Source organism: Rattus norvegicus, chromosome X, assembly GCF_036323735.1.
Source record: "Rattus norvegicus strain BN/NHsdMcwi chromosome X, GRCr8, whole genome shotgun sequence".
Taxonomy (NCBI): domain Eukaryota; kingdom Metazoa; phylum Chordata; class Mammalia; order Rodentia; family Muridae; genus Rattus; species Rattus norvegicus.
The window spans coordinates 96,533,465-96,605,553 of NC_086039.1; the positions used below are offsets into that span (position 1 = coordinate 96,533,465).

General features: G+C 37.8%; 1 protein-coding gene across 1 annotated transcript; it reads left to right on the forward strand.

Annotated features, from left to right (window-relative positions):
• Window positions 1–16,750: 16,750 nt before the first annotated feature.
• Window positions 16,751–57,266, forward strand: Rpl31l1 (ribosomal protein L31-like 1). Its single transcript, XM_063280558.1, has 2 exons — window positions 16,751–16,810; window positions 56,759–57,266. The coding sequence occupies exons 1-2, from the start codon at window positions 16,751–16,753 to the stop codon at window positions 57,215–57,217; spliced, it is 519 nt and encodes a 172-aa protein (XP_063136628.1). The 3' UTR covers window positions 57,218–57,266.
• The last annotated feature ends 14,823 nt before the right edge of the window (window positions 57,267–72,089 follow it).

Below are 72,089 nucleotides of genomic sequence, written 5' to 3' on the forward strand. Positions count from 1 at the left end.
TGAGATGTTAGAAATGCCAGATCTGTGGGATACCTGATAAGGAAAGCTGCTAACAGAGTAGAACAACCCCGAAAGTAAGAATTTTGTTAGAGTCAACAAGGATGGAGGGAGTTAGAGATCTGAAGAGTGCTTTGACATCAGACAAGGAGATGAAGAGATTGAAGTTTGCCCACCTGGTTTTCTGTCTTGCTTTGGTCCAGTATTTCTTCATTATGACATTTTAGAATGGTGATCTCTATACTGTGATGTTGGAAGCATTTGATCTGCTTTTTATTTTAGCTTTATAGTGGATTACAGTTAAGAGATTGCATGAATCTTAGGAAACTGAACTTCAGACTTTAATATTGTTGAGACTGTAATAGACTATGGGAAATTTTGAAGTTGGACAAAATGTACTTTACATTATGCTATGGCTAGGTATGGCCTCCATCAAATCAAGTGTTTGAACAAGCCTATAGGGACCAGGGAGTGGAATGTGGTGGTTTGAACATGCATGGTTCTGGTAGTGGCACTATTAGGAGGTGTGCCTTTGTTGGAGGAAGTATGTCACTGTGGGTGTGGGCTTCTTGCAGGACACTCTTCCTGGCTGCTTGCAGGACAGAATCTCTCCTGGTTGCCTTTGAATCAAGATCAAGACATCTCAGTTCCTTCTCTAGCACCATGTCTACCTATATGCTGCCATGCTTCCTGCTATTATGATAATAGACTAAACCTCTGAAATTGTAAGCCAGCACCAATTACATGTTTGCCTTTATTAAGAGTTGCCTTGATCACAGGGGCTCTTCATAGCAAGGGAAACCTTAACTAAGAAAAATGGAAAGCATACATATACAGCCACCCAATTAGACAAGATGGATGAAGCAAAGAAGTGCAGGCAGACAGGAGCCGGATGTAGATCGCTCCTGAGAGACACAGCCAGAATACAGCAAATACAGAGGCGAATGCCAGCAGCAAACCACTGAACTGAGAATAGGTCCCCTATTGAAGGAATCAGAGAAAGAACTGGAAGAGCTTGAAGGGGCTCGAGACCCCATATGAACAACAATCCCAAGCAAACAGAGCTTCCAGGGACTAAGTCACTACCTAAAGACTATACATGGACTGACCCTGGACTCTGACCTCATAGGTAGCAATGAATATCCTAGTAAGAGCACCAGTGGAAGAGGAAGCCCTTGGTCCTGCTAAGACTGAACCCCCAGCGAAGTGATTGTTTGGGGGAGGGCAGCAAAGGGGGGAGGATGGGGAGGGGAACACACATAAAGAAGGGGAGGGGGAGGGGTTAGGGGGATGTTGGCCCAGAAACTGGGAAAGGGAATAACACTCGAAATGTAAATAAGAAATACTTAAGTTAATAAAAAAAAATACTCAATAGAATTCTTACAAATGGAATAAAGAAAAAGAAAAATGAAAAGCATAATACACAAGAGAAGTTGTGCTAGATGTAGGATGTGGAAATAGGTACTACTCATAAGGCAGGATTACATATAATCCACTTCTCAGACTGACAAGTGGCACCCATGTAAAATGCTTTGTACTTTTAAAGAGTTTTGTTCTTTACTCCAAAATATTAAAGTCTCTATGTTATATGAACATTACCACAGTGCCACTAAAAGCAATGCAATTTTATTTCACATAAATCTTGGCAAAACTACCTTGGTACTTTTGTCTTGGCTAAGTACCAGGTTCATTTGTACTGGCTATATACCAACTGCTCTTTGTATTTTAAAACTTTACATGGGTCTTATATAATTGATTTTCTTACCTATGTAATTACCCTTGATGATATTATAATTCTTTTAAATAATTAAATGGGCTATGACTAATTTTAATACTGGTAACAAAACTTTAACTAGATCCTGCAATTTTAATATTGGCAATGTCGCACTTGGAATGTTAATGAATTTAGCTCACATTCCAAGTGTTTCATTTTGTGACATTTATATTGAATAATAAAGTGTTCAATATTATGCAACATTTATAAATATAGCTCTCTAATGAAGATGAGTCATATATTTATTACTTTATGAGGAGAGCTTAATTTTTGTGATACAATATTTAAAAGTGAAGATTAGATTTTTTATTTTTAATTCATAAAGAAATCCATTCTATTATAACTCTAATCTCACTTTATCTTAATCTGACAACTGAAAATAAATGTTTTCACTCTATTTTCTTTGTTAGTTAATGTGATGGCTGACAATCTCCTAGAAACAGAATTTCACTTTTATTTTTAATGGGTTTATTCCTTCTACTGGCATTCAGATATGTTTGCCATGTTTAAAAATGATTCTTTAATTGGGTAGGTTTAATTTATTACATATCTTTCTATTCAATTACAAATGACATGAAACAAATCTTTTTTTCTTTTCACTTCTTGTCACTATGGCCTCAAATTTGCATTAATCCTCCTGCATCTATCTATCAAATGTACATCAGCACACCACGTCAATAAAATATACTCTTGCTTACAATGTTTTAAACAAAATCAAATTCACACAAATTGCTTTATCATTCATGTACTATAAGTAAAACAAATCACTTTCTGTGTTTTGTCCTAAGTTCCTTGTGTGCCTTCACCCTCTTTATACATAATTAACATCATTTGTCTCAAAAAACAAAAACAAAAAACAAGTATGAGTAAATCATAGGAATAAGACCCTAGGTTTCAAATCATATAATTGTATTTCAAGTGGTCAACATGGTCCTTTTATGTTCAATAATCTATGTTTTAGAAACCAATATACTATATGTAATAAGACACCTAAAAAGTCTTTTGCTAATATATGCTTTACTATAGATACAGAGATCAGCATCCCCAGAAAGTTTTCATTAGTCATCATCATCTTTTTTTTTCTTTTTCTTTTTTTTTTTTTTTTTTGGAGCTGGGGCCCGAACCCAGGGCCTTGTGCTTGCTAGGCAAGCGCTCTACCAGTGAGCTAAATCCCCAACCCAGTCATCATCATCTTGATAGTGTTATGCTTTGTGTTTTCATCCTTTATACTAGTTTGAGATACATAATGCAATTACTCAGCCATTCATTAAACAAATATTTAAGTACCTACTCCCTACCAAAAAGAGACTAAAGAGACTCAGAATTATGTATAAATGTGAATGCCCTCCCTTGGCAGTAGAAACACTTGAATGAGGAGAAAAACATAATGACAATTTAAAAAAATCAATATAAAATATGTCATGGTGAGCAGTACTCATATATATAGATAAGATGGATGAAGCTAAGAAGTGCATGCTGACAGGAACCGGATATAGATCTTTCCTGAGAGACACAGAGAGAGCATGTCAAATACAGAAGCGAATGCTAGCAGCAAACCACTGAACTCAGAACGGGACCCCCGTTGGAGGAATTAGAGAGAGGACTAAAAGAGCTGAAGGGGTTTGCAACCCCATAAGAACAACAATGCCAACCAACCAGAGATTCCAGGCACTAAACCGCTACCCGAAGTATACATGGACTGACCCTGGGCTCCAGCTACATATGTTGCAGAGAATGGTCTTGCTGGGTACCAATGGAAAGAGAAGCCCTTGGTCCTGCCAAGGTTGGACCCACAGTGTAGGGGATTGTCTGGGGAGGGGTGCAGTAAAGTGGGGGTGGATGAAGAGGGGATCACCCTTTAGAAGGGGAGGGGAAGAGGTTAGGGGGCTTACGGACAGGAAACCGGGAAAAAGAATAACATTTGAAATATAAATAAGAAATACTCAATAAAAAAAAAGAAAAAATAAGCATCCTATGGCCTGCCTATTTCATTCTTACATATACATCCAGAGAAATCCATATCCCCCCGTAGAGATATTTGTACCTCAATTTTTTTTCTGGTTAATTCAATATAGCAAAGAATTAGAATCCACCTAGTTCACAATCAAAATATGGATAAATCACTAAAATTATATGTGTGTATATATTCATATATGTGTGTTTATATGAATACTATTCAGCTGGAAAGGAAAGTGAAGTTTAGAATTTTGCATGAAAATGGATAGACTTAAAATGTATTGCATTAAGTGAGTTTACACAAAAGAAAAATGCTCTTTCTCATTTGTGGAATCTAGTAAATAATATATTTATAAACAAATATGTTTGTAAGTGCAGTATAACACAGAGAATAAAATGACTAAATATAAGGGGAGAAAGAAGGTCTAAAATCAGGTAATGGACAGAAATTATGGAGGACAACATAAAGCTAGTTGTTTTTCTGGTTCTAATTCTGTCATGGGGGGGAAATGATAGTGGATAAATGTGTAAAATATATTCAGTGCTGAAAGTGTAAAATTTAATATGATGCTCCACATCTACCATTGTCAATGCCTGTCCTAACTCTGTAGAAGGTCATGGAGGTGATCTGAATGAAAATGCCTCGCCCGCATAGGCTCATAGGGAGTGGCATTATTAGGAAGTGTGGCCTTGTTGAAGGAAGTATGTTACTGGCTTTGAGGATTCAAATGCCCAAGGCACTCTCTTCCTATGCCAGAAGTTCCAAATGTAGAACTCCAAGCTATTTCTCCAGCACTATGTCTGGCTGAAAGCTACCATACTTCCACCGTGACAATATGGGACTAAACCTCTAAATTGTAAGCCTGTCCCAATTAAATGTTTTCCTTTGTAAGAGGTGCTGTGGTCATGGTGTCTCCACACAGAAATAAAAACTCTGAGACAGTTTTTGAGTTGTATGACTCTGGGTCTGGTTGATTTGAGTGTGTGATCTATATCTACTTGTTTGTGAGTTTTTATAGTAAAGATTTTAGGATTTTAAAACAACTTTAAGTTAAAAAAAATCTACAACTATACTTTACATGATTTTCTCTGTGTAGAACAGATTGAAACTTGTAAATCCATTCTTTAACTTTCACCTGCTAGAATTCATGATCTCCTCTCACTTCGTTTTATCTTTAGATGACTCATTGCTCACTTCCTACTTCTAATCCCTGGGCAATACCTGAACTGTGCCTTTGTTTTTAATCTACTATTAACAAGTGAGTGACCTAGGTAATATCCTGGAATGATCACTGAGTCCACTTCTGATCTTAGAAAGCAGAATATGATGTCAAATCAAAAAACTGTCATTCTTTTTTCTTTTATCTACTTACTACTATTGGTCAACATGGACAGAAAAGATACAGGGGATTCAGAGCATCTGAACATACTAAGAATGTATCTGCCACAACCTCTCAAAGAAATGGTTGGGGAAAACTATACAGATGATATACTAGAATAATTAATAAGTTTGACTACATGCTGGCAGTTTTTAAAGAATAAAACAACTCATTAAAAAGAATGAAGCTAATGATTAAAATAGCTTGAAGGCAAACAAAAGGTTTCTGATTTTAATTTGTCCAGGATAATGTATTCTCCTAAAAAGTACAAATTGTTACTAGTGGTTTTCAAATAAACTAGTTTTTTTATCTATCAGATTTTGAATCACTCTTATGTATATCTATAGAATAATTAACATTTACATATGCATAGAATACTGACAACGTAATAAAAGGAGTAGTCAAGTGAAAATATTTGATAAATTTTGAACATACTCCATCATGTAGCCTAGAACACTTTAATCAACTTATTTTAAGAACTAGTACTTAAAATGTTACACCAAACATATAAGGTCTTCTGTGCACTGGAAATGCACTAAACTGAAGGCAATGTGGTTAATTCCAAAAAAAGCATATTCAGTATTCTTTATCTGACTTTTCAGTTAGGTGTTGCCATGTTGTCTTATTTTTTTTATTTTGGTTTAATGCATACAGAAAGTTACCCACCTTCAGTCAGTTTTCTCAAGGTGATAATGGACAACTCAGAAGCTATACAGCCATTAGCAGATAGGACCTTCCTGCTGTTTGCAGCTTTTCTTGCATCTTCACTTTCCTCAAGGAACATTCTTCAGATAACAAGACCATGCTGTGCACCACACGTCTACATTTTCACTCTCAATCCCAGATTGAGAACAAAAGTTAGTAGTCCATATGTTACCTTGTGAGCATCATTTATTGCTCTCCTACTTTCATGGATGTATAAAAGAAATAAACAGCTCTAACAAGATATGAGATTTACTCTCCCTGGAAAACAATATACTGCACTGCATGAGGCCAGCCAATAGGTATAACAGATTGTCCTAGAGATGATAAGTGGTGTCTTCCCACCTATAAATCATAGATCACACTATTCAACATCCTGTACTCCTTGAATGATGGATTTCACAGGGTATTGTCCATCATATACTCTACTAGTAGTTCTTTTACTTTCAGCTAAAAACAGAGCTGGAGTAGACACAAATTGATGTTAAGAAAAGTGGACACAAAAACATGCTGAGAAAATGAAGTTGTGACTTTGCATTAGCTCTGAAGCACTTTAGAGTATTTGATAAGGTAATTTTCATATAATTATTCTAAGATAGATTCCCATAAAGATATGACAGACAACCTGCAAATGACCCAGGATAAGGAGACAAGATTGACTCATAAGGCTATAATAGAAATCCAAACAGCAAATCAGAAAAATCAGTGTAGAAAAATTGAGAAGTAGTATCAGGAAGAGCCACAGGATAATAATACATAAGATCCTTATAATACATGTGTATGCCATTAGAAAAATACAAAGTAAAACTTATGATATACATTTACAGTTATAAACATGACAGATGGCTTATATGAGATTTGGTGGTTTTTTGTTTTGTTTTTCATTTCTTTCTTTCTTTCTTCTTTCTTCCTTTCTTCGGTGTAATCAAAATCCCTTTGTTTCATGAGGACTGGTATGGAAGACTTCATGTTTTCAGAGAACCAGTCTCTCTTATTGCTTTCATTTTTCATCCCTAGGATATGTGACCTTCATCCTGAAGCTTAAATCATGTCACCAGACTCAAACTATTATATCTGCTCTCATAAAATAAAATTTTAAAAAATGATATAGGGAAAAACATTTAAAAGAGTGTTCCAAGAATTTTTGCCTACATATGTGATTCCAGTGTTTTTATCTGTAGAAGATATCATGACATATAATGTTTTTATGTTGACTTATTTTTATCCCTAAACAGATATAAGTTGTGATTTTAAAATAATGAAGATAAAATATACTTGTTAGGCGTTTAAAGAGATGTACAACAATCCTAGGCAATGTTTATAATCAGTAAGAAATGCTCAACTTTGTGTTTTAATGACCCTGACACCCTCCTTCTCTCTCTTCTTATATTTTGGCTCTTCTTTCTCTCTGAATCACAATCTGGCCTTCAACTCATGATTTTCTTGTCTCTGCCTTCTGAATACTGGGATCACAGGCTTGTCCCCTGAGCCTCCAGCTTGTTATCCCTTCGCTGGTCATGTACTTCCTGTAGTAAGGAAACTTGATACTTGGTGAATAGTCATAGTAAAAGTACAAATGAATTTTGGATGTGAAATTAGTATTCTGTATCTTAACTATAAAGACACACTCACATGTCAAAACTCATCAGACTCTACACTTCAAATGAGTAAATTTGCTATGTGCAACTCATACCTTATAAAAGTTTTCAAATTGTTTTAGTCGGTTTTTGATCAGTGTCACAAAGTGTCCATAGTAATCAACAGAATGTGGGGTTATTTGGACTCACTAAATGTATGAATCCATGATTCAGTTGCCCTATACTTTTGGGTCTCTGGCAACACAATACATCATAAAAAGGAGCACATGGCAGAGGAGGTCTGTTTGCCTCATGGTGGCTGAAGAAACGGCCCAGGCTTCCAATATTCCCTTTTAAGGCAAACTCCTACATAGCTTAACTTTCTTCTTCAATGCCCTATCTCTTAAAGATCCTATCAATTCCTAATAGCAACATAAACTTAAAAAAAAATTCAACATATAGGCCTTTGTAAGTATTGCAGATTCAAACTTAAGCACTGACACAATATTAAAGATATACAACCTTAAAATAACCCCCACCAGCTCTCAGTTCTGTATGCCATATGTCTGGTTTTAACATTGGCTGCTGGGCTTGCTGAATAGGGTCTCGCCAAGTGAAAATGAATATGTCTGGTCAGCTGGTCTCTTACCAAGTGCTCAGAATCCACTTTCAAGCTTATATAGTTGTGAGATAATTCCGTTTCTTATAACTAGGAACTGAAATCCCAATTTCCTTGTCTATAGTGAATTCAGAAAATTCATATGTCTTACCACATGGACACCTCTCTCATTAAATACAACAATGGAGAATTTTTCTTTCTTGGAATCTCTGTCATGCATCAGATTTCTCTTTTGTGGAACAACCTAAGTGCCTCCTAGTGATTTATTCTATCAGTCACTTACTAAAAAATTCCTTTTGCCATAAAATGTTGTATAATCATTGCCAGGCAGCTCCATATTCACTGGTTTTACTCACACTCAATGTGAGCAAATTATAAAGGAATAAAGACTGTTGAGATTATGCTAAAATTCTATTTGCCTCATCCTTCAGTATTATTATAAAGGGAAATTAACACTTAGAAACTGAAGGAAAATTTAAGATTGACATTTAGCAGTTTACATGTATGGCCATAGTTTATTGCCAGAGTTTAATGTTTAATGCATTCATATCTGCTGTCATTTGTTTATCTCTTCAGTCATTTTAAACCTTGTGATTCATCATGCTGCTTTCTTATTGCAGTGTTTCACCCTTTGTCTATCTAGTCACTCAATTAGGTTATAAGGCACAAATTTACACTGCTGTAAGACAGTGTCAGTAATATAGAGAAATCTAAATAAATACTGGCTGATAGTTAAATGAATAGTTGAGATATATTTTGTGTATAAAAGGAATTTGGGGTGATAGAGAGGAGTATCCCACTGAGCAGGAACAGATGTAGAATATTTAATTCTGGTAGCCTAAATGGAACTAAACCTTCAAGTCTATGCGGGAATTGAATAAAATAGAGTTGCTAGAGTCTTTCCATGATGAAGGTTAGTATAAGAAAAGTAACACACTGTTTTCAGAAAGAGTATACATCACATATGAAATGCAGGCCATCAGGAAGTCAACATGTTTGGTGGTGTTTGAACAGTGGGACATTGCTGGAAGCCAAAATGATCTGGAATGGGGACAAAGTCTGTGCTGATTAATGACAGTCTATTTAGTAGAGTTTAGGAATTCAAAGGAGACAAGCCTCTGAGTGTATTTACTAGTTGGATTAGTTGAATCAGCTGAAAACACCTTAAATGTGGGAAGTACCATTCCATGAGTTTTGGTCCCCAAAGTTCATGTAAAAAAGACAGAGGGCTAAGCACTAGCATTCATCTCTGGATGTTTCCTAACTACAAAGACAGTGTGACTATCTAGTTCAAAATCTGTGTCAAGATTTTATCCACCTCTCTTTCCTGCATTGCTAGACTACACCCTCTTAAAATGTGAGCCAAAATCGTCTTTTCTGCCTCAAGCGACTTTTGCCATAAAATTAAGAAAAATAGAGGATGCACAGACCTAATGGGAGAAAATGTAATGTATGTCTGCAAAGGGTGGGAAGACATGATGAAAATTTGTAAGTGCAAGGGTATACGTGAAGTTGGATTTTTAAAATAAGCAATGTGGGTTGGAAAAGATAGCTTAGGAGGTAAAGGCTCTTACCATTAAGACTGACAATTTAGGGCTGGAGAGATGGCTCAGCGGTTAAGAGCACCCGACTGCTCTTCCAGAGGTCCTGAGTTCAATTCCCAGCAACCACATGGTGGCTCACAACCATCTGTAAAGAGATCTGATGCCCTCTTCTGGTGTATCTGAAGACAGCTACAGTGTACTTATATATAAAATAAATGAATACATCTTAAAAAAAAAAAAAAAAAGACTGACAATTTAAGTTCAATTTCAAGATACTCATGGTAGAAAGACAGAACTCTCACAAGTTCTCTTCTAACCCCCTCACACAGATGTGACTACACACACACACACACACATACACACACACACACACACAGACACACACACAGAGAGAGAGAGAGAGAGAGAGAGAGAGAGAGAGAGAGAGAGAGAGAAACAGACAGGTAGAGAAAGATATACTATTTTTTTAAGAAATTATAGTCAACAATGTGATAAAATGAGATGTATGTACAAAGTATTTATATGTCTCTGTTAATTGAACTATGGAAAAACCAAAGAATTCTATTGTGTCCAAGAGTGGAAACTATCCATTTAAATTTTTAGATTGTTCTTCCTGACCAAGATAGCTTTTTAAAAGACTTCCAAAGCTTATACCTTCTTTTATATTCAAAACATTGCTTGGCAGCTGGCACAGAAAGTACATGTAAAAGGAAGTTGCACACAATGTTGGACAGAGAAAAGGAAGTCTGGTTTTATGCCACAGAAACATGGAAGGGAAGTTTAGATTTAATACAGTTTAAAATCAAGTAATTCCTGCTTTCTGGAGGGATGGCAAGAAAAGGGACAGGATGGTAGGGAAGAAAACCGTGGCTTAGGGAAAATTTATCAAGTCAAGAGATGTAGGATAAATTCATCCTAACAGAATTTCCCATCCTTACTTTGAATCAGTGTGGAGGGTCATATTAGCATTTATTCAACAACCAAAAGTGATATGAATTTCTAAATAGAATAGTTGTTTTTAAATACCATAAAAGGTCAGCATTTCCCCTGGAATTGTGTCAAACTCAATATGTGGTTTTTGTTGTTGTTGCTGTTGCTGTAAATGAAAGTTGGATTTTAAAAGTCAGTAATGTGTTAAAATGAGAGCATAAAAGCATATTTCCTTGTTTTACTCTATTCATAAACATAATTCAACAAATTGACTTTACTGAAAGAAAACATAGAAATTAGTAGGATTTTTTTCCCCAAGATTTTACAACTCTTTTGAGGGAACAAATAAAATCACTAGAGACAGAAACTTTTCCAAATGATTTAATTGTATTCCATAATATGGAAACAGGTGCTTAGCAAAAACTTTAAAATGTACCAAACAGGTGGGTGCTCAGCTAAGCTTATAATTATGTAATGAAAATGCATTGAGTTTTGTGGGTGATGTAATGACTTTATTGCATTTTTCTCTTATTTTGGAACAAAAAGATACTTTTTTTCCAACTCGAGTATTAAATTAAGGGTCTTGTTCACATTAGTCAAATACTCTACCACTTAACTATACACCAAGCTCAAATTACTTGTTAGCTTTGGTTGTAAAAGGACTAGAGTCACTTGGGTTCTGAATTTGTTTATTTAAGATCTGAATTTGTGTTGTAGGTTGACAAATAAGTTGTCTCTTTAGGACAAAAAAAATATTTAAATTTTAATATTCTAATCATGTATATATTTAAATAGTCTCACGAGAACCTGTTCTAAATAAGAAGTGAATATGTTCCTCAGGAGGACCACTTCATTTCCAAGATTGTTCTTCTTAGTAGAAACAGAGCAAAAGGGGTTGAAGAAATGGCTCAGCTGTTAAAAGCACTGGCTGTTCTTCCTTCAATGAGGACCAGAGTTCAATTGCCAGCATCCGCATGACAGCTCACAATAGAACCTCCACCTCCAGGGGTAGCCAGTGCCTTCTTCTGGCCTCTGCAGGCACTGAATGCCTATGGTGCACATACATACACTCAGATGAAACACTCAAACACATAAACTAGAAATACATTTATCTTTCTTAAAAATTAAATGAAGTAATGGCATGATCCAAAGGGCAAGCTGGCATAAAGTAGGAGTCAATCTTCGAATTGATTTTATTACCGTTATAGTTTGAAAAAGTTGCTTCTACTTCATTCTCCTGGGATCACAGTCCATTGCCAGAAGAAAGTTCATGGGAGGTAAAAATTACCAGCACTCACTTTACAATTTCTTACTCCTGACAGCCATGGCTGATAATTGATCAGTTCTTTGGGCAATCAATAAGATTTTCTGTCTTTGTGACTGTGTGCATGGAACACACAAGCACAAAACTAGAAAAGAAACGTACATTTCTAGATTTATGACATATCCTTGATGTAAAATCTACTTATATTGGCAGTGAAAAATAAACAATCTATGATATTTATTGTATATACTCATAGATTTTCAAAATCAGCATTTTGAAATTTTTCCTGACTCAGCTTGTCACTCAAATACTGATATTTTATGCTTAGTAAGTGATATACAAATAATGGCAATATATTATTTCATGAAATCTAGTAGGGAGCATATTTTTGGTGTCTCTCTTTGGATTATAATGGTTTTCTGTTATGGGAAAGTGATACATTTCTGTATTTATAACTAGAAGAGATTGTTAAAATATTTTTCAGTATTTTTATTACAATGAATTGTAAAACAGAAGCACACTTGAAATTTCATGATTATAAAGCTCTAAATTCCTCACTAAACATTTTTAAACCTTCACAAATACATTTGTCTCTAAAGACACATAATCATGAGCTCATTTCAGATGCTTTAAGTTAAATTACAGTAGCATTCTTATTTAGTAAATTGCATAGAACCCTGTAAATGCTATCTTTGTTTAAGGAATGAATCTCCATAGACGATTTGTGCTTTTTATATAACCCTACGTTATATTAAATATAATTAGACTGTGTTCAAATATGAACATAATATTAAGGTTTAGGATACATGACATGTCTCTTCGACTTTTTGTATATTATTCAAATGATATAGAACCTACTGCTTTTCTGATCAGAATGATAGATAATGACTTTGTACAAGTTAATTTAAAATTGGGTCTTAATATTCTCTGATTTAATTACAAAGCAGCATTATAAACTCACTACCAAAATAGTTCACACAGTAGTCTGCTATGAGGAAGCTTTTATGTGAAAGCACATTGTGTAAGCTTGCCAGAAGTGGCAGCATTTTGCTGAGCAAGTCATGGCATTATTAGAGGATGCTGGCATAAACAGAAATGCAGATCAGTAAATGAAATGAAGTAGAGAAAGAAACCAATAAAGATGGTATGTTTAAAATGTTGAATGTAGCTTATTAGAATACACGTTTAATAGTTCAGTGTGAGTAAAGACCTGAAGAAATGACCTTTCATTTCAGCATAAAAGAAATGTAATTATAATTTACTCCAACTATGCTCTTTTACAATAATACAAGATCATTTAGACTTGCTCATGAAAGTGGTTTTGTTGATAACCTGGCAGGAATAATAAATTACCTCTTTATCATGCCAAACATTGATGGGTGGAGAACTTAAAGTAGAGGAGATTTTTCTTTTATTGAAAATAGATTTTTTTCATATAATTTATCCTGATTGCAGTGTTCCCTCCCTTTACCAGCTTATCCCTACTTCCCCTCCCATCCAGATCCACCCCATTTCTGCTTCTCATTAAAAAACAAACAGGCTTTTAAGAGATAATAATAAAATAAAACAAGATAAAAAACCTAACACATTGGGAAAGTAAAAAACAAAACAAAACAAAACAAAAAGAACAAGCAAACAAAAGGGGAAAAAAAGCGCAAGAAAAGGCACAAGAAACAGCTATAGACAGAGACCCACTCACTCATTTGCAGACTCAGGAATCCCATAAAATCTCAAAACCAGAATCCATAATATATTTGTAAAGGAGCTGTAGAGTAAATAAAATAAAATAAAATAAAAATTTAAACACATAATTTTAAATTTTTTATTGGATAGTTTATGCATTTACATTTCAAATGTTATCCCCTTACCTGGTTCCTCCCTTTCCCATCTCCCTCCCTCTTCTTCTATGAGGATGCTCCCCCTCCCACCCACCCACTCCCAACTTAACACCCTGGCATTACCCTATACTCTGGAAATCAGCCTTCACAGGACCAAGAACTTCTATTGATGCCAGACAATGCCAAACTCTGCTACATGTGCGACTGGAACCATGGTTCCCTCTTTGGTTGGTGGTTTAATCCCTGGGAGCTCTGGAATATCTGGTTGGTTGATACTGTCTTTCTTCCTATGGGGTTGCAAACCCTTCAGCTTCTTCACCCCTTTCTCTAACTCCTCCTCCATTTGGGACCCAGTTCTTAGTCCAATAGTTGGCTGCAAGCATCTGCCTCTGTATTTGTCAAGCTCTGGCATAGCCTCTCGGGTGACAGCTGTATCAGGCTCGTGTCAGCATGTACTTCTTGGCATCAGCAATAGTGTGTGGGTTTGGTGACTACATGTGGAATGAATCCCCAGGTGTGGATGGCCTTTTCTTCAGTCTCCGCTCCACTCTTTGTCCCTGTATTTCCTCCCGTGAGTATTTTGTTCCCCCTTCTAAGAAGTACTGATGCATCCATATCTTGTTCTTCTCCTTCTTGATTTTCATATGTTCTGCAAATTGTATCTTGGATATTCCAAGCTTTTTGGCTAGTATCCACTTATCAGTGAGTACATACCATGTGTATTCTTTTGTGACTGTGTCACCTTACGCAGGATGATATTTTCTAGTTCTAGCAATTTGCCTAAGATTTTTATGAAGCCTTGGTAGGACATTATGAGACAAGGACCATCCAAAGTGGCTGTTGAGTCTACTTTGTGTTGGCCCCCTCTGGCTATATATGGGTCCTACACAAGTGAATTTTGTTCCCTTTGGAGAAAACTAAGTTTTCATTTGAAAGTGGTTATCAAGTGGAGAAAACTTCTGGGTTAGGAATGGAAACATCTGACCACCTCTCATTTCAGATCTAGGACTTCACCAGGCTCAGACTCATGGAGGCCTTGTGCATGCTGCTAAAGTCTGTGAGTTCATGCTTATTGGTCATGTTGTATTTAAAAGGCCAGGCTTCCTCTGTGTCTACCATCTTCTCTGGCTCTTATATTCTTTCTGCCTCCTCTTTTTCAGGGTTCCCTAAACCCTGAGGGGAGGGATTTAATGGAGAAATTCCATGTAAAGTTATGTGCTCCAAGATTAAAGAAGATTTAAAAAAAATACATAGAAAATAAATTGTGAAATATATAAAGAGATCTGGGCTCCAAAGGACAACAGAAAAAGTATACTAGGAAAAAAAAATGGTAAGCTAGGAGGCTGGAGAGATGGTGTAATGGTTAAGAGTACTAACTGCTCTTCTAGAAGTCATGAGTTCAGTTCCCAGCAACCACATGGTGGCTTACAATCAACTGTAAAGGCATCTGATACCCTCTTCTGGTGTGTCTGAAAATGCACCAGCTATAGTGTACTCATAAGCATAAAAGAAATAAATCCTTTAAAAAAAGTAATCTGTGTACTTTATTATCATATTAATTACCTCTATTGCAAAACTCAATCTCTATAAAAGAATTAACACAGCCGTCAAATGATCCTAGGCTTGAAACTGAATTAGAAGTAAGAATAGACTTTTTTCTAAGGGAAGTGTTACTTCCTTTTCTCAAGATACCCTGACCACTTTCACTCTTATATCTTACATTTTGATTATAAAAGGGTGGTGAACAAAAAGAAAGCATGTCTGAAAAGAAAATTAAAATATGCTTAAATTGCCTTCTGTGGCCTGGATGTGAAACTCATGTGTTCACTCAGCTGCACAGAAATCAGGGTCTTAGCTCAAAGGGACTTATCTTACCTAAAGCTTCTTTGCATCTCACACCCAGAATTCTCCCTCCTGAGAACTGTTCATACTTTACCACTGCTAGAGAGTTGTTGTTTCTAGGCAATATATAGAGTTGTTTGACAAGTATTTGACTCCTTCCAGCAGTTAAACGGTCCAGTAACAATTCAGAGTAAGGGGAAGAATAATCACACAACTTTCATATAAGTTATCTTGATTGGATTAGTAGGATCCAAATTCTATATAACACTTCATTGACCTGAAACATTTTTATCTTTATGTTCACATGCATCACTTGATTATTTTAATAAGCAATTTATTTTTCCTATATAGGAATAAACATATTGTGGAATATGTTTGGAAGAACAGCAACCTGTTAATTAGTCTATATTTTGAAAAGCTAGCTCTGCCATGCAGCGATTCACTCTTTCTATCAACCTACATTTGCAAGGTATGTCTTCAAAATTGGCTTCTTCCTTGCAAAAATTCTAGTAATTAAGATTGGCACTGTATATAAATAATCTATAAATAATCAATGTTATGAGTTTCTTATTCAACTCCCATCTGAATCTAGGACCTAACTAAAAGTAGGAATACATGTTTCAGAGCAAATTATTACCTTCTTTTCTTGACCCCCATTAAGAGATACAGAAAGGATAGGAAATGCATGTTTAGGAAGAGGAGCAACTATTCTGGTAGGGGAAGGAAGTTCTGTATGAAACAGGTAAGAACTTGTTTGATATAGAAGTCATCAAGCTTCACCTCAGATTTAGTTAATCATAAACTCTGGGGATGTGGCTCAGCCGTCTGTAATTTGTCAACTTTCCCTATGATTTTCATCCATAATAGAATTTGAAGATCATTGCCTAATCTACTAATAGACCTACATTTAGAGATCATATTGTGTACATGGTACAAAATATGGTACTTGGGGAATAAACATAATTACCTTGATTCAGAAAATTTCAATAGTATTAGTAGTATTACCAGATAGCACATAAAATAAACCAAACAACAGAAAGTCATCCAATGTTCAGGGCAAAGTTCAATAGCATATGCTGACATTATCAAATTATAGACACCTTCTACCTGAGAACAAAGTCTTAAGATCTGCAAATTGGGGAATTTACTGATTTCAATGTCTTCCTCTTTCAAACATGAATATCAAAACATTCATTTTATCTAGACAATAATTGGTTTTAGGAAATGAGTAAGGTAAATTGAGGCAACAGAAGCAACCAAAAAATGGACACAGGAAACAGGAAAGGTGGTTCATTTATGCAATGAAGAGCTACTCAGCTACTAAAAACATGGACATCATGGATCTTGCTGGGAAATGGATGGAACGAAAAAATCTTATCCTGAGTGAGGTAACCCAGATGGAAAATGACATGTGTGGTATGTACCCACTGATAAGTGGATATTAGACATAAAGTACAGAATACCCATGATACAGTCAACAGACCCAAAGAAGTTAAACCAGAAGTAATGCCCAAGTGAGCTGCTTGAATCTCTCCTAGAAACAAAAGAATAAAACTGTCATGATCACAGAGGGAAGAAGGGAAAGAGGACGGTGAGGGGAATGAGGGGGAGAGAGGATCAGGCATGTGGAGAGACAGAAGAAAGACCTGAAGGGCCAGGAGAATTAATAGAAATATGAAACTGCTAGGGGCCATTGGGAGCGGGAAGGAAATCTCTAGGCAGTCCCTGAGACCTGGGATGGGGAAGGCTCCTAGGAGTCAAGAAGGCTGGTGACCTTAGCTGAGATACTTAACAGTGGGGACATGCAACCTGAACAGATCACTTTCTGTAGCCAGGCAGGATCCCCAGTAGAGGGATAAGGACACCAACCCACACATAAAACTTCAACCCAAAATTTGCCCTGTCTAAACGAAATGTAGGGACAAAGATAGAGCTAAGTGTGAAAGAATGGCCAACCAATAACCAGCCCAACTTAAGACCAACCCCTTGGGCAAGCACCAATCCCTGACATTATTAATGATATCCATTATACTTACAGGCAGGAGCCTGGCATGATTGTCCTCTTAGAGGTTTTATCTAACAGCCAACTAAAATAGACACAGATACCCATATCCAAACATTGGATGGAGGTCAGGAAAACTTATGGAAGAGTTGGGAGAAGGATTAAAGGCCCTGAAAGGGGATGGGAACACCAAAGGAAGATGAACAGTGTCACCTAACCTGGACCCCTGGAAAGTCTCAGAGAGTGAGCCACCAACCAAAGAACATGCACAGGCTGGACCAAGGCTCCCAGCACATATGGAGCAGAGGACTGCCTTGCCTTACCTCAGTGGGAGAGGATGTGTCTAATCCTGCAGAGGCTTGATGCACCAGGGTGGGGGAATACCAAGGGGGAGGGATCTCACCCACTCAGTGACAAAGAGGAGAAGGAATGGAAGAGTTTTGGAAGAGAGAGAGAGAGAGAGAGAGAGAGAGAGAGAGAGAGAGAGAGAATCTGCAGAACAATTGAGAAAGACACTGATATTCACCTCTATCCTACACATGTAAGCACATACATTTATATAAATGTGTGTGTGTGTGTGTGTGTGTGTGTGTGTGTGTGTGTGTGTGTGTGTTAGAAAGCTTGATTTGGTCACTTGAGGCTCCTTTAAGTATTTTTTTCACACTGATGTTGTCTTCAAACATTATTGTTTGTGCAAGTTCACTGTTGTTTTATTTTGCCATGTCTAACACTGTCAATCCCATAATAAGAAATTTTCATCAAAGGGATTTTTTTCATCATTATCATTTCCATTTGGGATATTTTTACATCTACCAGTTTCTTTCTCATATGTTCCTGGTTGTTTCTTTACCTCCATAAGCATATGTAATGTCCTTGTTTACAAATTCTATCATCTCTCATTTTACCATCTGCCTTCTCTATGTTTATAAGTTGCATCTTTTATTATTTTAACACATATAATAATTTTTCTGGATAGAAGACATAGTGAATCTATGTATGGATAACAAGAATTTATAGTATTTTAAAAGCATAGGTGTTGGGCCAGTGAAACTACTCAGTAGGTAAAGGTACCTGTTGCCAAGGCTGACAACCCAAGTTCTATCCTTGGAACTTACATGAGAGAAAATATTTGACCTCCACATACTTTCCCTTCCTTTTTTGCCATAAAAAATGGCAGTTTACCTCTGAAGCATACACAGTACTCTGAATGATATGGACCAAAACTTTAAAAATCATATAGATAAAGTTCAAGTTCATATTCTTATAAGCCACTACGTGCATGAATGGTCCATGGCATCACCACTTTATGTACATTACTACAGTATAGTTCACCAGTCTCTTATTAATACATATAATTTAATAAAAAATACCTTGAGTCTGTACAAAACAGGAATGCTCATGCTGGGTCAAAGGGTACATAATAATTAAATTGAAAGTGCAATATTAAATTATCTTGCATAAAAGTTTACTAGTCTATACACATTGATAACTAGAACATGAGGCTGTCAGTTCTGGATACTAAAATTTTAATCAACATTTATGAACCTAGTCGGCTAAAATATCTCTTTTACACCCTATGTGTATAACAAACACATTAGAGAAATTACCATATTATCTGGATGTATCCTTTCTGTGCAATTTTAGTGGCTATTCTTTTGATTGTTGATGTATAAAGGACCAAAGAGTTTTAAATGTCCATGAACAGAATGAAAAGCCTGTTATTAAAACTTAGTGGGGAACATGCAAAATTACATGGGCAAGGAAGAATAGGAAGAGAAATGCCTGTTTATCCAAGACTTTATTTTATTCCAACAATAATAAAGAGCCAATAAAGGATTTTAGGTGTGTAGCAGTATGACTTAATTTATGTTCTAAAATTTAACAATTTAAATTATTCTGAAAATTAATTAGAAAAAGGAGAAAAATGACAGAGAGAAGAGTGAAACGATGCCTGCTTCAAGAGTCTATGTCTGTGATGATAGTGGCTTAGATGGTAATGGTAGCTATGGAAAGGGAATCATGTTAAAAGGGCAATTTTTAGACACTTCAATCTGCTATTCTTTCCCCATCACATACAATGCACTTTCATCTTCATGTAGTTTCCTTTGTTCCTATTCCGGACCAAGGGATGAGATGCCTTTGCTCTTTTCTGAGACAAACCTCACAGGACATAGTAAAAATCATGCAGTCAAGAAGTCTTTATTAAATGATATGACCCCAGGTAGGTCAACCACATTTGTGGCAGGTCCAATTTCCAAGAGTAGTTAGGCAACAAGCACTGTACTTAATGGGGGATGGGATAAAAGAGTAGATAATAGAGAAATTTGCAAGGGTGAATACACTGTATAAAATTCTCAACAATTAAAAATATTATTTTAAAATATGATTGTACTTTATAGTTCATGAGAGTTTTTAAGAAGCCTTAAAATGACCACATAATCACTTTCCCATGTAAACATTTACCAAAGATTACAGATCATCATATTTTACATATGTTACTTGCCTTTGTTTATATTGGGATGTATGAAGTAAGTTGTTGTTCTCTTTTTTTGTATAGGTTCTTTGAAGTAAGTGATTATGTAAGCTAGAGTATAGTGCAACATATGGCATATAAGTAGGCATTTAATTATTAACAATTTAGAATTATGAAAATGGATATGAAACTTTACATAAGGCATTTATGGTAATACTAATATATTTTCACCTATTAATACCATATATTAATGTTTGTATTGGGAAAAATATATCTGTATTCTTGAAATAGGTCTATAAAATATGATAGATGATTTCCTGTAATGCCAGCTTAATCTACTAGTAGCTTATAATGTTATTCTTCATCTATATTTATGAGTCAATTTGATATTCCTCGATCGTGATTTTGGACCAAGGTTATGGTAACTATAAAATATATTAAGTAGGCAATATAGTAAAAGTTCTTCATTTCAAGGAGCAGAAACTGATAGTACTTAATAGCGAGATTCTAGGGAAAATACTTGGGATAGCACAGCCCTCACAGAAAAATCTTAAAAGGAAGATCAGTGTGAGTACCAGAACCTACCTGAAAATGGGGGTCAGCCTGGGAACCCTAGATGTACACTATACCATGGGACAGTCTGTTCAGTAATTGATATTTCTAACAATCAAATGTTACAGTCAAATTCACTATTCAAAGAAGGAAATATTCCCTGACCCTGCTATTTATTTTCAAATCCAGCCTTGTAATAGGTGACTTTAATAAACTTAGGTCAAAATATATATTGTATGGGTAGAGGCCTAAATAATAAAAGGCAAAACTTGACATTTTCCTTTACTCACTTGGTGGGTGAATTCTTTAACCATACAAAAGAGTTCTGATGTTGGATAGCCATCATATATATATGATACACACACACACACACACACACACACACACACACACACACACTTTATCCTAGAAACAACCCCCAAATTAAGTCCACTAAAGATTATTATAACCATTTTGATGACTTTGAGTAGATGACATTTTATGGTAATTTGTCTGTAAACATTTAAATACCAATAGAATCTCTTGAGTTAAATTCTTAAATATTCATGTCTTAATTTTGTCTATGGTTACTTCCTGTAATAATTAGTCTTCATTGACAATGTCATTAGATATAGAATTATCATGGAAACATATCTCTAGGTGTACTTAGGATGCCATTTCCAGTAAGTTTTAACTGGAGAGGAAAAACTCACTCTGAATGTGAACAGTACCATTCCAAGTGTGTGGTCCTAGACTGAACAAAAAGGAAAAAGCAAACAGAGCACCAACTTCTTTCCCACATCTCTCTGTCTCTTTCTGTCTCTATCTCTATCTCTGTCTCTGTCTCTGTCCGTGTGTGTGTGTGTGTGTGTGTGTGTGTGAGAGAGAGAGAGAGAGAGAGGGAGAGAGAGAGAGAGAGAGAGAGAGAGAGAGAGAGAGAGAGAGAGAGGGAGAGGGAGAGAGAGAGAGAGAGAGAGAGAGAGAGAGAGAGAGAGAGAGAGAGAGACTGACCTACAAACATGCCTTCCAATCACAATGGACTAGATCACCTTACAATGTAAGCCAAAGAAACCTCTGTTAAGTTGCTTCTTGTTATGTAGTTGGCCACAACAGAAAAAAAAAAAAAAAGAATAAAACAAAACTAATATATTACTATTATCCTGATAAATTTTTTCTAGATGTAGAAAAATGAAACAGAGTCACACAAAGTGAAAAGGTACAGTGGGGAAGGCCAAGCATGATTCCACATGCCTATAATGCCAGCATTTGTAGGTAGCAGCAAGAAGAGCATGGTCATCCTTATCTACATAGCAGTATCAAGGCTGGCATGGGCTAAATGAGACCTTACCAAAAAATGCCTTAAAAATCTTTAGAAATCAGCATTATCTTTTATCATTCCCCTATATAATAAATTTTAGCAACCATTTCTCTATGCATTTACACAAACAATGCCAATAGACATGCATTATATGTAGCTTTAGTTTTAAACAAGTAAAATTATCCTAAATATATTGCCAAGATTTCTTTTCACCTGATAGTATAGCAAAGTCCTTCTTGATTCCATTCAGTAGATTCCATATGATTTAAAGGACTGTGTGATGCTCTATCTCCTGACTTACCATAATTTATATAATCAATATTGTCTTGGTGAATATTTTGGTTTCTAACTTCTTGTTTTTACATACTGTAGTGTAAAGAATATACTTCCATTTCTATTTACATAATTGAGTCTACTTAGAGATTAGTGAGTATCTGTCGCTCATTCTCTATTGATTACTTTATTTCATTTTTGAGATTATAATAGAATTCCAACATTTCTCCCTTCCCTTTCCTTCCTCGAATGCTTTCACTATACCCCTTCCCACCTTCCTTCAATTTCATAGCCTCGTTTTTCACTAATTGCTATTACAGGCACTTATTTTAACATCATCATTATGTGTTTAATAAACTCTGTTACATTTTAGTTTATATAGTTCATGGCTAAAATATCTTCACTTTATTATGTTTATAAATTAATATGTGCTAATTTTGCTCCATTATCTTTTTTCTTAAATTATATTGCATTAAGTATCAATTTTCATCTTGTATGTGACTGTCATGCATATATTCATTCATCCATTTATTTTTGACTATGTGTCTAGTGTCTTTATGAAGCAGCACATGTTTGGGCAGGTCACCTCTTAACTCACTGTCTGAATTTTCTTCTTCCATGCATCTGTGTTCCTGCACTTAGAAAGAAAGTTGGGCTCTCTATAAGATCACCAATCTCCAAAGCTATCTTATATGCTTAGATAGTACACTTTTTGATACCAGATGTGCTGGCATAAAATACTTCTAAAATTACTCACCAAATAATTGGTAGTTATAACAGTAAAGCTGAAGCTATCATCAGATTTGGTACTGTAGTAACTTCTTTTCAAGCAGGGCATGGTGACATACAACTGCAGTCTTATTACTAGGCAGGCAAAAGCAGTCAGATGCTTAGAGGTCACCCTAGGCTTTATAAAATGTCTGGTGCCAGCATGAGATCCTCAATGTGACTGTGTTTCAAATAATTTAAACACAAACAAAATTAAAGTTAAATAACTCCTTTCTTACCCAGAGGAGAAAGTATAAAAGAAGTACATAAAGGTAGTATTTCCTCAGTTTCTTATCTTATCCCATCTTTTGATAGATTTCTATCATCCAATCAACCTTCTAACTAAGATCACATGGCTTAACTCCTGATTTTTACTTCTCCATTGAAAGACTCTTTATATAGAATACTGGTATACACTACAGCAAGCTCTACTCCCATGAAACCATATTGTCTCCACTTCAGAGTCCAGATTTACCTTCCCCTGTGTCAATCTACAGTCTAGTGGAATCCCCTTGGATCTAAAATAACATTTATACAAGCATTGAAAAGATAGCATCATTTATCTTTCCTACTTTCTAATATAGGTAGGACAGTGCTGTGCTATTATATTAGACTATAAAACAAGTCCTTCTACCACCTTGGGACCTAGACCATAAGAAATTTTACATTTAGTCACTATTCGAGACTGTTTTTTAAATATATATATATATATATATATATATATCTTTCTAATGCTATTTTACAATTTTTATGTATTTCTTGTACAGCTGAAAATGCCTTTGTCATTTCACCCTACAATTCCCTACATGGATTGATAAAAGGTTGTGAATATATAATAATGTAATAGTTGTATGAAATTTGGAATAGAATAGTAGAATGACTATGTCTAGGATGGATGATACCATGGGAGAAATGGATTATACATTGAATTGTGATTTGTATCGATTGATTGGGTTTGGTAGTAACAGAAAAAATATGTCTATGCTATGCATGTGACCTTTAGTTTCTTTGAAATCCACAAAGGATGTGAGTATATGGAACATCATATTTCATAATAGAAACAGTGGTAATGCTGTTGCTCAATGGTAGAACAATTGCTTTGTAAGCATAAGGCTCCTGGTTCAATCTTCACTACTATACTCACAAAAAAGATCATTTAAGAGAATTCCAATAATACAGTACTACCACCCTGCAATAGTCAAGTCTTTCTGTTCTGGTCTAATAGGGAAGAATAGATCTAAGGAGTCTTCAGGTTGTTTATGAATGACTAATGATATTTTCCTTGTCCTTGTGGCATTTGTCATCTCTGCCTCTATTCCAGATCTGCTCTATGCTCCACTGGCATCATCTGCTTCCACAACACCTCTGAAGTCAACCACCATGTGATAAGCTCATTTCTCTATCACATTTCAACAGTCATTTGTGGTATTATGTGTATAGCAGTACACTACTATGTAATAAACAGCAATGACCCTATGCTTTTGAGCTCTTAGTTTGACTCTAATGATAATTTGATCTACTGCGTATCAGAACTTGGCACTGCCACCCTGACCCTGAGCTTTTAGCACAGAAAACTTCCACGTGGGCTCTACTGAATCACCTCATCTTCCTTATACAAACTATTGTGTTCCTGATTGAACAGATTACGTCAAAAATATAGTTTCATAATGATAGCTCCTTCTGGCTTATTCACCTGGATTCTTGTCTTTGTGCTAGAAGCACAAATCAATGTCAGCTTATCCAGTTATTATAGCTCAGATCAGAATCTGCAAGCCTTCACATAAGTAAATAAAATTCAAATAGGTCTTCTGTGCTAGACATCTAGACACCTGGACATAAATGATTACACACAGTATTAGACTCTCACTGTGGAACTACCACTACACTTCCATAGGTTTTTTAACTAACAGATAACAAGCCAGAACAAAATGAGAGGAAACATGAAAAACATGTATAAATCACAGTGTTTTACAAATACAATCTATTAGTATTTGGTGCCTATTACCTGTAACTAAACTGAAAATGACTTTATATTTTTAGTTTTAAGCAAAAGCTAGAACATAGTATATATTATTAAAGTAATATATACAGTTTACATGTATATAACTAGATAATTTGCTTTTTGTTGACAATATATACATAAGAACATACTCTCAGAGAACAAGATCAAGAAGTAGCAGTTGAAATTAAAATGATGAAGTCTCATATACTCAAAATGACTGCTATAAATGGAGACTACTCTCACAGTTCCTGTAGAAACATAATTAATATTCATGTGAAGATACAGTTTTATTTACAAATATCATGGTTTTCAGTATACTTTGTTTTAAACTGCTCCCATAAAGGAAAATCACATTCACTACCACTGTAGAAATACACACTAATAATTATATGTAGATATAGTTAAAGTTTTCAATATTAATAAGTATATCAAGTAATTTGTCCTAAAGTACAGGCTTATAAAAGAAAATTACTTTCATAACCATTTGAGAGCTTAATTACTAATCAAACATTGATACTGTTTTAGTTTCAAATATTAGAGTTTATTGTGTGATACTTGAAAATAATTGACTCTAAAAACATTTATTTTCTACAATCCTTGAAAACCAAATGCTTAACATAAACCACAAAATGTTCACCATAACAATGCTTTCAAAGTCTGTTTACTAGAACATGAATTTGGAACAAAAATAAAAAATATGATTTGAATGCCAGCAATGCTTATATTCTATCCCAGAAAGACGCAGGAGTGTGTCAATAACATTCCCATTGGTCTAAAGCAGGAATGTCTGCCAGAGCCCTGACTCACAAGCAGCCTGTTGGCAAAATTTAGCTGAAAAGCCTGCAGTTGATTGTGTTCCAACAATAAACAGCCTATCATTACTGCCAATAAAAAGCACTAAGAAGGACGGAAGCATCCACATTTTGGTCTTCCTCCTTTAGCTTCATGTGGTTTGTGAATTATATCTTAGGTAATTTGAACTTTTGGGCTAATATCCACTTATGAGTGAGTGCATCCCATGTGTGTTATTTTGTGACTGGCTTACATAATTCAGAATGATATTTTCTAGTTCCATCAATTTGCCTAAGAATTTCATGAAGTCATTTTTCTTAATAGCTGAGTAGTACTCCATTGTGTAATGTACCACATTTTCTGTGTCCATTCCTCTGTTGAAGGACATCTGCGTTCTCTCCAGCTTCAGTTATTATAAATATGGCTGCTATGAACATACTGGAGTATGTTTCCTTGTTATATATTGGAGCATCTTTTGGGTATATTCCCAGTAGTGGTGTAGCTGGGTCCTCAGGTAGTACTGTGTCCAATTTTCTGAGGAAACTCCAGGCTGATTTCCAGAGCGGTTGTACCAGATTGGAATCCCACAAACAATGGAGTATTCTTCTTTCTCCACATCCTCGCCAGCATCTGTTGTCACCTGAGTTTTTTATCTTAGCCATTCTGACTGGTGTAAGGAGGAATCTCAGGGATGTTTTGATTTGCATTTCCCTGATGACTAAGGATGTTGAACATTTCTTTAGGTGTTTCTCAGCCATTCAATATTCCTAAGATGAGAATTCTTCGTTTAGCTCTTTAACCCATTTTTAATAGGGTTATTGGGTTCTCTTTAACATATTTTCTTGAGTTCTTTAAATATATTGGATAGTAGCCCTCTATCAGATGTAGGATTGGTAAAGATCTTTTCCCAATATGTTGGTTGCCATTTTGTCATATTGACAATATAGATGCTTCAGTTGTTTTTTTAGAAGGGGGAACAAAATACTCAAGGGAGGAAATTCTGAGATAAAGTGCAGAGCAGAGACTGAATGAAAGGTCATCTAGAGACTACCCCACCTGGGGATCCATCCCACATATAGACAACAAACCCAGACACTAAGGTGTATGCCAAAAAATGCTTGCAAACAGGAGCCTGAGAGGCTCTGCCAGAACCTGACAAATACAGAGGTAGATGCTCACAGACAAACACTGGACATAGAACAGGGTCCCCAATTGCACGGAGCCATATTGGATTTGGGCCTAGCCACTTTCTGACTGCATAGCTCAAAGTGACTAGGTGACTCTGGGCTGTTTGGCCACAGATATTCACCCCTAAGATGACTGCCATAAGTCTTAAGATTGTTAGACAAAGCCTCTCCCATGAATTTACGGCACAGGAAGATAACATTCAAGGGATGCCTCAGCTCCCTTAGCAGATACCTGTTATCTCCTGAATCAACACCCGGTGTCTCCACCGCCTGACCTCTTTGCCTCCAGCTATCACTACCTATATCAGCACCTCCCCCTCCTCTGTGTTTCACAAAGGACACTCCCCCTACCTGAAAGCCTTAAAAACTGTAACGTTCACCCCAATAAACGAGACCTTGACAACAGAACTTTTGCTTGGTCTCCTTCTCTTCACCCCCATTTTGGCCCACAGGTAGAAAGCCTCTTCAGGACCCTGAATAACTGGGTCCCCGCTGGCGGGGACACCCAATATAGGAGTTAGATAAAGTACTGAAGGAGCTGAAGGGGTTTGCAACCCTATAGGAAGAACAATAGCAACCAACCAGACCCTCCCAGAGCTCCTAGGGACTAAACCACCAAAAAAAGTGTACACATGGGGGGACCCATGAATCCAGCCACATATGTAGCAGAGGATGACTTTGTAGGACATCACTGGGAGGAAAGGCCCTTGGTCCTGTGAAGGCTCAATGCCCCAGTGTAAGAGAATGCCAGGGCAGGGAGGTGAGGGTGGCTAGGTAGGTAGGGGAGCAAGAACCAGGGAGAGAGAGGATGGAATAGGGTTTTTTTCAGAGGGGAAAGAGGGAAAGGGGATAACATTTAAAATATAAGGAAATAAAATATCCAATAAAAATTTTAAAAAAAGAAAAGTAGTATGATATAGAAAATTATTAAGACTATGGCATAATTCGGCTTAACCAAGCTATAATATGCATACATGACAACTCTTTTTGTTTGTTCATTTCAGGTTTTTGTTCCTTTGAACAGGATCTCATGTACCTGGTCTCAAACTCACTGTGTAGTCTAGGGTGTCCTTAATTTTCCTACCTCTGCTCTTCAAGTACTAAAATTACAGGCTGTGCTACCCCATGCTCAACTAAACTATTCATTCATTCATTCATTCATTCATTCATTCATCCTTTTTTATATCCTGACTGCAATTTCTGCTCCCTCCCCTCCTCTCAGGCACACCTAAAACCTCCTGTCTTCTCAGAATTCCATCTCCTCCTTCTCCATTTCTCTCTAGAAAATGGCAAGCCTCCCATGGATATCAACCAAACATGGCATACCAAAGCTAGGTGAGGCAATACACTAGGAGTAAAGGGTCCACAAGTCAAAGATAGCAAACGGATAGAACTTGAAAAGATTATCCTGAATGAGAGCATCTAGATCCGGAGAGACAAACATGGTATATACTCACTTAAAGTCAATATTAGCAGTAAAGGAAAGGATAATCAGGCTACAATGCACAGACCCAGAAAAGCAAAGTAACAGGGAGGGCCCAACCAGGATCACTTGAGTCTCACTGAGAAGGGAAATAGAACAGACATTGTGGGTAGACAAGAAAAAAAAAATTGGATGGAAGGAGTGAGGATGGAAACAGGTGGGGTGCAATGGGAAGGGGATGAACTGAAAGAATACTGAGAGAGACAACTCTACTGTAGGGCTCATCTCTTGGGGTGAACTGGAAACCTACTGTGATGAAGCTCCCAGAATCTGCGAGGGTGATCCTAACTAAGGCAATGAGGGTTATGGAGCCTGAACTGGCCATCTCCCGTAACCAGCCAAGAAGTCTTGTCTCCAGCACCAATTCTGCCTATGTATTGGTAGACTTCCAGCCATGATGATAATGGACTGTACCTCTGAGAGAGTATCAGCCAGCCCCAACTTAATGCTTTCCTTTATAAGAGTTGCCTTGGTCTTGGTTTCTCTTCACAACAATGAAATCCTAAGACACCAATTCAGCCACAAAACCTTCTTCCCACAATCTGCCCTACCTACAAGATGTCCTGATGTAAAGGTGGCCCAGAAACTGAGAGAGTGGACAACCAATAACTGGTTCAGCTTGAGACCCATACCATCAGAAACAGTCCACCCCTGACACTGTCAGAAGGGCCAAGAACTAGATGCTGGATAGCCCAGAAACTTAGGATAGAACTAAACACAATGGGCAAAAAAAAAAAAAAATCAGTAATAGGATGATTTCACAATATATTCTCATGGAATTAATTTGAGTAGGTATTCGAAGGATGACTGTCAGTGTAGTCAATTCTCTGATTTGGGGGGATGATTAACTTGTTTGTGAATTATCTATGTTCTGCTTTTTCTCCAATGGTTTCCTTTGGTTGGCAGCCTTTGACCATTTCACTGTTCATTAGCACCTGCAAAGGATACCCGAAATCAGATGAGGTCCCACTACTCAATTATATTCCTCATTATCGGCTTCACAGGACTCTGTCCAAGAGGTAGTTACAAATATCATGTAAAATCAGGTTTCTCAATTATCAGTAGATTTCATTTATCCTTGTTTCTTCTGTCCCTCGTGACCTTGCATAATCTGTACTTGGCTGAATATACAGATTTTTGTCTTGCCATATGGAGAAAGGAAAGTGAATCTTTAATAGAAAAATTAAAGATGCTAGCTTTCTCGTGTTTCTATTGAGAATTTTCTCCCCATTTTCCCTTTTATACAGCATTTGAGTCTCTGGGAATACTTAATAATTATCTGTTTAACTTACTACTGTAATTTGTTTAAAAAAAAACCTTGAAAGTAATCTTATGAACATGTGGGTATTTAGCTACATTTTTCAGATTTGAAAGGTTGCTTGTAAGGACTTTAAACACTTGATTTGGTCACTCATTGCTTATACTAACCTCTATCAGATTTATAGTCATGGAATTCCAGTAATAACATGCTATTGAAAGTTCTTCCTATGATGCATGAAAAAGGGTGGCCTCCATAGAAAGTATGACTTGTGCAATTTTATAGATATTTTCTTTATTGTCACCTTTGTTGCTGTGGATTTGCACGTTTGTATTATAAAGCAGTACATATCTCTTTTAGAAATTCAGAGTAGGGGCTGGAGAGATGGCTCAGCGGTTAAGAGCACCCGACTGCTCTTCCAGAGGTCATGAGTTCAATTCCCAGCAACCACATGGTGGCTCACAACCATCTGTAAAGAGATCCGATGCCCTCTTCTGGTGTGTCTGAAGACAGCTACAGTGTACTTATATATAATAAAATAAATCTTAAAAAAAAAAAAGAAATTCAGAGTAATCAAAATGTCCATAGTTCTACTAGTGCTGAAGAATGACTATATTTTAGTATATACTTTAGAAACTTTCTGTTAATAGACAACTCATGTTCTTCCAAGTAGGATTTTATCTATAAAACTGTCTTATCACTTTATATTTTTATTAAATTATTAATATAATTTTATATGTGCTTGTTTGTGTTTCTGTGTGTATGGACATGTACATGACAGAATGAGTATGTGGAGGTCAAATGATAACTTAGGGAGTCAGGTCTCTCCTTCTAACCTGTGCATCATTGAACTTCACAGCAAGTACCTTTATCTCCTGAGCCATACTGCTAGCCCATGAAGTCAATAAATCAGATATATTTTTCTGTGATTATGAATGTACTTTAATAATGTTCTTTAAGTTGACCACATCATATGTAAGTTGTTATGCCAAGGACCAGCCTTGGCTTGGAGAGGGGTTCTTGAGAGAATGGGGTGTTTAAGAGCAGTGAAAAAAGTGACTCAAAGTCAAATCATGGGTTACAAACTGATGGCCTATGTTCTGCTCAAGACAGCTTTCCAGATTGTCTATGTTCTGATTTTTCTGGAGATGTCCAGACAGCTCTCTGCTTGAGACAGCTTTTTTTGCAATTCTAAACACTCTCTGGATAGCTGAGCTCTTGCAGATCAAAATCCCAATTTTTAATTTACATATCAATGTAGTCATTACAACAGGTTCCCTTTTGATTATCCCTCAAATCAGCATCCCACTATCCCAGCCCCTTGATTGTTAGAGACAGCAAACATAATCACAGACAATTAAAATAGCTGAATGGGACCCTGCCCTTAAATGAACATTCTTACTGGCCCTAGACTTTAACTTCTCTATCTTAGACTGACCTTGAACTCAGGCATCCACATGCCTTTGTAAGAACCAACAAAAAACCTTAGTGAGGTGGGGTTTTACCTTGTGATCATCACTCCCTAAATATCTATATCTCCTTCCTTACTATCTTTCTCACAAGCTGGCTTAAAGTACAAGTTCCTTTAGATCTGTGACACTCCTTATTCAATTAATATTACACCCTTATATTTTGCATAGTTGAGAAATTGTAAATTTTCAAACTCACATTTTCAGCATTCTTTCCTACAGCCTTAAGGGCCCTTTTCAGTTTCCCCCTTTGCTACCCCCCTCCCCCCACTTCTATGAGTATGTCCCCCCTCCCATGAACCCACTCCATCTCACTGCCCTGGCATTCCCGTACACTGGGGAAATGAGCCTTTACAGGACCACAGGTTTATCCTCCTATTGATACCAGACAATGTCAACTTCTGCTACATATGTGGCTGGAGCCATGGATCCCTCCATGTGTACTCTTTGGTTGGTGGTTTATTCACTAGAAGCTCTGGAGGTTCTGGTTGGTTGATATTGATGTTCTTTCTATGGGTTTGCAAAAGCTCTTCAGCTCTTTCAATCCTTTAACTCGTTCACTGGGGGCCCCATGCTCAGTCCAATGGTTAACTGCAAGCATCTTCATCTGTATCCAGAAGGCTCTGGCAGAGCCTCTCAGGAGACAACCATATCAGGCTCCTGTCAGCAAGCACTTTATGGCATCAATAATAGTGTCTAGGTTTGGGTTTGGTACCTGCATATGTGATTGAGAATTTTTTTCTATAAGTATTCAGATGTGTATTTAAATACTTTGCTTTACAAATGACAAATTATAATATTAGTGAGAATATATACATTTTCAATAACTGTTTTGTTTGACTTTTCAACATAGGATTTCTCTGTGTAGCTCTGGCTGTTCTAAAACTTGCTTTGTAGACCAGGTTGGCATCGAACACACACAGATACAGATGCCTCTGCCTCCCAAACACAAAAACTAAAGGTGTGTGCCACTGAGCCTAGCAAGATTATATGAATTTTAAAGGAATGAAAGCAGCAATACTTCCCTTAGGATCTAAAACTTCAGAGTTCTGTAGGCTTCTTGTATGTTCATGGGCATCTCCTTCTTTAGGTTAGGGAAATTTTCTTCTATAATTGTGTTGAATATATTACTAACTGGCCATCTAAGTTGGGAATCTTCACACTCTTTTAGGCCTATTATACTTAGGTTCTATCTTCTCATTGTGTCCTGGATTTCCTGGATGTTTTGGGTTAGGAGCTTTTTTAATTTTTCATTTTCTTTGACCATTGTGTGAATGTTTTCTATGGTATCTTCTGCCCCTGAGATTATCTATATTCTCTTATATTCTGTTGGTGATACTTGCATCTATGACTCTTGATCTGTTTCCCAGGTTTTCTATCTCCAGGGTTGTCTCTCTTTGTGATTTCATTATTGTTTTTATTTCCATTTTTAGATCCTGAATGGCTTTGTTCAATTCCTTCACCTATTTGGTTGTGTTTTCCTATAATTCTTTAAAGGATTGTATTTGTTTCCTCTTTAAGGGCTTCTATTTCTTTACCTGTGTTCTCCTGTATTTCTTTAAGGGAATTATTTGTGTCCTTCTTAAAGTTTTCTATCATCATCATCATGAGATGTGACTTTAAATCCAAATCTTGCTTTTCCGATGTGTTGGATAACCAAGACTTGTTGTGCTAGGGGAACTGGGTTCTGATAAGGCCAAGTAGTCTTGGTTTCTGTTGCTTATGTTCTTGTGCTTGCCTCTCACCATCTGGTTGTTTCTGGTGTTAGTTATTCTTGCTGCTTCCGACTGGAGCTTCCCCTCCTATGGGCCTATGAGCCTATGGTCTCAGGAGTGAGAGCACTCCTAGGAGACCAACTCTCTCTGGGCATATTTTGGGTATGGAGGACAGCCTTAGCTCTGGGTGCAGATAGAGCCCAGAAGTGATCTAAAACTTAGGAAGCAGTGAACCTTTCTCAAGGATCTCCAGTCCACATATCCACATCCTAACTATCAAGTGCTCTTTAAAAATTTTATTTGTTTATTTTTATAATCTACTAAGTGCTGCCTATATAGATATCAATGAGTGACCACTTACTAGAATATGGTCAATCTACTAAGACCACAAACCTAGAGAGAACACATTCTCCTTCACTCATTAGCCATCAAATGTCAAAGAGTCTTCAGCTATAGGTAGGGGATCATCTGCCTCTATACAATCCATGCCACAATACTGACAAGCTTGCTCTTATGTAGGTCTTATGCTGCTCAGATTTCCTGAGTGTAACAGTCTTATCATATCCAGAAGGAACTGTTAAGTCCTTGACCTCCTGCTTTATATCTCCTTCCCATTTCTAAAATGTCCCATGAGTACTAAGGGATGGATGTTTTGAACCTACTCTCCATATATTATTTTCTTCACACTTTGACTAGGTATAAATCTCTGTACTATGCACCATCCACTGAACAAAGATACTTCCCCAATGAGGACTAAGAGTTACACTAATCTCCAGGTAAAGTGCATATTTTTAGAAGACAATTTGATGCTAGGGCATTAAATCTTTATAGTTTACTGATACCTATCAGTTTAAGAAGACATGTTCCAATATATCTGGTTTATTTTTATTATAAAATTGAATCACTACCTGAATTTATTTTAATGTGCTTAAATAACCTGCAGTAAAGTATTATTTCTTTGCTCTGTATTCTGAATATTCTATGGATTATATTCAATTATTAGATGTTACATAAAAGAAAGATACTAAAACTCTATGTCTATATTTTACAGGCAAGACCAGCAAGATGGCTCAACAGATAAGTGATTACCACATAAGCCTGATGACCAGAGTTTACTCCTTAGAATCCAAATAAAGACAGAAAAAGAGAATTGACTCCACAAAGTTTTCCTTTCACCTCCATACTCACATCATAATCTCTCTCTCTCTCTCTCTCTCTCTCTCTCTCTCTCTCTCTCTCTCTCTCTCTCTCCCTCTCTCTCTCACACACACACACACACACCATACATTCATATAATAATGAAAAATACTTTTCCATAATTTTTGATACCTTAGACAGTTACATTTATGTTTATACATATTTTCTAAAACTCCCATGTAACATTTTATACCCTAATTGTTCAAATGTACAGAGTGACAATAGAGCTACGTGTTTCATGATTCAGGAAAGTACAAAAGTTATTACAGAAACAAATAGTAATTTCCAAGCAATTCCAAGGTCAAGGCAATCTAAAATCATGATGAAATCTTCAACAATTTTTATTCTTTAACATTGTCATATCTGTATATTTTTAATTTTGTTTGTTTTCACCATCAATATCCACTTTTGTTTCCCTATGAGTAATTTCCTTCAAGCAAGCCCCTTTGTACTTTAATATTTATTTTAAATCATTGAGTTTAATTGTGGTGGCTTACTTGAGCGTGAGTGGAGTGTTATTTATTGAAGTATGGACATATTATCAGTTGTTTAAGCACTGAAAAAATGTTACCCCTGTTCCCAGAAACCATCAACTACCATAGTCTCTCAGTGATGGATAGAGCCTCATGAATGCCACCCTCTTTGCATGATGAAATGGTGACAGGCCTAATTTTGTGTAAGTCTCCTGAAACTACAGTGAGTTCGTGAGTACAGTTGCCATTTGATATCCAAAAACACTTTCACAGTAGTCCTTGCCATGCTCTGGTGCTTTCACTTTTCCTACCTGCTTTCCTATAATGTTCACTGAGATTTGTAGAGGGGGATATTGATAACTCATTTAAAGCCAAGCATTCCAAAGTCACATATTCTCAGCTCTTTGACCAGTTAGAGGTCTCTATAGTAACCACTGCCTGTTTAAAAATTAAGGTTCTCTGATGAAGGCTGAGAGTGCACAACACTAATAAAAATCCGGACCACATGAAGGCACCACCTTATGACCACCATATATATTTAGCAAAATAATAGTAATAAATACCTTGGGTTGATGACATTCCCTATCTGCAGGCTCTTGACTATGCTTACAATCCTAGTTTCTTCCTTGGAAGCCATCCTCAAACCCAAGCATAGAGAGATTGGTTATCTATATAATAATCATGATATTACACTAGTAATATTGTCTGGCATATCATTATTGTACCTTGCAGGGTACATAGCCGGGTAAAACAGTTGTTGATTTTTCTTCTCCAGTAGACTGAATAGCATCTTCCAAAGCTATGAAAAGTATCCAGATAGGAGAAAACTTCTATCTCAGTCACAATTTGAATACACAGTGTCCTGCAACCCAAGTGTGTAGTGCCTTCCAAAATAGATGCTTAAAATCTAGTTCTATGTGGCAGCCAAGAGCAATGGCAATTGTCTGAAATGCTTTGAGATATTCTGAAACCTCTCAGATCAACAATTCATGAGGGACTATTCCATACATTGATAATATTTGACTTTTTGGAGGAACATTACATACTCATTCATATATTTTTAAATTATGTTTTTCCAATAGTTCTACAAAATAGAAAGTTTGTATCACACTTTTTCATGTATTCTTAGATTTTTTTTTCTCTTTTTTTTTTTTTTTTTTTATTAACGTGAGTATTTCTTATATACATTTCGAGTGTTATTCCCTTTCCCGGTTTCCGGGCAAACATCCCCCTCCCCCCTCCCCTTCCTTATGGGTGTTCCCCTCCCAACCCTCCCCCCATTGCCGCCCTCCCCCCATAGACTAGTTCACTGTGGGTTCAGTCTTAGCAGGACCCAGGGCTTCCCCTTCCACTGGTGCTCTTACTAGGATATTCATTGCTACCTATGAGGTCAGAGTCCAGGGTCAGTCCATGTATAGTCTTTAGGTAGTGGCTTAGTCCCTGGAAGCTCTGGTTGCTTGGCATTGTTGTACTTTTGGGGTCTCGAGCCCCTTCAAGCTCTTCCAGTTCTTTCTCTGATTCCTTCAATAGGGGACCTATTCTCAGTTCAGTGGTTTGCTGCTGGCATTCGCCTCTATATTTGCTGTATTCTGGCTGTGTCTCTCAGGAGCGATCTACATCCGGCTCCTGTCGGTCTGCACTTCTTTGCTTCATCCATCTTGTCTAATTGGGTGGCTGTATATGTATGGGCCACATGTGGGGCAGGCTCTGAATGGGTGTTCCTTCAGTCTCTGTTTTAATCTTTGCCTCTCCCTTCCCTGCCAAGGGTATTCTTTTTCCTCATTTAAAGAAGGAGTGAAGCATTCACATTTTGATCATCCGTCTTGAGTTTCGTTTGTTCTAGGGTATCACACTTTTTCATGTATTCTTAGATTTGATTAACTCTTTCTCTCACCTTGGCTTTCTGTATTACCTTCATTCCTGTCTATACCTTCTTTCTTCAGTATTTCCTATCTCTACTTCCACATCTATAAAGCAGCATGGCTGCTCTGGCAAGAGATAATATCCAAAGACCTTGTAGGTATATATGATCCAGTTGGAATGCAGATACACCCCAGATTACACTATGCTCTGACTGGGATACAGGCAGACCCTTAATATGCACCATTAATCCCTAACAATGAAGGTAAGGTGAGTTTGTAAAAAAAAAAAAAAAAAAAAAAAAAACAGCCATATTTTAAAGTGTCATCTAGTTGAGGGGCAGACAAAATGATGAATCAGAGAAAGATTTTACAGAATGAGTCAGAGATAGGATATGCTATGCACAACTCACATGAGAACAGCCAAGGAAGAGAGGCTACTTAAAAGAAGGGAGAGAAAAAAAGGTATGATGGGTAGAAAAATTAGATTGCATGAAGGCTAGAAGATTCCAGGACTAGTCTAGGGAAAGTTAGAACATAAAAAGAAACACTCTGGGCTCAGCCAAAGCTTGGTTATGGCTCTCATCTCATCCTTTACTCTTAGGAAGTAAAAGTTACATTTACACATATCACTTATATTCTATTATCCTTCTTCCTCTAGTGGACTCTCCCTGCTTTTCTTGCCTTCCTTGACACTCCAAGTAAAACACAATGGTCTAAGAATGAAAAGCTAGAATACATATATGAGAAATAAAAAGCAGTGTTTCTCCATCTGGCCGATGCTTATCTCAAGTCAGTATAATTTTATCCAGTTCCATCCATTTACTTGCAAATTTCATAATTTCGTTTTTCTTAACAGCTCAATAATATTCCACTGTAAAATGTATTACATTTTCATTATGCATTCATCACCTAATGAACATCTCGCCTGATTCCATTTCCTGACTGTTGTGAATAAGGGAGCAATGAGCATGAATGTGCAAGCATCTCTGTAAGAGAACATAGAGTCATCTGAGTATACGACCAGCAGTGGCATAGCTGGATAACAAAGAAATGTACTTTTAACGCTTTGAGAAATAGCCATGATTTCCATTAGTGACTGTATCAGTTCTGTACTCTTCCGACACTGAACAGGCCTCTCTCTATACGTGTCACTATTTGTTGTGATTGTTTTCTTAATAATATATATTCTGACTGATATCAGATGGAATCTCAAATTAATTTCAATTTTCAGTTTTCTGATGGCTAAGGGTATAATATAATCCTAATTTCTCCAGTCTTTTAAGTCTGTTAAGACATGTTCATTTCATTATATGGCATCTTTTATCCTTCCATTTGCTCAGGTCCAAAAATTCAGAATTGTCTTTGATCTATTTTCCTCTCTTGCACCCATATTTGGGGGTTCCTATATTCAATCACGCCATGTTATATAACCTATTTTTTTCAGGTGTGGATTTTTCTCTTAAGTAATTTTTTTTAAATTTTTGAAATAGGGTTTTTAATTTTTCTTCAAGGCTGACCTTGAACTCATGATCTTCCTCTATCAACTTCTCAAAAATAACACCAATGAAGCAAGAGAAGAAACTTTTGGAGGTGAATGTGTATGTTTAGAAAATAGACTGTGATAATGGTTTCTTTAATATTTATCTTCAACCTTAGTGTGGTGGTTTGAATGAAAAATGTCCCCTGTAGACTCTGGTATTTGAACCCCTGATCTCCAGACGGGTGGCCCTGTTTGGAGAGGTAATTGTAAGTGCAGTTTTGCTGGAGGAATTAAGGCACTGCGGATAAGCTTTAAGAGGTCATAGCCTCATCCTACTTGAATTTTGCTGTGTAGGTTACTGCTTATGTTTAAAGATGGTGATCATGATTGCTCTGCTCCAGCCTCCTGCTGCCATGCCTCCTTGCCATTGGATTCTCTTGGAAACCACTAATCCAAATAACCTCTTTCTTCCATAAGTTGCTTTGGTCATGGTATTTTATCAAACCAAAAGAAAACTAACATACATAGCAATACACACAGAAACACAAACACAAACACACACACACACACACGCACACACACAGAGAGAGAGAGAGAGAGAGAGAGAGAGAGAGAGAGAGAGAGAGAGAGAGAGCTTTTCCATATATCAATTATGCCTTGGCACAGTGTTACTGTTTTAAACAAATTACATCAGATACCTTAAGAATATTTCCTCAATATGGCCAGTTCTCATAATTGCCAATGCTACAACCCAGATCCAAAACATATTAGGCACTTATTGTAGTATTATAGTTGTTTCTTAACTGTGCTCTTTATTGAACATTTGTACTTCCGTGTTTTATTCTTTACATGATATATAAATAAATACCTGTCAGCATATGTTAGATTGAGTCACCCTTTACCTTGAAAGTTTACACTGCAATCTCACCACACTTTGAGTCAAAACCAAAATCTTCTTAAGGAATACACTAACTCTGGAGAACATTTCATTACATTATCACTTAGGAGTCTTCAGAATCCTTTTTCTTCCTCTCCTTTCTGTCTGACTTCATGTTAGCCAAAACTGATTTCATAATTTTCTTTCATTTTCCCACTTTTTTCTTTATTTTCTTTATGTGTATGTATGTGTGTTCATGTATATAGTATGTGTGCATGTGTGTCTGTATATTTCTGTGTATGTAAATACATGTTATGTGAGTGAAAAGAAAATTGTATGAACATGAAGAGGGCAGAGGTTGATATCAGGTGTCTTCTTCAATCACTCTGTATTTAATGAGACAGAGCATCTCACTGAACCTGGAATTCTCAGATTTGGCTAGCATATGTAATTGACAGTGTTTATTTCCTCAAATTAACAAATGAGATGAGAGCCATACACAAGCTGTACAAACAACCAGATTGGGCTGTTCTAAATATCAAAATGCCTGGAAGGTTTTAATCTCTGTACAAACTATTTTTTTCTTTTTCTTTTAGATTCCTTTTTCTATTTAGGTATTTACAGTTCAAATGTTATGCCCTTTCCCCCATGTGCAATCCCCCTGTTGCTTCTATGAAGTTGCTCCCATTCACACCCACTCACTCCAACCTCAACAACCTGGAATTCCCCTAAACTGGGGAAACGAGCCTTCACGGGGCCAAGGGCTTCTCCTTCTATTGATGCCAGACAATGCCATCCTCTGCTACATATGCCTCTGGAGCCATGGGTCCCTCCACCTCTTTGGTTGGTGGTTTACTACCTGGGAGCTCTGGGGGAGGGGGGTCTCGTTGGATGATATTGTTGTTCTTACTATGAATTGTAAACCCCTTCAGCTCCTTCAGTCCTTTCTCTACCTCCTACATTGGCTATCCTGTGCTCAGTCCAATGGTTACCTACAAGCATCCTGATAACTATCAGTAAGACTCTGGCAGAGCCTCTCAGGAGACATCCAGATCAGGCCCCTGTCAGCAAGCATTTCTTGGCATCAGCAACAGTGTCTGGGTTTGGTGGCTGTATATGGGCTGGATCCCCAGGTAGGGTAGTCTATGGAAGGCCTTTCCTTCAGTCTCTGCTCTACCCTTTGTCCCTGTATTTCCTCCAGTGACTACTTTGTTCCCCCTTCTAAGAAAGATTGAAGCATTCACATTTTGGTCTCACTTCTAGAGCTTCAAATAGTCTGTGAATAGTTTCTTGCATATTCCAAGCTTTGGGGCCAATAGCCACTTATCAGTGAGTATATATTATGTGTTGTATCAATGTTTTTATGGTATCTGCTGCCCATGAGAATCTCTTTTTAATCTCTTGTATTCTGTTGGTGATACTTGCATCTATGACTCCTGATCTCTTTTCTAGTTATTCTGTCTCCAGGGTTGTCTCTCCTTGTGGTTTCTTTATTGTTACTATTTCCATTTTTATATTCTTGATGGTTTTGTTCAATTCTTTCACCTGTTTGGTTGTGTTTTCCTGCAATTCCTTAATGGGTTTTTGGGTTAACTCTTTAAGGGTTTTGACTTGTTTACCTGTGTTTTCCTGTATTTAATTTTTTTTCATTTCTTTATTATTTTTATTGGATTTTTTTTACATTATAAATGTTATCCCCTTTCCCAGTTTCCCATCAATAATCCCCCTATCCCATCCCCTCCTCCCCCTACTTCTATGACGGTGTTCCCGCTCCCAAACTACACACCCCTTCCTGCCTCCCTGCCCTGAAATTTCCCCTACACTTCTGGAGGTGGGGGATTCAGCGACCAAGGGCCTCTCCTCCCATTGGTGCCCAACAAGGCATCCTCTGCTACATATACAGCAGAAGCCATGGGTCTGTCCATGTGCAATCTTTGGGTAGTGATTTAGTCCCTGGAAGCTCCAGTAGGTTGGTATTGTTGTTCTTATGGGGTTGCAAACCCTTTACAGGAATTATTTATGTCCTTCTTAAAGTCCTCTATCATAATCATGACATGTGATTTTAAATTCAAATCTTGCTTTTCCGGTGTGTTAGGGATCTAGTATTTGCTTTGGTGGGAGAACTGGGCTCTGATGATGCCAATTAGTCTTGGTTTCTGTTGCTTAGGTTCTTGAGCTTGCCTCTCACCATCTGGTTTTCTCTGATGTTAGTTTGTCTTGCTGTCTCTGGCTAGAGCATGTCCCTCCTCTGGGCCTATAATCCTGTGGTTGTAGGTATGAGAGCACTCCTGGGAAACCAGTTCTCTCTGGGCATAATTGGGTCTGTAGGGCTACAGGACAGCCTTACCTCTGGGCACAGATAGAGACCTGAAGAATCCTGTTCCAGGAGGCTCTGCAGTTCCTGTGCAATGTGTGCTCCTGGCAGGTCCCTCTTAGGACGGTTATTGGAGCAAAAGTGGGGTCTCATCAATGGGTTTAGGAGTGAGAGCACTCCTGGGAGACCCACTCTCTCCAGTCAGGTTTTCGTTCCGGGGGCTGTGGGACAGCCTTAGCTCTGGACACAGATTGAGACTGGAAGAGACAATCTAATTTTCTAAGATGACTGATTTAATTTTGCTTTTCTTGGCTTCTGACTGAAGTGTTATGATACAACTCATACTGATTTGGCAGTATGTTCTAATCTTCTGGCTTCTTATTTTCAGTCTCATTCTGTCTTGACCTCCATATAGCTTCTTCTCTCTGAAATCTGTCTCTGTAAAACTTCTATACACACCACCATCACCCATGTCTTGCCATTTTCTCTTCCTGCATTGCTTTTAAGTGGCCTCTCTTACCTGTCTGTTCTCATAAGTGTTGGCTGTGTCTTATGTCTAACTCATTCTATCAGATTTTTTTCTGATTCTTCACTTTGCCTCTCATTTAGATGTCACTTTCAAACATGACTGCTTTCTTCTAGAAATTAATGTTACCTTCATTGTTAGCGAATAAAGGTGTGTGCTAAGGGTGTGTCTGCATTCTTGCGAGATCATACTGTAATCCAATACATGTCTGTATTCGAGCTGGATCACATAATCCTAGACGGTTTTTGAATGTAATCCATTACCAGAGCAACTATATCTCTATTAAAATTCCTCTAGAATTATGGCTAGCCATCTTGTACCATTCATCTTTCTCTGACTTCTGAGGGCTAAGAGTATAATGAGCCATCAGTGCTCAGTCAACTTTAATGTTCACACTGGAGATTCTACCTCTGGCCCTTACATCTAGTATATATGTGAGGATGACCTTGAATTCATCCTTTTGTCTCTGTCTCCTATGTGATGCAATTGCAGGCATGTGTAATCCAACGTGGTTGGATTTTACATATTGCTTGGTCTACATTTTTTATAGATCAGAGATCAGTCCACATGTAATTTCTTTGCTTCTGGCATATTCCTCAACAATAAACTATCTACTATATGTGGTGAACATCTGCTCTTTCCAACATAATGTTGTATGTAGTCTTGTAATTTAGTCTCCCAGATAACGTTTACAGCTAATGCATTTATCTCCCTGCCTTCTGGGCCAGTGGCATAAAATATATTTGTACCTTAAAATGTTTTTGGCAATCTTCTACCACAAAAATTCTTATTTAGTCTTCTCTTTTTTTATGCTGTAGGCCTAGCAGTGATTGTCAGTGACCCCCACAAGCATTGCCTAGGCATAAATTTTTATTGAAAACACCATAGTCAGAAATGAATTACTAACCTGCAAGGAAAAATGTATGGTGATTCATCTCATTATTTTCTTATTAATTGTCCGATTCGAGATTGAACCATGGTTACTTAGCGTTATAATAGTCTATCACAAATCTTGAAAATACCCAAATACTTGAGATATTCTGGGATCCCTTGAATTCTCAATTCTGAGACACTGGTTTACAGTGGAACAATGTTTTGGGTTATCCCTAACGGCCTCAAGCAAAACATCCTCTTAATCTACTGAACAGTCTGTCTGTTTAGATAAGAAGAATTTAATTGACTTACCTATTTAGGGGATTCTGCTTAAAGATGAGCTATAGAAAAATATAGCTCTGCTAGGAAATCTCACTTTTCTCTTACTAAACTCTGATTTTCTCATAGTGTAGCTGGACTCACAGGGACTTTACATGGATTAATTAGTGTTTAAAGGCACTTTTGTAAATGAAAAGGAGCCATACTAAGATAATCATTTAAACTCTGAATGCTTGCCTTTTTTATTCATGCTACCATTACAATTTCAGGCTCTCTTCCATAATGTCACCAGATTGTAGGTGAGCTCCCAAAATAGACAGTCACTAAGACTAAAACTGTTGTATGACCCAATATGCAAAACAGCTCTGGGAAAGGAATGATGAAGCTGACTTGATTGTTGCAATGACCTACTCTTTTATATTGGATGGCATCATAAACAGTTTTAGGGAGATTTGGAAATGAGAGAATTTTGTATCTGGTATGGCACAAAAATGCTATTCATGTGAGAGTCATTGCAGATTAATTACAGTGCCCTACAAATGTTTGTTTCAAAAATGGGCTGTATGATCTTACTTTTTGTAACAGCTCAGATTAATTTTCATGAAAGTCTGGTTATTGCAAGTGTTCCTCTTTCCTTAACTGACTGTGATCTTTTCACAAAAAAAGGCTTAATAGATTGATTTGAAGTAACTCTCATCCAAGACAAGTTTAAAAATAATCTTCAATCTGAAAAAAATGGCTCAGTTGACAAAGACACAAGTCTCCAAGTCTGGTGACCTGAAAACAATCCCAAGAAACCACATTGTGATAGCTTGATATGCTTGGCTCAGGGAGTGGCATTATTAGGAGGTGTGGCTTTTTGGAGTAGGTGTGTCACTGTAGGTGTGGGCTTAAGACCCTCATCCTAGCTGCCTGGAAGGGACTTTTCTGCTAGCAGCCTTCAGAAGAAGATGTAGAACTCTCAGCTCCTGCTGCACCATGCCTGCCTAGATGTTGTCATGCTCCCACCTTGATGAAAATGGACTAAACCTTTGAACAAGTAAGCCAGCCCCAATTAAATGTTGTCCTTTATAAAGTTTCCTTTGGTCATGGTGTCTGTTCACAGCAGTAAAACCCTAACTAAAACACACAAGAAGGGAGAAGGAAAGAGCCTTCTTCTGAACGTTGTCCTGTAAACTCCACATGACTGTACAACCATGTCCCTATACACATGCAAAAACATAAAAAAAAGAAATATAAGAAATAATACTTTCACTGAGCATGGTGGTACATGCTCTTAGTTCCAGCACTAGGAATGCAGAGGCATGCAGGCAGATCTCTGTGTGTTTGAGGTCAGTCTGTCTGCATACAAATTATGTAAATAAGAGTGATTTTGTATAAATGATATGATTGTTTCTAACTGTGAGGAAGTTTAAACTTGTTGATGACGCTACAATTCTTATATAGATTCAATACCAAAAGAAGGCTTGTTAGTTTCTTATATCTGCTGAACCAAATGAAATGCAGATAATGATTGACAGTCTTCTCACCTAATTATAAGTATTATAATATTATTTCCAAATTCATTTTTTCTCCTTTAGTAATTCTGCAGCATACACTCAGAGAACTGGAATGAAGAAACTGGCATATTATATCATAAATAAAGGTGCACTAAATTCTCACATAGGTTTCTAAACTATTGCTGTACTTTAAAAAATGGGATGAGGAGTTGGAGAGTTGGCTCAGTGACTAATAGCATATGTTACATTTGCAGAGGACCCAAGTTCAATCTCTGAAATCTTGTTGGAATGCCATCTTATCAACTCCATGAAGACATGCACTTCTGTTCACAGACGCATATATATGCAAGCTGACACAGATGTGGAGAAAGGGGAACACCCCTCCATTGTTAGTGGATTGCAAGCTGATACAACCACTCTGGAAGTCAGTCTGGAGGTTCCTCAGAAAATTGGACACCTGAGGACCCAGCTATACCACTCCTGGGCATATACCGAAAAGATTCTCCAACATACAACAAGGACACATGTTCTACTATGTTCATAGCAACCTTATTTATAATAGTCAGGAGCTGGAAAGAACCCAGATATCCTTCAGTGGAGAAACTGATACAGAAAATGTCATATATTTACACAATGGAGTACTGCTCAGCTATTACAAACAATGATCATGAAATTTTTTTTCTTTATTTTCTTGGATATATTTCTTTACTTACATTTCACATGTTATTCCTTTTCCAGGTTTACTGTCCATAAACCCCATCCCCTCTCTCTCCCCAATATGGGTATTCCCCCCATACATCCCCCTTACTGCCAACCTCCATACTCCCCTGCACTGGGGGTCCAACCTTAGCAGGACCAAAGGCTTCTCCTTCCCCTGGTGCCCCAACAAGGCTATTCTCTGCTGCTTATGCAGGTGGAGCCCTGGGTCAGTCCATGTATAGTATTTTGGTAGTGGTTTAGTCCATGGAAGCTCTGGTTGGTTGACATTGTTGTTTTTATGGGGTTACTAGCTCCTTCAGCTCTTTCAATCCTTCCTCTAATTCCCCCAAAGGGGGTCCTGTTCTCAGTACAGTGGTTTGCTGCTAGTATTGACCTCTGTATTGGACATGCTCTGGATGTCTCTCAGGAGAGCTCTATATCCAGTCCCTTTAGCATGCATTTTTAGCTTCATCAATCTTATCTAGTTTTAGTGGCTGTATATATATATATATATATATATATATATATATATATATATATATATGGGCCACATGTGGGGCAGGCTCTGAATGGCCATTCCTTCAGTTGCTGCTCTAAACTTTGCTTCCATATCCCCTCCTATGGATATTTTTCCCCTTTTAAGAAGGAGTGGGAGCATCTGCATTTAAGTTATCCTTCTTCTTGAGCTTCCTGTGGTCTGTGAATTGCACCTTGGGTAATTCAAGATTTTGGGCTAATATACACTTATCAATGAGTGCATTCCAAGTGTGTTTTTCTGTGATTGGGTTACCTCACTAAGGATGATATTTTCCAGTTCCATCCATCTGCCTATTAATTTCATGAAGTCATTGTTTTTGATAGCTGAGTAGTACTCCATTGTGTAGATGTACCACATTTTTTAAATCTATTCCTCTGTTGAAGGGCATCTGGGTTCTTTCCAGCTTCTGGCTCTTATAAATAAGGCTGCTATGAACATAGTGGAGCATGTGTCTTTGTTGTATGTTGTAGCATCTTTTGGGTATAAGCCTAGGAGTGGTATAGCTGGGTCCTCAGGTAGTGGAATGTCCAATTTTGTGAGGAACCTCCCGACTGATATCGAGTGTGGTTGTACCAGTTTGCAATCCCACCACATCCTCGCCAGCATCTGCTGTCACCTGAGTTTTGATCTTAGCCATTCTGACTGGTGTGAGGTGAAATCTCAGGGTTGTTTTGATTTGCATTTCCCTTATGACTAAAGATGTTTTTTGACCATTCAGTAATCCTCTGCTGAGAATATTTTGTTTAGCTCTGCACCCCATTTTTTTTAATTACCTTGAGTATTTCTTATTTACATTTCGAATGTTATTCCCCTTCCCGGTTTCCGGGCAAACATCCCCCTAATCCCTCCCCCTCCCCTTCTCTATGGGTGTTCCCCTCCCAATCCTCCCCCCATTGCTGCCCTCCCCCCAACAGTCACGTTCACTGGTACCCCATTTTTTAATAGGGTGATTTGGCTCTCTGGAGTCTATTTTGTTGAGTTCTTTGTATATTTTGGATATTAACCCTCTATCAGATGTAGGATTGGTAAAGATCTTTTTCCAATCTGTTGGTTGCTGTTTTGTCCTAATGACAGTGTCTTTTGCCTTACAGAAGCTTTGCAGTTTTATAAGGTCCCATTTGTCGATTCTTGATCTTACAGCATAAGCCATTGGTGTTTAGTTCAGGAAATTTCCCCCAGTGCCCATGTGTTCGAGATTCTTCCCCACTTTTTCTTCTATTAATTTGAGTGTATCTTGTTTGATGTGGAAATGGATGGAACTAGAAAATATCATCCTGAGTGAGGTAACCATATCACAAAAGAACATACATGGTATGCACTCACTAATAAGTAAATATTAGCCCCAAAACTGGGAATGTCCAAGATACAATTCACAGACCACATGAAGCTCAAGAAGAGAAGGAAGACCAAAATGTAGGTGGATCAGTCTTTCTTTGAAGGGTAACAAAATACTCGAGGAAATACAGAGACAAAGTATGGAGAAGAGACTGAAAAAAGGCCATCCAGAGACTGTTCCCTGGGGATCCTTTCCATATACAAACACCAAACCCAGACACTATTGTAGATGCAAAGAAGTACTTGCTGATGGTAGCCTGATATAGTTGTCTCCTGAGATGCTCTGACAAAATCTGACAAATAAAGGGGTGGAGGCTCACAGCCAAGCATTGGATTGAGCATGGCATCTCCAATAGAGGAATTAGAGAAAGGATTGAAGGAGCCGAAGGGGTTTGAAACCCATAGGAAGAACAACAATATCAACCAACCAGACTCCCCCAGAGCTCCCAGGGACTAAACCACTAACCAAAGAGTACACATGGATGAACCCATGGCTCCAGCCACATATGTGGCAGAGCATGGCCTTGTAAGACATCAATGGGAGGAAAGGCCTTTGGTCCTGTGAAGGATTGATGTCCCAGTGTAGGGGAATGCCAAGGCAGGGAGGAGGAAGTTTGTGGGTAGGTAAGGGAGCACCCTCATAGAAGCAAGGTTATGGGGGATGGGATAGGGTATTTCCAGAGGGAAACCGTGAAAGAGGATAATATTTGAAATGTAAATAAATCAAATATCCGATAAAAATTGTTGAACATTAATACTGTAAAATGGTACATCTGTAAGATGCATTAGGCAAAGCAACAAAACCACTTATATGTCTTGGATGTTGAAGAGTTTGTTTTTTGATTTAAAAATCAGAGAATAATGAGTTTATGACATCCAATAGGTAAACAGACTTGCTAAACTCTCAAAGATGAAAAGTATTTGCCTTTTTGAAAACAATAGCATTCTCACATCCTTTTGTGACTTTCTATTAAATTCAGCATCCGACATGTGTCACTTCAGCTTTAATTTATAATGTATATAAGTGGTAGAACTATAATGATAAGACTAAATTACAGATTTTCAGTGCTGTATTCAAGGTTTATAGGGAAGTGCTAGAGTCACATGGATCAGTGATAGTGCCCCTATTTTGTCAATTAAGAGCCTAAAGAGGGATGGATGTTAGAGTTAGTCAGTATGTAAGGAGAATTATAAAATGCCCCTGGGTAGCTGAGCAAATATTATCACTGAACAACAGATGAGAAATGACAGATACATTTTAATATCTCTGCATATAAGTCAATGCACGTAGAAAAATGTTGAATTGTTTTGCGCCCTGTAAGATTCTGAATTAATATTTTTAAGAGGGGAAAGACTTCTAAGTGCCTACCACAGGTAATGAGATTGTTTACTTGAGGTTCAGCTTTGCTCAAAAACTTAGCAAAGTTTTAAAAGTTTTATGAAACAAATGAAAGATATATTCATGTTGCCATAATATACATACACAAGCTTTGTGACAACACATACACACATGAGCACATACCAGAAAATATATAGGAGGGAATGAATAGTGATTTTTCCTTGCTAAAATAAACGTTTTTCAACTTTATTTTGGCATTGTAAAACAAAATTATGAATATATTTAGCATTCTGTTATCTCTTTGTGCCAAAAATATAAATTAAGGAAAAAAGGAACAGAATTGTGGCTGTTTAGCATAGGAATGAATGTCTAATTGTAATAAAAGATGATGATAGTAGGGAAGGCCACATGCTTCAGTATGAGACACATGTAATTCCTACTTCCACCTCATTGTTAAGACAATCTCTACCTCAAAAGGATAACCAACTATCCAATAGTGATTCTTAATACTCAAAAAGTGAGTGTTTAAAATGTAAATTTCTCATCATAAATGCTCTCATAGAGCTTACCAAGCCAAATCTGATTAAAAATGTCACTGATATGTATGTGTTTATATTGAAATTTTACAACTACATTCCCAAAAATATACAAAATTAATGATCACACTTCAGTAACTTTACACTGAATATATCTGTTTAACCCATCAACCACCTCAAGAAAGAACTTCAGTAAAGTCTTTCTTTTTTCTTGTTCCAACTCATTTCCTTCTTCCTCTAAAGGGAAATCATTATTGTCAGAAATAAGCCTTATATCTTTAAAATGTATGTAAATGTAATCAGAGAGAACATTGCCATATGTATGTGGAAGCTCTCACTCAGTGTTATTTTGGAGAGATTCATCTACATTGTTGTGTATTATGTACTAGTTTGCTCATGTTCCAGCAATGAATCATCCATTCTTCTTGTGATTTACATTGTGGTTTTTGGTTTTGGCTTCAATATTTTCCCTTGCTACAAAAATCTCAACAAACATTTCTTGGTGAATTCATGTATACATTTGTCAAGTTTGGGGTTTTTCTGTCACAATTAAGCATATAATTAGATTTAATCAAAGTAGACAAGTAGTTTTACAAAATGCTTCTGGCAATTTACAATTCCCCCAGTATATGAGAATTCCAGTTGCTTCACACCCTATTGGGAAATTTTGAAAGCTTGTATAATTTTTTTTTAAATTTTAGTCTCACTGGTGAATATAATCACTTGCTATAACACGTGTCTCCAGATGTTCTTGTTTATATAGAAGATGGAAAACAGTGGTGGAAGTCCTTGATTATCTAGATTAAAGAGAATTATGTTACTTAAGTAGAATTCCTTTGCTATACCTATTGGAGATGGAACTGGAATGTCCCACAAAGATTCATGTATTTGAATACTTAGCATCTAAACTGGTGGCACTGTTGTGAGGAGGTTGGAACATTTAAGAGGCAGTGGAAAACTTGAGAGATACAGCCTGGTTAGGGAAAGTAGGTTGTTGGTGGCATGCCTTTCATGCTATACTCATAATTGTCCCATCTGTCTGTCTCCCTGTCTATCTATGTATCTATATATTTTTCTCTTTCCCTCTCCCACTTCTTCCTTTTTCTCTCCTTCCATCTTGTCCTTCTTACATCCTTTTCCTCCCTCCCTCCATCCCTCTCTCTGTTTCAATTTCTGGGCATCCATGTGCAAATACATAAATATTTAGACAGATCTAATATTCTTAACAACAACTACTTCCAAATGGCCCACAGACATTATTGTGAAATGTAAAACCACAAAAGATCATAGAAGATTCTACGGGGATTGAATTTATGACTCTTTGTATGATACCAAAGATGTGGTGTATTAAAGAATTCCTTAAATAGACTTTCAAAGCAGAACTCCTGCCAAGTGTGGTGGTACATGGTTGAAATCTGAACAGTTAGAAGGCTGGGAAATCAAGATGCAATCTACAGATCGAATGTAGCTCAAGAAGAAGGATGACTAAAATGCAGATGTTTCATTCCTTCTTAAAAGGCAGAACAAAAATATCCATAGAAGGGAATATGGAGGCAAAGTTTAGAACAGAGACTGAAGAAATGGTCATTCGGAGCCTGCCCCACATGTGATATATATATATATATATATATATATATATATATATATATATATATATATATATATATTTATCTCCACCAAAACTAGATGGATGAAGCTAAGAAGTGCAGGCTGACAGGAACCAGATATAGATCTCTCCTGAGAGACACAGCCAGAACATGTCAAAAACAGAGGCGAATGCTAGCAGCAAACCACTGAACTGAGAATGCTACCCCCTTTGGAAGAATTAGAGAAAGGATTGAAAGATCTGAAGGGGCTTGAAACCCCATAAGAACAATAATGCCAACCAAGCAGAGCTCCCAGGGACTAAACCACTACCCAAAGACTATATAGGGACTGACCCATGGCTCCAACTGCATAGGTAGCAGAGAATAGCCTTGTTGTGCACCAGTGGAAAGAGAAGCTCTTGGTCCTGCCAATGTTGGACCCCTAGTGCAGGGGAATATGGGGTTGGTGTAAGAGGGGGGATGAGGGGGGAACACCATTATGGGGGAGGAGGAGGGGATAGGGGGCTTATGGACAGAAAACAGGGAAAGGGAATAACATTTGAAATGTAAATAAAGAAATATATCCAAGAAAAAAAAAGGCTGGAAAATAAGAGTGAGTTTGTGGTCTACCTGGACTGGCCACATATGAAAACGTCATTATCATTAATTAATTAGTTAATCAGTTAATTTTAGGTCTGTGAGGTAGATGTCAAAAGCATAAGAATGGATACAGGCTAGATGAAAATATTTACATAATATATTTTTCTTAAAAAAGTGTTGTTCAACACATCCTAAGAGCACTTGAAATTCAACAATAGAACAAAAAACCCAATGAAAAATGGGCTAAAAGTCTGACACCTTACCAAAGAATATATACAGTGGTCAAGTAAGCATATGGAAATATATTCAATTCAAAGGAATTAAAAATCAAAATAATGAGGCTTGTATTGTTCCATTATAGAGGGCTTATCTAACATACAGGATAAGAAGAACTAACTTTAAGCCACACCAGGGGGTGGGGTGGAATTCAGGAAAGGAAAACAAGGAGAAAGAGAGAAACTTAAATGTATATCGTAAAGGGAAAGAAGTATGGGTCTAACTTTGCGAGATTCTGAAAAGTGAAAATGAAGAACACATAAAGATCAGTGAAAGCAGGGAGAAATAACTAGGGTGAACTTAGAGGCCATTTACAGCAGAGAGAGTTCTATATGGTGCTTTAATTGTTAGTCTACATCATCATGTATTTGTCTAAATCCACAGAATATACCACCAAGAGTAAACCCTAATATGAAATACAGACTCAGCATGATAATGATGCCTCAGTGTAGGTTCCTTCATTATAGTAAATGCACAAGCCTAGAAGGGAACATTTATGATAGAAGACCTGTGAGGAGCTGAGGGATGTTAAAAAAGAACCATGTTTCTCTCAGTTTTTTTTCTATGAACCTGAAAGTATTCTACAAAAAAGAAATTCAATTTTTAAAATGTAAAGCAAAAGATAATGTCTTAGTGGGGATACAATGGGACACAGCCATTGGGAACATTGCAATAAGCATATTTAAAAGGTGGCTGGAAGAGTAAGCCCCACTTCTAAAAGTAGTTGGACAAAACAAAGTGGAAAACCCAATGTTGAAATTCTCAAGGAAATATTAAAAATATTATTTTGAAAGAATAAATATAGACACCTGCCATAGTCCTCCCAAGATCTCATCCTCCTAGTATCATCCCTAGCTCGGTTTCTAGAAACCTGAAGACTCTCCCTTTCCCATCTGAACTCATCCGCAACATACCACACAGATCTTCTCTCCCAACTTTCCCCAACCCATCTCATTATCCCAGCCCCAACAGCAGCAGACTTTCACTAGGAATACACCAGATAAGAACAGGGAAACAAGCTAACTGAAGACCCTTACCATTCACTGTTCCCCTCCAAATCCAATACCACAGTCTCTTCTCCATAACTGGATCAAAACACCAGCTGCAGTCTTACATGCCTCCGATCACATCTGTTGATCCTACAGTCCATCCTCTCTGAGCTGTCCTGCTCTCACTGGATAATTTTTTTTTTCGGAGCTGGGGACCGAACCCAGGGCCTTGTGCTTCCTAGGTAAGTGCTCTACCACTGAGCTAAATCCCCAGCCCCCTCACTGGATAATTTTATCCCAGTCCCCAACTCCAGCAGGCCACCCCTGCCAGAAAACTAGGTATACTGCCCTCTGACCTTCTCTTCTTTTTCTTTTTTTTTTATTTATTTAATACTTAATAATAATTCTTTGGTTTCCGGGCAAACATCCCCCTCCCCCCTCCCCTTCCTTATGGGTGTTCCCCTCCCAACCCTCCCCCCATTGCCGCCCTCCCCCCAACAGTCTAGTTCACTGGGGGTTCAGTCTTAGCAGGACCCAGGGCTTCCCCTTCCACTGGTGCTCTTACTAGGATATTCATTGCTACCTATGGGGTCAGAGTCCAGGGTCAGTCCATGTATAGTCTTTAGGTAGTGGCTTAGTCCCTGGAAGCTCTGGTTGCTTGGCATTGTTGTACATATGGGGTCTCGAGCCCCTTCAAGCTCTTCCAGTTCTTTCTCTGATTCCTTCAGCGGGGGTCCTATTCTCAGTTCAGTGGTTTGCTGCTGGCATTCGCCTCTGTGTTTGCTGTATTCTAGCTGTGTCTCTCAGGAGCGATCTACATCCAGCTCCTGTCGGTCTGCACTTCTTTGCTTCATCCATCTTGTCTAATTGGGTGGCTGTATATGTATGGGCCACATGTGGGGCAGGCTCTGAATGGGTGTTCCTTCAGTCTCTGTTTTAATCTTTGCCTCTCTCTTCCCTGCCAAGGGTATTCTTGTTCCCCTTTTAGAGAAGGAGTGAAGCATTTACATTTTGATCATCCGTCTTGAGTTTCATTTGTTCTAGGGATCTAGGGTAATTCAAGCATTTGGGCTAATAGCCACTTATCAGTGAGTGCATACCATGTATGTCTTTCTGTGATTGGGTTAGCTCACTCAGGATGATATTTTCCAGTTCCAACCATTTGCCTACGAATTTCATAAAGCCGTTGCTTTTGATAGCTGAGTAATATTCCATTGTGTAGATGTACCACATTTTCTGTATCCATTCCTCTGTTGAAGGGCATCTGTGTTCTTTCCAGCTTCTGGCTATTATAAATAAGGCTGCGATGAACATAGTGGAGCACGTGTCTTTTTTATATGTTGGGGCATCTTTTGGGTATATGCCCAAGAGAGGTATAGCTGGATCCTCAGGCAGTTCAATGTCCAATTTTCTGAGGAACCTCCAGACTGATTTCCAGAATGGTTGTACCAGTCTGCAATCCCACCAACAATGGAGGAGTGTTCCTCTTTCTCCACATCCTCGCCAGCATCTGCTGTCACCTGAGTTTTTTATATTAGCCATTCTCAGTGGTGTGAGGTGAAATCTCAGGGTTGTTTTGATTTGCATTTCCCTTATGACTAAAGATGTTGAACATTTCTTTAGGTGTTTCTCAGCCATTCGGCATTCCTCAGCTGTGAATTCTTTGTTTAGCTCTGAACCCCATTTTTTAATAGGGTTATTTGTTTCCCTGCGGTCTAACTTCTTGAGTTCTTTGTATATTTTGAATATAAGGCCTCTATCTGTTGTAGGATTGGTAAAGATCTTTTCCCAATCTGTTGGTTGCCGATTTGTCCTAACCACAGTGTCCTTTGCCTTACAGAAGCTTTGCAGTTTTATGAGATCCCATTTGTCGATTCTTGATCTTAGAGCATAAGCCATTGGTGTTTTATTCAGGAATTTTTTTTCCAGTTCCCATGTGTTCCAGATGCTTCCCTAGTATTTCTTCTATTAGTTTGAGTGTGTCTGGTTTGATGTGGAGGTCCTTGATCCACTTGGACTTAAGCTTTGTACAGGGTGATAAGCATGGATCAATCTGCATTCTTCTACATGTTGACCTCCAGTTGAACCGCCCTCTGACCTTCTCTTCTCTCTCTGCTTCCTCAAATGCAACCCCTGGTCTCATCCCCGGCTCTGCAGAAGAACAGTTGTGGCAGCATCCCTTGCTTCACTGCTCCTATTTTTGGTGAATCCACAGAACTTCCCCTTCTAATGATCTTCCCCCAACTCATTGCTTTGTCCCATGTCCTAACCCCACCAGGCACAGCATTTAATCCCAAGGGTTGCTACTTCCAGGAAAGCAAGTTGACTGGAGCAGACGCACACATCTCATACTGCTCCAGAGATCCAATCCCCCTATTCTCATCTCTAGATCTGTAGCAGCAAACCCATTGCTTCCCCCTCTCCTCTCTGACCCCAACCCCAACTTATCACAAAGACCTTTTCCCTGACCTTCCTTCTTCAAACTAATCTCATTATCCCAGCTTCCTACAGTAGCAATCATTCCCCAGGAGTACACCAACTGAGCAGGCCAGGAAAAAAGGCAACACATACTCTTCACACTCTCCAAAAGTCCAGAGAGGAAACAGAATCCAAGGAAAGACACATCCACTCAAAAAAGACAAAGCCAAAAGCCAGAAGTCAGTACCTGGACACACACACACACACACACACACACACACACACACACACTCACACACACCCAGATGCCCACATGCCTAGATGCAAGAAAAAAACGCCTACAATCAATAACAACTAAGGCATTAAGTCTCCAATAGAGACAAGCTACTCTACACTCTACAGCAGGGGGCCCTTAATATTTCAACATAGCTGAAGCACAAGGAAAAAACTTAAAACCATCTATATGCAGATGGTAGAAGTTCTCAGAAAGCAAATTAATAAGTCCTTTAAAGAAACCCAGGAAAACACAACCACAAACCCATAAACAGTTGAAGGAAATGAAAATTATTGTTCAAGACCTGAAAAGAATTAGAGAAAATAGAGAAACACACAAACAGTAAATTCTGAAAGTAAAAAAAGTTTGGAATTTAAACAATAACTACAGAAGCAAGTTTCACCAACAGAATATAAGAGATGGAAGGGATAATTTTAGGTGTTAAGAAAATAATAGAAGAAATGGGTGCAATGGTCAAAAAATGTTAAATATAAAAAAAATCCTGAAACAAAACATCCAGAAAATATGGAACATTATGAAAAGACCAAAGCTAATAATAATGAGACTAGAAGAAGGAGAAGAATCCTTTCTCAAAAGCTCAAAATATATCTTTAATGAAATCATAGTTGAAAAATTCCCTAATCTCAAGAAGGAGATTTCTATAAGAAGCATGCAGAAGATCAAGTAAACTGGTACAGAAAAGAAAGTCCTTTTGCCACATAATAATCAAAACACTAAGCATATCAAACAAACAAAGAATATTAAAAGCTGCAAGGGGAAAATACCAAGAAAGGTATAACGGTAGATGTATCAAAATTATATCTGGCATCTCAATGGAGACTGAAAATCAGAAGTTCCTGAACAGATAGATGTGCTGCAAACTCTAAGAGATCATCAATTCCTGCCCAGCCTCCTATACATAGAAAATACCATAAATGAAGAAAATAAGACAGTACATCAAGAAGCCGAAGTTAAACATTATCTATCTATAATGCAATCTAAGGAGGTTAACTACATCTATGAAAACAAAGGAATAATCTCACATCAGCAAAATAAAAAGAATGAAAATATACACACATACTCATTCACTCAGATTAACACACAGCACCACCACCTACAACAACAGCAACAACAAAATAATCAAAAATTATGAGTCATTGATATCTCAGAATAACAATGGTCTAAATCCATACCCCAACACTGCCAGGAAAGGCACAGAATAACAGAATGGAGGCAAAAACAGGATCCATACTTCTGCTACATACAGGAAACATACATCAATATGAAGGATAGACATGACTTAATGGTAAAGCTTGAAAAAAGATATTTCAAGCAAGTAGTAGTGTTTCTTTAACAAACTGGCTGTTTTGGGCATATATTTTAAGAAATGAAATATCTTCTTGGTGGACTTTTTTCCTTTGATGAGTACATAGTTTTCTTCATCTCTTTTGTTTCATTTTGGTTGATGTCTACTTTATTACAAATGATATACTAGCTTGCTTCTCTGGTATATTTGCTTGAAATATCTTTTCTCAAACTTTTACCAGAAGTACGCACAAAAGGATAGGTGACAAGAAATAATCAAACAGGGATGAAACCATTAAAATAGAAATAAAGAGAAAAATACAAAGAATCAATGAAAGACAGTTGTTAATTTGAGAAAATCAAGAGGACACAAGCTTATCCAAACTAAGAGACACAGAGAGAATAACCAAATTATGAAAATCAGAAACAAAAAGGTAGACATAACAACATACACCAATGAAATCCAGAGAATCATTCTTTTAAAAATGTGCTGTGTGAAACTGAAAAATCTGCAACAAATGGATAATTTTTCTCAATAAGTACCCCTTAACAATGTTAAATCGATATTAAAAAATAGAACTATAACCACTAGTGAAACAGAAACAGTCATTAAAATTTCCTCAACTAAAAAGAAATTCCAGGACCAGATGGCTTAGTACTGAATTATATCAAACTTTTAATGAGTTAATGCAAATACTCCCTAAATTACTCCACAAAATAGAAACAGTAGGAGCATTAACCAATTCATTTTATGAAGCCACAGGTATCCTGATATCCAAACCATATAAAGATCCAAAAAAGAAAGAGAACTAGAGACCAATTGGATGAATACGGCTACGCAACATTCCATCCCACAATCCCCTGTGTCCTTCTGGTTCCGGCTAAGAAGGGTGGCGAGAAGAAGAAGGGCCGTTCTGCCATCAACGAGGTGGTGACCCGAGAATACACCATCAACATTCACAAGCGCATCCATGGAGTGGGCTTCAAGAAGGGTGCTCCTTGGGCACTCAAAGAAATTCGGAAATTTGCCATGAAGGAGATGGGGACTCCAGATGTGCGCATAGACACCAGGCTCAATAAAGCCGTCTGGGCCAAAGGAATAAGGAATGTTCCATACCACATCCGAGTACGCTTGTCCAGAAATCGTAATGAGGATGAGGATTCACCAAACAAGCTCTACACACTGGTAACTTACGTGCCTGTTACCACATTCAAAAATCTACAGACAGTCAATGTGGATGAGAACTAACTGCTGAATATCAAATAAAGTTACAGAACTGCCAAAGAAAAAAAATAGGTATGGAAATACTTAATAAAATACTTGGAAACTTAATCCAAGATACACATCAGAAAGACAATCCACCATGCTCTAGTAGGCTCCATCCGAGAGATATAGGAATACTTCAATATATGAACATCAATAAACGTAATCCACCATATAAAAAACTGAAAGAAAAAAGTATATGATCATCTCATTATATGCAAAGAAATCCTTTGACAAAACCCAACATCCCTTTATGGTTAAAGTCTTGCAGAGAATATGGATACAAGGAACATAGCTAAGCATAATAAAGGCAATTTACAGCAAGCCTATAGCCAACATCAAATTAAATGGGGAGAAGCTCAAAACCATTCCATTAAAATAAGGAACAAGACAAGGTTGTCCACTCTCTCCATGCCTATACAATAGAGTAGAATAGCTTTAGCTAGAGCAATAAGACAACTGAAGGAGGTCAAATTAGAAATAAAGAAGTCGAAGAAAAGAAGTCGAAGTGCCTTTATTTTCAGATGGTATGATAGTATGCATAAGTCACCCTAAGAATACCACAAGGGAATTATTAAAGCTTTCATCAGAGTAACTGGATATAAGATTAACTCAAAAATTCAGTAACTCTTCTGTATACAAATGGCAAGTGGATGGAGAAAGAGATCAGGGAAGTAACTCCTTTCACAATAGGTTCAATTAATATAAAATATCTTTGGGTAACTTTATCTGAGCAAGTGAAATATTTTTATAATAAAAACTCCAAGTCTTTGAAGAAAGAAATTGAAGAAAATATCTAATGATGGAAAGGCCTCCCAAACTCGTGGCTCTGTAGGATTAACATTTTAAAATGGCCATATTACCAAAAGCAATCTGCAGATCTTGAAAGGACAACTATCAACTTCATATGAAAAAACAAAAATGTAAATTAGGTAAAACAATCCTGAACAATAAAAGAACTGCTGGAGTTTCCACCATTCCTGATTTTAAGTTATACACCAAGCTATAGTAATGAAAACAGCATGATATTAACAAAATATACATTGGTCGGTGGAATCAAATTGAAGATCCAGACATAAATTCACACCCCTATGGACAACTGATTGTTGATAAAGACAGAAATACACACTGGAAAACAAGCCAGCATCTTCAACAAACAATGCTGGTCAAACTAGATGTTTACAGGTAGAATACAAATAGATAACATGTTTCAGGATATTTGATCACAATATGAACCCTGAGATTGTGTTATTTGCTTAAAAACACAACAAAACTGTTTATGATTGTGGTGTGGCTCACCTTTAGCCCACACCTTTGATCCTTCTGGCTGGAATACAGACATGTCTTTAGTACACACCTTTAATCTCAAACAATTAAGGTGAAGTTAGTTTGTAGAAGGAAGCACAATGTTTAAAAGTGATGTCTAAATGAGTGGCAAAGTGACAAATATTTGACAGAATAGGTATGTTCATCTCTCATGTGAAGAGGGAGGAAAGAGAGACTACTTAAGAGAGAGCAACATAAAGAGAAAACGAAAGGTGACAGAGAAAAACATGTTGCAGAGAGAGAACAAGCTAGAAACAGGTGAAGACAGAATAAGTGAGAGAATGAGAAAGAACCAGAATATTAGAACAGAATCCTAGAATTAGTTTGAAGTCAAAGAAGGTAATCCAGGAAAAACCCAGAGAAGCCAGGTTGAGTTATTCAGCTTGGAGAGAAGTTTGAGTCAGAACGGCTGAGTTGAATCAGCTAGCCAAAGTTAGAAAGAACTAGGAAGTGGTGAGTTTATTCAGCAACAAGTGTTAGAGGCTGAAAATATTCCAGGTCTAGATTAGAATGTATGGAGCCTAGAAGCTTCCAGGACCAGACCTAGATTAGCAGATTGAGGCATTAGGTCTCAAAGACAACATTTACTTCAGGAGAATAAAACTTACTTTGAAAATCAATGTTTATTATGTGGTTCAAAACACAAGTCCAAGTGGATCAAACTTTTCAACATAAAACCAGATAGACTAAACGTAACATAAAAGAAAGTGGGGGATAGCCTTGAAAGCATTGGTACAGGAGAAAACTTCCTGAACAGAACACCAGTATTTCAGGCTTAAGAAAACTGTTAATAAATGAGACCTCATGAAAATGAAAAGCTTTGGTAAGGCAAAAGAGACTGTCAATAGGAAAAAATGGCAACCCACAAAATGGGAAAAGATTTTCACCAACTCACCATCCAGTAGAAAGACTACTATCTAAAATATATAAAGAACTCAAGAAACTGGACACCAACAAACCACATAATCTAATTTAAATATGGGGTACAGATCTAAACAAAGAATTCCCAAAAGAGAAATCTCAAATAACTGAGGATCACTTAAAGAAATATTCAATGTTCTTAGCCATAAGAGAAATGCAAATCAAAATGAAATTTCATCTTACACCTGTCAGAATGTCAGAATGGTTAAAATCAATAACAATAAGTGACAGTTCTTGCTAGAGATTATGTAGAGCAAGGGGAACACTTCTCCATTGTTCGTGGGAGTGCAAACTTGTAGAGCCACTGTGGAAGTCAATATGTCAATTCCTCCAAGAATTGGGATTTCATCTACTTCAAGACCCAGCTAATACCACTTGTGGGCATATACCCAAAGGTGTCTCTATCCTAATATGAGAACACTTGCTCAACTGTATTCATTGCGGTATTGTAGCCATGCACTGAAAACAACGTATATACCTCTCAATGGAAAAATGAATAAAAAATGTGGTATATTTACACAATAGAGTATTACACAGCTGTTTAAAAAATAACATCAGGGGTTGGGGATTTAGCTCAATGGTAGAGCCCTGGGTTTGGTCCCCAGCTCTGAAAAAAGAAAAAGAAAAAAGAAAAAAAAATAACATCAGAGATTTTGAAGGGAAATTGATGGAAGTAGGAAAAATTATCCCCAGTGAGGTAACCAAGATGCAGAATAAATATGGTATTTATTCACTTATAATTAGATATTAACCATTAAGTCTTAAATAATAAGTGACAACATGTAGACACAGAGAAATTAGGTAAGGAAGAGAGGATGGGAGAACATATGGATGTTCCTGGGAAGGCAAAATAGAATAGATTTTATAGGTGGACTCAGGACAGGTAGAGATAGGAGCAAGAGGGATCAGATGATGGGGGTTCTGGGAGAGAGTGTCAGGAAAGACTGCTAGAATGGGGGGTGTTTTGGGGGTACTGTACCTACCTAGTGCAATGGATACTTCCTGTAATCTATGAGGGTGGTCTTAATGAGGACTTCAAGTAATGAGGGATATGGAGTCTCAACTGGCCATCTCTTGTAGCCGGGCAAGGTTTCCAGCAGAAGGCCTAGGTCACTTTCTGTTGACTTCTTGGGCAAAGAGATTCCCTGGAAACCCCCATACAATCTAGGTTGATGTTAAGATAAAAAGTTGCTTTCTGCAAACTGAGAGCTGGGCCACATTGCCAAGGACATCCTCTACACAACACAATGAACACTGAGAAGATCTGGTGTCTGCATGGCGCCTTCACCACTACGTTCTAGACTCTTTGGTACAGAAAGACACTCTGCAGGCTACCAAAAATAGAAATGTGGAAAGCAAACCAGTCACAAAACCTTTGACATATGATCTGCCCTACCTGCAAAATATGCTACAGCAATGGTGGCATAGAACTTATAGGAGTAGCCAGTGTCTAATTTGACTTAAGGACCACTACTAAAAGGAACCCATACTTGACACTGCTTAGGTAACCAAGAACCAGAAACCAGATATCCGAGAGAACTAGGATAAAAGCAAACACAACTTTTCTTAAAAAAACAAAACAAAATGATTCCTTAGCTATATTATGCTATACTCATGCATTGGCTATCAGAGAGATGACTTCTTGCAGCACATGGAAACAGATGCAGAGATCCACTGCCAGACATTGTTCAGAGTCCAAATGGGAGGTCTCCTTTAAATCCCTTTTCTTACAGCTTAGGAGATCCTGTGGACATAGAGGTGGAAAGATTGTAAGAGTCAGAGGAGATTGAGGACAATAGGAGAACACAGCCTTCTGAACCAACAAAGCAAGGTGCATATGAGCTCGAAGATACTGAAGCAGCAAACACAGGACCTACATGGGACTGTATCAGGCCCTCTGCATGTATATTATCACCATTGGCTATGTTTATTGGGAAACTCCTGACTGTGAGAATAAGTGGGCCCCTGATTCTTGTGCCTGCTCTTGAGAGTCTGTTCCTTCTGTTGGGTTGCTTTGTCCACCTTGGATATTATGTCTTTTGCTTCACCTTATTATATTTTATTCTGTCATACTTTGGTTTTATCTTATAAGCTTTTTTTAAAATTAAATATATTTCTTTACTTACATTTCAAATGTTATTCCCTTTCCATAAGACCCACATCCCCACCCACTCCCCCATACAGGTATTCCCCCCATTTATCTCCCTTAGTTCTCCCCATATCCCCCTGCACTGGAGGGTCCAGTCTTGGAAGGACCAAGGACTTCCCCTTCCACTGGTGCCCCAACAAGGTTATTCTCTGCTACATATGCAGTTGGAGCCCTGAGTCAGTCCGTGTATAGTCTTTCAGTAGTGATTTAGTCCCTGGGAGCTCTGATTGGTTGGCATTGTTGTTCTCATAAGCCTTTTTTTTTCTTTTTTTCTTTTTCTTTTTCTTTCTTTTTTTTTTTTTTTTTTTGAGCTGGGGACCGAACCCAGGGCCTTGTGCTTGCTAGGCAAGTGCTCTACCACTGAGCCAAATCTCCAAACCCCTTATAAGCCTTTTTAAAAATGAATTCCAGGAAGGGAGTTCTGGATGGAACAGGAGGTAGCACAAAAAAAAAAAAAAAAAAACTGGGATGAGTAGAGGGAAGGGAAAGTATAATCAGGATATATTACATGACAAAATAACATATTTTCAAAATAGAAAAATAAATAAACATAAATAAATAAGTAATGGGGCTGGAGAGATGGTTCAGTGGTTAAGTTTGGGGCAGTGACAGTATCACCAGACAGAAAATCTAGTAAGGTCGAGCAAATTTAGGAACCCTAGCAATTATCATAATTGAGAACAGTAGGAGTTTAAATCTTCTCCTAACCATGTTCCTCTCCTGGAACATGTGGCCATGACACCCCATTGAGAGGACTGTGACAATCCATCATGTAGGGATAGCACCAGAAGTCCTTCCACATGCATATGAGGCATGCCTAACATCTCAGACCAAGCCAACGGAAAGCATCTGCCTCTAGATCTCAACCCACCTCCAAATGTTTGAAGGTCCTATCCACAAGGAGTAGAGTTTCACCAACAATCTTCTAAGAGTGCCTGTCTTATTGAGCTATAAAAGCCACGAAATAGTACTTTCTCTTGAAGCTTTAGTCTCTGGACTAAACAGCTGGCCCAACCAGCCAGACGTGTGAGCATGACCACAGCCACTTCCTGTTCAGTGGCTGACCCCAACTGCCTGCTGCATCCTGATTCCTGCCACCAAGTCAGGGGCAGCTGCAGCCATGGTACAGGTGGAACAGCCTGCCTTGATCCAGCTTCCCCTCAGAGAGCTGTAACTCTTTGGCTGTTCCCGCTGGGCCGGAGCCCTGTGGATCTCTGCAGACAGTGCCCAGTTCACAGACCTGCAGTTAAGTTCATGTACTGGTTGTACAAAGGACAGGTCCTCAGAACTTGTGCCAGGCATCTCATAACTGCCTCTAACTCTGACCCTAGCTGATCCAATTCTGTAGGGCACTTCACTTACACACATATACTCCCACCACCACGAATACACAAATACACACACACACACACACACACACACACACACACACACACAATTTAAAATAATGATTACAAAAAGAGTATCAGAAAACAAGTAATTAAATGAAAGGCTTCATGTTACACACCTCCAATCCCAACATTTAAGTGGTAGAGACCGCAGGATCATGAGTTCAAGGTCAGAGTGGACTACATAAATGAGGCTGTATTTTTAAAAACATAGATAAAAATTGTCAATATTTTTAAAGCGTATAGGTTTTCATTAAAATTCACCAATTCAGGCTAAAAAGATTGCTCAGTGAGGAAAGGTACTTCCTGCCAAACTAGACAACTTGAATTAGATACCGGGAATTCACATGGTGGGAGGAAACACTGACTCATAACAGTTTTCCTTTGATTTCTACATGCCTGCTATGCTTTGCATGGACCTACAAACATACAGCAATTATAAAAATTTTTGTTATTTTTAATAAATGGAAGATCCATCAACTTTCAAGTAAAATGATACCTATATTGTTTGAATTATCTAATAGTAACACTAAAAATACATTTCTGAAGCTATCTTTATTCTATTCTTTAGGGCTATTCTTTAGGAAGCTAGCTAAACTACATGATGAAATACATATTGTTTTAGTTACTGTTCTATTTCAAAGACACATCATGTCCAAGGCAACTTAGAAGAAAACATTCTATTAAAGGTTTGCTTGCAGTTTCAAAGGTTTCATGGTTACAAGCAGACAGTTAAGGTACTAAATCAGAAATGGAGAATGTGGAGGACTTTACCTTATCGACAGGCAGCAGACAAAGAGGTGGTAGACAGATAGGGCGTGGGGGAGGGAGAGGCAGAGGGAGAGGGAGAGGGAGAGAGAGAGAGAGAGGAGAGAGAGAGAGAGAGAGAGAGAGACTTGGTGTGGCATAAGCACTTGAAAGCTCGAAGCCCACTCCTGGTGACACACCTTCTCCAACAATAATACTACACCTTCTGATCCTTCCCAAATAGGTCATCATCTGAAGACATTCAAATAGATGACACCATGGCAGTCATTCTCATTAAAACCACCATATATATGTTGCTTATAAGTCTGCTTTCATCCTACTGCTCTGTCATGGTATACCAGTCTTTTTCTCCTGGTTCCTGTGTGTGTGTGTGTGTGTGTGTGTGTGTGTGTGTGTGTGTGTGTGTGTGTGTGTGTGTGCATTTGGATGGTTGCTTGAATTTATTTTTATTTTATTGTGTAGGTTTCTTTGTTTTAAAACAGCATCTCACTATGTAAACCTGGCTGGCCTGGAACTGCTACAAATACCAGGCTGGCCACAAACTCATAGAGACCCTGAGAGGGCTGCCTCTGAATACTGGAACATCATGGCTGTCTTGGTTGACTATCTCACCTTGTACCTCAGGCTGGTCTCAAACTCATTGCTAATCTCCTACCTCAGTATACTTAGTATTCAAGATATAAGATAATGTGTTCAGAAAACTGTCTTTTTGATCTACAGACCTAGTAGGGCTAGGAAAGTGAGGCCTGAGGCCAGATTTTTTTTTTTACATATTAAATGAACTAACAAGGTGGCTGTAGCCTTGGGGGAAGAGATAGTAATCTTGCTGCTATTAAAGCTACAGCTATTCAGTCAATATCAGAGATCTAAAAAAATAAATTATAGCAGGAGATTATGCTTAAGCATACAAAATGAGCAAAGACAAGGAAGCTAGACAAATATGAATGTGAACCATAGTAGACCTTAGAAACTTATAAACCTTATTTATCAAATATACTTTATCAAACATACATTGCTACTTGTTTAAATTTTCTAGAAGTCTGGTGTTGAACAGTTAGCAAAGACATAAATAGTTAGGTTTAAATATATACGTCAGTTTTTGTTAATCTGAGTATACCTTTATAATCTTAAAATTGTTGTCAACATATAATAATTCATACCAATCCAAAATGTTATAGAGGCCTTCCACTGTCTCTGTAGTCTAAAAAGAAGATGAAACCATAAGCAGAGGGTTCTGTAGAATTAAGAAATTTTATAAGTACTGCCTTAGTTAATTTATATCACAAGGCTGTCTTAAAATGGTGATGAAGTCACATGCCATGTATCCTTAACCTCAGTAAAGACTGCTCCCAGCCATGTGACTGTTATTTAAAATGTGTATTTATTATAGATCTATTTTTAAACAAGTGTTGAATCTAAGTTGCATATGCATATGCATATTTTGAACAAGAGCAGAGCATAGTCTTATAAGACTTTTTGAGATCATAGTACAGAGAAAGTCTAGAGATAAAAGATTTTTCAGAGTGGGAAGTTGAAGAAGTATAAAGCAGAGCAAGTTTAGATATAAGAGATATTGGGATCACTTGTTTTTGCTGAGGCAGAAGTCGTTAGCATATGAAAGAATTTGAAAATAGAGCATGCCAATGTTTGGCCATTGATCTGTTCTGAATCCAAGCTGTTTGTAGTCCAAGGAAGTGAGGGGAATTTTAATCTAGTAACTTAGCTGCTCTAGCAAGGGATGACATCCAGAGACCTTATAGGTCTATTTAATGCTGCTGGAATGCAGACACAGCTGGATTACAGTATGATCTGGCTACCAGATTTGCCTTTAGTACATACCTTTAATACTAAACCATATAGGTAAAGTTATTTTGCAGAAGGAAGCAGTCATGTTTGAAAAACATCACCAAATTGAGGGGCAGACAAAGTGAAGAATCAGAGGAAGATTTGACAGAATGAATCAGAAACAGGGTATGCCCAACTCCCATGAGATCACCAAAGGAAAGAGAGGAGATTTAAAAGACCGGTATAGGGAGAATCAGTGCAATTTAGTGCAGTTCACTTGAAAGCAACTGAGTTCAGTTGAGTTCATTCCTGAGTCCTATTGAGTTTGTGCAGTTTGTACAATGCATATCAGCTGAGGCAGTTGAAGTTAGCAAATTCAGAATCAGAAGATTGGAACAAATTTCCAGACTTACTTTGAGGCCAAACAAAGCAATTCAGTCAGAAGCCAAGAGAAGCCAGTTTAAATCAGCCATCTTGGAAATGAATTTGGGCCTGAACAGCTGAGTTGAACTAGCCAGTCAGACTTCAGAAAGAGCCAGAAAAGGTGACTTTATTTGGTGGTAAGCCTCTGAGCTGACAATCTCAGAGACTGTCATCATCTAGAGATGATTTAAACATCTGGGGAATAAAAGATACTTTTACGAGACCCTGTGAGAGAGAGACCCAACCGCCTGGTCAGGTGGGCACTCCTGAGGCTGCAGAGCGGAAGACACCACCAACACTGCTCACGCCTGCCCACATCCCTGGCCCAAGAGGAAACTGTATAAGGCCTCTGGGCTCCCGTGGGGGAGGGCCCAGGAGCGGCAGGACCCCTGTGCCTGAGACACCACCAGAACCAGAAGGAAACAGACCGGATAAACAGTTCTCTGCACCCAAATCCCGTGGGAGGGAGAGCTGAACCTTCAGAGAGGCAGACAAGCCTGGGAAACCAGAAGAGACTGCTCTCTGCACACACATCTCGGACGCCAGAGGAAAAAGCCAAAGACCATCTGGAAGCCTGGTGCACTGAAGCTCCCGGAAACGGCGGCACAGGTCTTCCTGGTTGCTGCCACTGCAGAGAGCCCGTGGGTAGCACCCCACGAGCGAACTTGAGCCTTGGGACCACAGGTAAGACCAACGTTTCTACGGCAAGAAAGCTGCCTAGTGAACTCAAGACACAGGCCCACAGGAACAGCTGAAGACCTGTAGAGAGGAAAAACCACACGCCGGAAAGCAGAACACTCTGTCCCCATAACTGACTGAAAGAGAGGAAAACAGGTCTACAGCACTCCTGACACACAGGCTTATAGGACAGTCTAGCCACTGTCAGAAATAGCAGAACAAAGTAACACTAGAGATAATCTGATGGCGAGAGGCAAGCACAGGAACCCAAGCAACAGAAAACAAGACTACATGGCACCATCGGAGCCCAACTCTCCCATCAAAACAAACATGGAATATCCAAACACACCAGAAAAGCAAGATCTAGTTCCAAAATCATTTTTGATCATGATGCTTGAGGACTTCAAGAAAGACGTGAAGTACTCCCTTAGAGAACAAGTAGAAGCCTACAGAGAGGAATCGCAAAAATGCCTGAAAGAATCGCAAAAATCCCTGAAAGAATTCCAGGAAAACATAAATAAACAAGTAGAAGCCCATAGAGAGGAGACACAAAAATCCCTGAAAGAATTCCAGGAAAACACAATCAAACAGTTGAAGGAATTAAAAATGGAAATAGAAGCAATCAAGAAAGAACACATGGAAACAACCCTGGATATAGAAAACCAAAAGAAGAGACAAGGAGCTGTAGATACAAGCTTCACCAACAGAATACAAGAGATGGAAGAGAGAATCTCAGGAGCAGAAGATTCCATAGAAATCATTGACTCAACTGTCAAAGATAATGTAAAGTGGAAAAAGCTACTGGTCCAAAACATACAGGAAATCCAGGACTCAATGAGAAGATCAAACCTAAGGATAATAGGTATAGAAGAGAGTGAAGACTCCCAGCTCAAAGGACCAGTAAATATCTTCAACAAAATCATAGAAGAAAACTTCCCTAACCTAAAAAAAGAGATACCCATAGACATACAAGAAGCCTACAGAACTCCAAATAGATTGGACCAGAAAAGAAACACCTCCCGTCACATAATTGTCAAAACACCAAACGCACAAAATAAAGAAAGAATATTAAAAGCAGTAAGGGAAAAAGGTCAAGTAACATATAAAGGGAGACCTATCAGAATCACACCAGACTTCTTGCCAGAAACTATGAAGGCCAGAAGATCCTGGACTGATGTCATACAGACCCTAAGAGAACACAAATGCCAGCCCAGGTTACTGTATCCAGCAAAACTATCAATTAACATTGATGGAGAAACCAAGATATTCCATGACAAAACCAAATTTACACAATATCTTTCCACAAATCAAGCACTACAAAGGATAATAAATGGTAAAGCCCAACATAAGGAGGCAAGCTATACCCTAGAAGAAGCAAGAAACTAATCGTCTTGGCAACAAAACAAAGAGAATGAAAGCACACAAACATAACCTCACATCCAAATATGAATATAACGGGAAGCAATAATCACTATTCCTTAATATCTCTCAATATCAATGGCCTCAACTCCCCAATAAAAAGACATAGATTAACAAACTGGATACACAACGAGGACCCTGCATTCTGCTGCCTACAGGAAACACACCTCAGAGACAAAGACAGACACTACCTCAGAGTGAAAGGCTGGAAAACAACTTTCCAAGCAAATGGTCAGAAGAAGAAAGCTGGAGTAGCCATTCTAATATCAAATAAAATCAATTTCCAACTAAAAGTCATCAAAAAAGAAAAGGAAGGACACTTCATATTCATCAAAGGAAAAATCCACCAAGATGAACTCTCAATCCTAAATATCTATGCCCCAAATACAAGGGCACCTACATATGTAAAAGAAACCTTACTAAAGCTCAAAACACACATTGCACCTCACACAATAATAGTGGGAGATTTCAACACCCCACTCTCATCAATGGACAGATCATGGAAACAGAAATTAAACAGTGATGTCGACAGACTAAGAGAAGTCATGAGCCAAATGGACTTAACGGATATTTATAGAACATTCTATCCTAAAGCAAAAGGATATACCTTCTTCTCAGCTCCTCATGGTACTTTCTCCAAAATTGACCATATAATTGGTCAAAAAACGGGCCTCAACAGGTACAGAAAGATAGAAATAATCCCATGCGTGCTATCGGACCACCACGGCCTAAAACTGGTCTTCAATAACAATAAGGGAAGAATGCCCACATATACGTGGAAATTGAACAATGCTCTACTCAATGATAACCTGGTCAAGGAAGAAATAAAGAAAGAAATTAAAAACTTTTTAGAATTTAATGAAAATGAAGATACAACATACTCAAACTTATGGGAAACAATGAAAGCTGTGCTAAGAGGAAAACTCATAGCGCTGAGTGCCTGCAGAAAGAAACAGGAAAGAGCATATATCAGCAGCTTGACAGCACACCTAAAAGCTCTAGAACAAAAAGAAGCAAATACACCCAGGAGGAGTAAAAGGCAGGAAATAATCAAACTCAGAGCTGAAATCAACCAAGTAGAAACAAAAAGGACCATAGAAAGAATCAACAGAACCAAAAGTTGGTTCTTTGAGAAAATCAACAAGATAGATAAACCCTTAGCCAGACTAACGAGAGGACACAGAGAGTGCGTCCAAATTAACAAAATCAGAAATGAAAAGGGAGACATAACTACAGATTCAGAGGAAATTCAAAAAATCATCAGATCTTACTATAAAAACCTATATTCAACAAAATTTGAAAATCTTCAGGAAATGGACAATTTCCTAGACAGATACCAGGTATCGAAGTTAAATCAGGAACAGATAAACCAGTTAAACAACCCCATAACTCCTAAGGAAATAGAAGCAGTCATTAAAGGTCTCCCAACCAAAAAGAGCCCAGGTCCAGACGGGTTTAGTGCAGAATTCTATCAAACCTTCATAGAAGACCTCATACCAATATTATCCAAACTATTCCACAAAATTGAAACAGATGGAACCCTACTGAATTCCTTCTACGAAGCCACAATTACTCTTATACCTAAACCACACAAAGACACAACAAAGAAAGAGAACTTCAGACCAATTTCCCTTATGAATATCGACGCAAAAATACTCAATAAAATTCTGGCAAACCGAATTCAAGAGCACATCAAAACAATCATCCACCATGATCAAGTAGGCTTCATCCCAGGCATGCAGGGATGGTTTAATATATGGAAAACCATCAACGTGATCCATTATATAAACAAACTGAAAGAACAAAACCACATGATCATTTCATTAGATGCTGAGAAAGCATTTGACAAAATTCAACACCCCTTCATGATAAAAGTCCTGGAAAGAATAGGAATTCAAGGCCCATACCTAAACATAGTAAAAGCCATATACAGCAAACCAGTTGCTAACATTAAACTAAATGGAGAGAAACTTGAAGCAATCCCACTAAAATCAGGGACTAGACAAGGCTGCCCACTCTCTCCCTACTTATTCAATATAGTTCTTGAAGTTCTAGCCAGAGCAATCAGACAACAAAAGGAGATCAAGGGGATACAGATGGGAAAAGAAGAGGTCAAAATATCACTATTTGCAGATGACAGGATAGTATATTTAAGTGATCCCAAAAGTTCCACCAGAGAACTACTAAAGGTGATAAACAACTTCAGCAAAGTGGCTGGGTATAAAATTAACTCAAATAAATCAGTTGCCTTCCTCTATACAAAAGAGAAACAAGCCGAGAAAGAAATTAGGGAAACGACACCCTTCATAATAGACCCAAATAATATAAAGTACCTCGGAGTGACTTTAACCAAGCAAGTAAAAGATTTGTACAATAAGAACTTCAGGACACTAAGGAAAGAAATTGAAGAAGATCTCAGAAGATGGAAAGATCTTCCATGCTCATGGATTGGCAGGATTAATTTAGTAAAAATGGCCATTTTACCAAAAGCAATCTACAGATTCAATGCAATCCCCATCAAAATACCAATCCAATTCTTCAAAGAGTTAGACAGAACAATTTGCAAATTCATCTGGAATAACAAAAAACCCAGGATAGCTAAAGCTATCCTCAACAATAAAAGGACTTCAGGGGGAATCACTATCCCTGAACTCAAGGAGTATTACAGAGCAATAGTGATAAAAACTGCATGGTATTGGTACAGAGACAGACAGATAGACCAATGGAACAGAATTGAAGACCCAGAAATGAACCCACACACCTATGGTCACTTGATTTTTGACAAAGGAGCCAAAACCATCCAATGGAAAAAAGACAGCATTTTCATCAAATGGTGCTGGTTCAACTGGAGGTCAACATGTAGAAGAATGCAGATCGATCCATGCTTATCACCCTGTACAAAGCTTAAGTCCAAGTGGATTAAGGACCTCCACATCAAACCAGATACACTCAAACTAATAGAAGAAAAACTAGGGAAGCATCTGGAACACATGGGCACTGCAAAAAATTTCCTGAACAAAACACCAATGGCTTATGCTCTAAGATCAAGAATCGACAAATGGGATCTCATAAAACTGCAAAGCTTCTGTAAGGCAAAGGACACTGTGGTTAGGACAAATCGGCAACCAACAGATTGGGAAAAGATCTTTACCAATCCTACAACAGATAGAGGCCTTATATCCAAAATATACAAAGAACTCAAGAAGTTAGACCGCAGGGAAACAAATAACCCTATTAAAAAATGGGGTTCAGAGCTAAACAAAGAATTCACAGCTGAGGAATGCCAAATGGCTGAGAAACACCTAAAGAATTGTTCAACATCTTTAGTCATAAGGGAAATGCAAATCAAAACAACCCTGAGATTTCACCTCACACCAGTGAGAATGGCTAAGATCAAAAACTCAGGTGACAGCAGATGCTGGCGAGGATGTGGAGAAAGAGGAACACTCCTCCATTGTTGGTGGGATTGCAGACTGGTAAAACCATTCTGGAAATCAGTCTGGAGGTTCCTCAGAAAATTGGACATTGAACTGCCTGAGGATCCAGCTATACCTCTCTTGGGCATATACCCAAAAGATGCCTCAACATATAAAAGAGACACGTGCTCCACTATGTTCATCGCAGCCTTATTTATAATAGCCAGAAAATGGAAAGAACCCAGATGCCCTTCAACAGAGGAATGGATACAGAAAATGTGGTACATCTACACAATGGAATATTACTCAGCTATCAAAAAGAACGACTTTATGAAATTCGTAGGCAAATGGTTGGAACTGGAAAATATCATCCTGAGTGAGCTAACCCAATCACAGAAAGACATACATGGTATGCACTCATTGATAAGTGGCTATTAGCCCAAATGCTTGAATTACCCTAGATCCCTAGAACAAACGAAACTCAAGACGGATGATCAAAATGTGAATGCTTCACTCCTTCTTTAAATGAGGAAAAAGAATACTCTTGGCTGGGAAGGGAGAGGCAAAGATTAAAACAGAGACTG

Excerpts from the sequence above, each read along its gene's own strand:
- Rpl31l1 (XM_063280558.1), top strand. The coding sequence starts at position 16,751 with ATGGACATCATGGATCTTGCTGGGAAATGGATGGAACGAAAAAATCTT. Across the intron at positions 16,811-56,758 it reads AAAATCTTATCCTGAGTGAG|ATCCAAAAAAGAAAGAGAAC; the intron begins GTAACCCAGATG and ends AACCATATAAAG.